At 40.0% G+C, this 72,089-nt stretch overlaps 1 long non-coding RNA gene across 1 annotated transcript; it reads left to right on the forward strand.

The window, feature by feature from the left end:
- Window positions 1-14,441: 14,441 nt before the first annotated feature.
- LOC144587745 (uncharacterized) lies at window positions 14,442-47,541 on the forward strand. Its single transcript, XR_013542893.1, has 2 exons — window positions 14,442-30,534; window positions 46,667-47,541. It is a non-coding gene; the product is annotated as an uncharacterized LOC144587745 (long non-coding RNA).
- Window positions 47,542-72,089: the final 24,548 nt, after the last annotated feature.

Consider the following 72,089-nt stretch of genomic DNA (forward strand, 5'->3'; position numbering starts at 1 on the left):
CAATGTGGAAGGGATTGTCACTCTCGAATTGGCCTCCTCAGCCACATTAGATGCTGTTCCAAGTCCTCCATACAGAGCACATTACCACAGTCTTTCGAGACTGAAGGATGCCTAATGTAGTAGGTCTGTTGGAGTAAAAACAATAAAAAGACAAATCAGTTTACTCTGGCACAAGCTTTTGTGGATTGCAGACCACTTCATCACATGCATCTGATTTGTCCCATTTAACTATATGTTGCCCAAAAAGACAAATTATATAGCCTCTGATGTAGTCAGTACAGTCTACAAAAGCTTATGATAGATAAAGCTTGGTTTTGTTTTTGTTTTTGTTTGTTTTTTTGTCCTGTGAGTATTTCACATCTTGGAATGGCAAGGAAGTAGCGTTAATATGTTAGCAATTTCAGTAGGTTATGTGTGCATTATAGAACTTTTCTTCTTTTCTTTTAGGTAGCTGCAGATTTCATTTTACTTTATGCTTTAAAATTCAATTGATTAAGTGCCAGTATCTGTGAATGTTCCATGGATGTCTTGAGTATCTCATGAGGTAGAGCACAGTAGTATTAGGGATAAGACTAAGCTATCCATTCCCCCACTTTTTGTACCTTAATTTTTGTATTCCTGCTGCTAGCTTTTATTTTTGCAGCACTTTTTTTCCTGTTCCTGCCAATATTTTTCTTCATTTGCATCTAAATAAATATGTACAAATATTTTTGAATATGCTGATACATATTGAAGTGGGTGAACTACAAATTGGGTCCAAGAGAATAGGCTGTTATGTATTTATAAGATAGATAATTCAGACTGATTAGTAGTGGATGGTATTCACATACCCCAGTGATCACATTTTACATGCACAGTTTTTCTGCATTTGATTTTGGCCTACAACTATACCACATAGTAACATGGACCAAGGTATTCTGGTCTGGATTTGTTCTTGGAATATCCTGCATGTAAAATGTGGCCACCTCCACCTAGCTAGCGCTTCTTTGGAACCCCAGCTTTACCTGGTATGTATGACTGAATCTAAAAACTGGGAGTTAGTAAGAAGGCATTATATTTCTGTCCGTTGTCTGCTGCTGTAGTTGAGGAGTTTGTGAATTTTTTGTATTTCTTATTTTGTCTCCATTATGATTACTTTCTTCTAGGTGACTGCAAAAGCCAAGGGAAACCATTTTGTTAACCTACTTCCTTGTGGCTGTTCAAATGAATACTCCAAATATAGTGAATTCATTAAACCGGAGAAAAACAAATCTCAGGAGCCCTTGTTTGGTGAATCAAACTCTGTATGATTTGAGAAGGAGACCCCTAAGAAGGGTGCATTCATAGATGCACAACCTTTGTTTAGATATGATAAAGGATTTGGGCTAGATCCTCTAGTGAGGTTCACTATAGCCCTCAACCAGAGAATTCTAAGTACCTCACTAGACCATATATGCCATAGGAGGGGACCATGGCTAGCAAAGTGGTTTCAAACTGCTATTAATGGTGTAGTGTAGATATTCTCTTATTGTGTTGTGTTTGTGTGTGTTTAGTCGTTTAGTCGTGTCTGACTCTTCGTGACCCCATGGACCAGAGCACGCCAGGCCCTCCTATCTTCTACTGCCTCCCGGAGTTGTGTCAGGTTCATGTTGGTTGCTTCGCAGACACTGTCCAGCCATCTCATCCTTGGTCGTCCCCTTCTCCTCTTGCCATCACATCTTCCTAACATCAAGGTTTTTTCCAAGGACTCTTTTCTTCTCATGAGATGGCCAAAGTACTGGAGCCTCAGCTTCAGGATCTGTCCTTCAAGTGAGCATTCAGGGTTGATTTCCCTTAGAACTGATAGGTTTGTTCTCCTTGCAGTCCAGGGGATTCTCAAGAGCCTCCTCCAGCACCACAATTCAAAGGCATCAATTCTTCGGCGGTCTGCTTTCTTTATGGTCCAGCTCTCACTTCCATACATCACGACAGGAAAAACCATAGCTTTGACTATTCGGACTTTTGTTGGCAAGGTGATGTCTCTGCTTTTCAAGATGCTGTCAAGATTTGTCATCGCTTTCCTCCCAAGAAGAAGGCGCCTTTTAATTTCAGGGCTGCTGTCTCCATCTGCAGTGATCATGGAGCCCAGGAAGATAAAATTTGACACTGCCTCCATATCTTCCCCTTCTATTTCCCAGGAGGTGATGGGACCAGTGGTCATGATCTTAGTTTTTTTGATGTTGAGTTTCAGACCGTTTTTTGCACTCTCCTCTTTCACTCTCATTACAAGGTTCTTTAATTCCTCCTCACTTTCTGCCATCAGAGTGGTATCATCTGCATATCGGAGGTTGTTGATATTTCTTCCGACAATCTTAATTCCAGCTTGGGTTTCTTCCAGTCCAGCCTTCCGCATGATGTATTCTGCATATAAGTTAAATAAGCTGGGGGACAATATACAGCCTTGCCGTACTCCTTTCCCAATTTTGAACCACTCAGTTGTTCCATGACCAGTTCTAACTGTTGCTTCCTGTCCCACATATAGGTTTCTCAGGAGACAGATAAAGTGGTCAGGCACTCCCATTTCTTTAAGAACTTGCCATAGTTTGCTGTGGTCCACACAGTCAAAGGCTTTCGCATAGTCAATGAAGCAGAAGTAGATATTTTTCTGGAACTCTCTGGCTTTCTCCATAATCCAGCGCAAGTTAGCAATTTGGTCTCGAGTTCCTCTGCCTCTTCGGAATCCAGCTTGTACTTCTGGGAGTTCTCGGTCCACATACTGCTGAAGCCTAGCTTGTAGGATTTTGAGCATAACCTTGCTAGCGTGCGAAATGAGCGCAATTGTACGGTAGTTGGAGCATTCTTTGGCACTGCCTTTCTTTGGGATTGGGATGTAGACTGATCTTTTCCAATCCTCTGGCCATTGTTGAGTTTTCCAAACTTGCTGGCATATTGAATGTAGCACCTTAACAGCATCATCTTTCAAGATTTTAAATAGTTCAACTGGAATGCCATCACCTCCACTGGCCTTGTTGTTAGCCAGGCTTTCTAAGGCCCACTTGACTTCGCTCTCCAGGATGTCTGGCTCAAGGTCAGCAACTACATTGTCTGGGTTGTCCGGGATATCCAAATCTTTCTGATATAATTCCTCTGTGTATTCTTGCCACCTCGTCTTGACGTCTTCTGCTTCTGTTAGGTCCTTCCCATTTTTGTCTTTTATCATGTTCATCTTTGCGCAAAATGTTCCTCTAATATGTCCAATTTTCCTGAACAGATCTCTGGTCTTTCCTTTTCTGTTATCTTCCTCTATTTCTTTGCATTGTTCATTTAAGAAGGCCCTCTTGTCTCTCCTTGCTATTCTTTGGAAGTCTGCATTCAAGTTTCTGTAACTTTCCCTATCTCCCTCTTATTGTGTTGCTGTAGATGAATATGCTCTTTTCCTTTTCTCTCATATTAAGTGAGATAAAGTCACAATTTCTTAATATGCTGTTTATGAAAAAAAATCCAAATGTTTAGTAATCTGTTATTGATTGAATCTGACAAAAATATTGGCCATCTACAGTGGCCAAGTTCAATATGTACAACTTTTTTTTCTTTCATGAAGAGAATCATGTTGTATCCTGCTGTGTAGGATACAAGAAATACCTACCACAAAAAAAAGAAAAAGAAAAAAGAAGAAAAGAAGTGACATTCAAATCTAAGTACTCAAAGCCCTCTGTTTGTTATGACACATCTATTCAACTATCTTCTACATTTTTAAATATTAAGCTCTTTCTTTTGGCTTTATAAAGATACATGAGAACTTCAAAAAGCTCTTATAAAGAAGGGGAAGCTGAGCTGCTTTTTATCGTGCCCCAGCTGAAGAGAGTGCCTTGTCAGCTTTAGAACCAGAACTCCCAGTTAGCAGCAACCATCTGGAAACATAGAAGATGAAGACTGTACCTCAACCCTCAAAGGAAACCTTACAGGAGTGGTGGACTTAAAGAGACAGGACATAAATGTCCTTCCTAAAACAAGTATGAGGCAGCAACAGAAGAATCCTTGGGAGTAAAGCTTCTTGATCTCAAAGAGCTGTGAGGTGTGAGGAACCTACTTTGATCTGTAAGAATGCTGACTGCAGCAGCTGTGATTCATGAAGACCACATGCCAATTTGCCATGTATTCTCAGCTCCCTCTATTCTGGAAATTGCTGCTATATTTGCCTGTCCTGGTATCTGACCTTGCCTCAATTCATGACAGTACCTGCAGCAATCTCATACTTAACTGATGACCAAGCAGGATTCTGTCATGACCTCAGCTTTGTTTTACAAACTTGACTGTAATATGCTCTTTATCTACCTTTTTTGCTAATGCCACATATGCTTGGTCCCAGTTTGGGTTCCTGTTTTGGTTACTCCTTACAGTGGACCCTCTACTTATGGAATTAATCCGTATTGGAGGCTGCAGGTCGAAAAGTCTGTAGGTCGAGTCTCCATTGACTTACAATGCACTGAAACCCGATTAATCCATAACTGGCCATTTTTGTTCCATTTTTGTTCCATTTTGATTTTTTTTCTGGTCTGTATGTCGATTCTCCAGCTGCAAGTCAAACCTAAATTTTGCAGCCAGAGAAGTCTGTAACTCGAAAAGTCTGTAAGTGGAGCTGTCTGTAAGTCAAGGGTCCACTGTATTTGATCTACATTCCCATGGGGCTGGACTTGAGGCTATCTGAGCTCTTGCCTGGCATTCACATCCAGAAATGAGTAATTCTTTGTCTGTCTGGCTAAGAACAAAACCAAACCAGTAGTTAACCTGTGAATAACATATAGGGATTCAAACTCATGCCTGTTGATTTGCATTGCTATTGCTTTTGCCATGGGGTTCATTGAATAAATATGTCATACATGGCTTCACTATGAATGTAGTGTGAATTGCAATCATTGGAGCATGTCCTCCTCATTGTGATTTCAGTGATGCTACTTTGCATGGGTGACATTTGGATATTTTCACCAGCATGGCGTATGAATAATGAACTTTATTTCCAGTGTTGCAATGTACTGCTGTTTTTAAAATACCTGGTAATATGACATACACATATGACATGAAAAGCAAATAATGTTAATTATTCTTCTGGATATGAATAAAGTAAAGAATTACAAAGTAGATAAATTTGGAGCAAACTCTGAACAGATCTTGTACAAAAACAAGATCTGATTTCGTATTCTGATCAAATGTGAAGTTCTTAGGTTTCAAGAACCATCACATCCTAACTTTTCAAAGAGAGTTGATGGTTTGTCAATATTGATTCAGCCTTCTCAGTGTCAGTGGAGTAAAAAATAATAAACTTCAGTTGCTGCGGGGACATGAAGAAAATATGTTTGATTGATTCTTCCATTATTCAATGACATCTATTATAAAGCAGCAAATAAGAAGTGCAATTAGATTCTTACATTAACTGCGTGGAGTGTGGGGGGAAAGTGACGAGAAGGCTAAAGGAGCCATGATGATTTAGAGAGTTGACAGAACAGTAGCACCTGAACATGCAAAATTAGAAGCTGGAATGATCAGTCTATCAGGCATGTTTTTCAGGAGTACAGAAATTAGTCCATAATTGGTACTTTCACCAACTACAGATAATGAGAAGTGCTTCTTGCAGTATTTAAAAGAGAATGATGTCCAAAAGCAGTGTGTTGATTAGGAAGCATTTAACTGGGTATGCATTAATGGCAGCAGAAAATGCAGAATGAAGAGGTAGAGAAAATATTGAAAACTTTCAATTTCTTCCTCTGTTTTACTTCTTTGCTTCTTTTCTACCAGGAATAAAATATTTCTAAAATGTTGCTTACCTTCACTTTGATAAGCCATGATCCTACCCAACAACTACAGTACAAGCAAACTAACTAACTAACTAACTTGCTAAGCAGAGAACATCTTATAGATGTGTTGGGAATGACGGGAGCAATGTATCCATGAATGCACCCAAATCTTGCCACATCCAAAACATAAGACAAGGAAGAGATGTGGGAGTGCTTGCTTTTTTCCTGTGCCCCCTGCGCTGGTGTAGATGTCATCAGCCTCCCATTCCAGAATGCACCATTCTGAAGACTTGCCACATGCTGGAGCACCTCCAAGAGATTTTCACCCATTTCAGAGCCTTGGCAGAATGTAGCTTCAGCAGTGGGTTGTACAGTAAATGGCACATTTATGAGATTTATGAGATTTTAAAAAATCAGAGGAATTAAAGGTAATTCTACCTTCCCAATGTTCTAAAATAAATCATAATAGCAGATTCATTGTGGAATTTCTTTCAGTGATATAGTGGATGAAAATTCGAAGTTCCAGTTGTAACCATTAAAAATAATGGAAGAAAGATAAACCCTAATGATATACCTCTGTCTTAATGTATTTTTTTTTTTTACTCCATACAAAAGAAACACTATTTGCAGTCTGGTGAATAGGCTCCAAATGAATGTTTTGATTGAGAAAAGAAAACTACGGTAATAATGGTGGGCTGTTTTAAACATGATTTTTATTTCCCTTGAAACACATTATGCTGTTGTTACATGCCTTCAAGTCAAAATTGACTTATGGTGACCTGGTGAATGATTGATCTCCAGAATGTCTGGCCTCAACAGCCCTGCTTAGTTCTTGTAAACCTACTAATTTTTCTGGCAGTTCAGGGTATTGGCGTCCAGTATCACACTTTAACAAATCATTTTTCCCCTGTCAGCTTTCTTCTTGTTCTTGTTCTTGTTCTTGTTCTTGTTCTTGTTCTTGTTCTTGTTCTTGTTCTTGTTCTTGTTCTTGTTCTTGTTCTTCTTCTTGTTCTTCTTCTTCTTCTTCTTCTTCTTCTTCTTCTTCTTCTTCTTCTTCTTCTTCTTCTTCTTCTTCTTCTTCTTTCTTGGTTGCAGTCTCCACTTGGATTTACAGTATGATTAAACCAAGTTATACCAACTCTTTCATTATTTCAGTTTCTGCATTTTCAAAGCTGAAGTTGTGCAGTTCTGTAATTTCTAAGACTTGTGGAAGTTTGTATATGGAATGGTGGGAAAAATCATGTTCTTGTTTCAAGAAAATAATAGGCCCTGAAATTTGTATTTAAACCATCCACCATTTCCTATTTCTGTCCAGTTTTACAGCTGTGATTCACAGTCTGCCATAATTTCTTCTGGAAGAGTGTGATTGTAATGAACTCATAGTGAGGGAGTGGGAAGTTATATAAATATATATTTTAAATTGTATTAACTTCTCCTGTATATACATTTGGCTGGATCTTTAGCTTCTTTTCATTACAGAAGAACAAAGGGAATGGTTTAATTTTCAGCTCTAGTGGACTTCCATTTCAAAAATTCATAGTGTCTGTTTCTAAGGTTACCACCTAAGGGTTGTATATTAATCAACTCTATACTGATGGAATAAAGCAATATCAATGGAGATTATCTTCTCTTCAGGGAGAAGACACACTGATGTAGCAGCTAAATTGCATTCCTTTGCTGTTACACTGTTGTTTAGTTGTAGGATAGGCATAATTATTTACCTGCCTTACAGTTCTCTCTCTCTCTCTCTCTCTCTCTCTCTCTCTCTCTCTCTCTCTCTCTCTCTCTGTGTGTGTGTGTGTGTGTGTGTGTGTGTGTGTGTGTGTGTGTGTGTGTGTGTGTGTGTGTGTGTGTGTGTGTGTGTGTGTGTGTGTGTGTGTGTGTGTGTGTGTGTGTGTGTGTGTGTGTGTGTGTGTGTGTGTGTGTGTTGGGAGAGATTATGCCCAAACAAATTTTGAGGTAATATTTTATTTATAACAACCTGAAACTCCATTTATTCCTGAAACCAGAAGACTGATCTGCTGTCTCTCTTGAGCTTCATTTGTGATCTAGGTAGGTGTAACAAGGTGAGGGTTTTGTCACACTGAGTTAAAATTGGCTGTACACAGCTGTCAATTCTCAGTTACCTCATGGCAACTGTGTGTGGGTGGGTGGCTGTCTGACTGGCAACTGGACAGAAAACATCAAAATGTTATAATAAGCCAAACAGGGAAGTGCAAACTTTGTGTGGAACATCAACAATCATGAACCGAATATGCATAAATAAGCCACCATTGTATGACAGCTACATTTTATTCCTTTAAAAAGAAAACAAGCTTTGGTTAAGCATGTCAAGGTATAAATTGTATGTCCTCTTCACTCGATCTGGGCTTGGTGTCAGTAACGCCCTAGTTGTGGCCGGGTGCAGAGGGAACGTTTCCATTGGATATGTGGTGCTCCGTCCTCCCCAACGAGGTTTTGGTGCATACGTAATACAGCACACCTACAATGAGTATAACGGCCGCCAAGCAGCCTATGACGATCCCGGCAATCGCTCCGCCAGAGAGGCCACCGCTACCGCCACCAGGCGCATCTATGACCGTGACGTTTGCACTCCCAGTTGCAGTAATTCCAGGTCCATCAAAGGACAATCTATAGGTTCCAGAGTAATTTGACTTTAGGTCTGTGATCTGAAGAGAGCAGCTGGAGTCCACCGTCTCCCGCCCAGTGTATGCAGGTCCCTTTGTATCCCCCCCAGGACCTGGGAAAAAGAATAAGGCAATGATAAGGTTTTCATCAGCAGCTGCTCCTCGGTGCCAACGGCAGCTAACAGAATTTTCTGGGACGCTTCCTGGTTTCAATGTGACAGTGCCTCCTTCTCTTGGCATTGGTGGGTCAACTGTGACCGGTATAGTTCCAGACTGGCCTTGACTCAACAGGAAGCAGGAACTCAGGATGGAGGCTGCCAGCAGCGTGGCCTGCCAGGGGATCTGCCACCCGGGCACCCCCATCTTTGCGCTCCGCTCGGCCGGGCTGTGCGCCACCCGGACGCCTCGGTTCCTCCTCGGTTGCCGCCTGCCTCGGGCGCTCCTCTGCGCCTCCCTGAAGCCGGGGGTGGGGATTTAGCCGGCGGGACCCTGCCCTCGTCCCGGCCCGCCCTCGGAGGCCGGCCTTCCCGCAACGGTCGCTCGATCGTGGGAAAGCAACGGCCGCCCGGGTGTCCTGCGCCGCCGCGGGGCTCTCGCACCCAGGTTGCGCCGAGGCGGGGCTGCCGCCGGGCGAGAAGAAAAGGAGCCCCGCCGGGAAGGAGGGAAGGCGGAGCGCGGCCACGCCTTGCCGGAGCGCACGGGAGAAGAGGCTTCCCCTTTCCTTAGGATTCCAAGCCGGAGCCAGCTGTGGGGCGTTAAGGGCGTTACGCACTCGCCGTAGCACAACCCATAGCCGCCCTATCAGCAGGCAGCTGGATCCGGCCCCGGTATAAATGTGTTTTATATGTTGGGATTTATGTAAGTCTCATGTCTGTGTAAAAAAGGTTCTGACTTGTAGGCTGAAATCCAGATGGTGCAACTCTGCCAAAGGTAAATGAGCATGACATCATCACCCAATGGCATTAAATATTTATGCTGTTTTAATTTAAAACTTTCTTCTAGTTCTGAGGTTCCCTAGGGTTCAATTTTGGAACCTTTTGCAGACACCAGGAAGGGCGATCTGTTATATCAGAAAATTCAGTTATGTTAGAAGTTGCTTTATCATGCATTCTTTAGTGCAAACACAAATAACTTGTTTTTAAAAAAGATTTTTTGTTGAACCCACTTCTGGTATTAATTAGAATATTTTCATTTTATAATTATTTGGTGCTTTTTGTTGTTGTTCCTTTGTGTTTATGTATAATATGGAATCTTACAAAAACAGTAGGAATTAGGATCAATAAACAGAATATTAATGTGAATCACATTGGAAAGCTAAGACTGAGGTGGTTGCACAAAATCTGGAGCCACAAGATGCAAAATATCCCGGCATACAGAATTCCTGGAGTATTCACATACAGTTTTATATTTCTCTGCAAGAACTTGAGCATGGTTGAAAATGATAGGACATTCCAAATGGAGTATGAAATAAATAAATGACATACCAGCAATTAGATTGGCGAAGATGGGTCAGAGAATTTCAAGGGCCTGGTCAGGCTGTTCTCTCTACAGATATTTTAAAGCCTTTTTAAAAAATTATTATTATTTTTGAGGGGGGGGGGGTCTTCACATCCCAAGGGAATATGGAGGCAATTTCAATATGTTCTCTCCTGTGAGGAGCCTTTCTTTCAAACTGGGAAGTGATCAGAAATCACTTTGATAGGCTGCAGTTTGCTGTTTCTAGAATCTGGGCCACAATGATTAATATCAATGCAGTCTACAAGGGCATGTTTTTTTTTAATTCGATTTTACCTCGCCCCTCTAGACAACATCTACTTGGGTATAAATGTTAGTTCAGGTAGCATATAAAAGGGACTACTAGCTTGCTGTAACTACTGAGCAAATTGACCCTGTCTCTGGAAGATGGGTAGCTAGCTGCCCAACCCTGTTCCTTACATGAAACCACCAATTTAAATCTATAATGACCTGCCTATATACCTTGTCCCAGGGCCTCTAAACTGATCAAGGCTAGTCCCAACAGTGAGCTCTGTCACAACTAATTGGCTCTATAGTTCTAAGCTGCAAGCCTTTGAGGTCACCAATTATGGTAAAGGTTTTCTGAAATGCCCACCAATCTTACAACCTCCCAAACCAACCCCCATTTACCAGCCAACCAAATGTGTCCAGAATAAGTTCAGCACTCCAACCAAATTGACTTATTCTATTGCCAATTCTAATTTCCACACATAAGGGCATTTCTGAGAAACATTCCAGTATTAATCAAAGCTGATAATTAATTTTCCTTTTCACCTGTGTGTACATCAAGAACCTATCACTGCCTTAATTCAACATGATTTTAGCCTATATTTATTCCTACCATACTTGTAACCATGTATGCCATTTCTGAATAAAACTTTTCCTTCTTTAACCTGAATAATTTACTGTTTTTTGTCATTGTGGATTAGTTGCTTAAGGCAATCATGCATAAAAGGAAATATTTTTTTTCTGTGTGCATAGCCCTATTACAATTTAACCCACTGAAAACAATATTTGATATAGCTCAACATTTTGAATAATATTGAGTTTAAGCAATATAACCAATTAGGTTTCATTACATCGTAAGACACAAGACAAATATTTCTATATGGTTCAAGCAAAAGCATTTGTATGGTTAGCTTTCAGTTTATGTTTGCTTCCAAATCAAAGAGGATAAGAGAATGTCATGTTGAACTATTAACTCTGTTGTTGGATCATGAGGTGACATCCAGTTACGCTGGATCCTGTATATTTGAGAAAGAATGTACTCAAGAAGCGTACAAATATTTTAATAAAGCTGACATTAATGCTGATCTTTATGAACAGCAAACATTTCTGATGATCCTATATATCCAATAACTCTGATATCTCTGTGACTCTGAAATAATGTATCAAGCCCATTGACATCAATAAAACCTGTTTTTAGTTGGAATGAGAGATTATTTCAAATATCTCTCAAGACTGACAGCTTGAGAATTCCTGATGGTATGTAAAAGGGCCATCAAAAGTGGTCATGTTCTGGAGCATCACACATTACTAAAATTAATGGTAGGGAGCTATGGAGCAATCATCTTTAACTGCTACCGCTACACCATGTTGATAACACAAGAGCTAGACCAGCAGTACAGTTTATAACTAATAGTGAATGGGAGTGAAAGGAACTCCCCATTTTGTGTAACTGGACTCAGATGGACATTATTTTCATCATAACATTATTTACAATGTCCAGAAAGCTTTGGAAAAAAAAGAATAGAATAGAATAGAATAGAATAGAATAGAATAGGAAAGAAAGAAAGAAAGAAAGAAAGAAAGAAAGAAAGAAAGAAAGAAAAAGAGAGAGAGAGAGAGAGAGAGAGAGAGAGAGAGAGAGAGAGAAACAAAACCCAATCCCAAGGCATCCAGATCATTCCTCCTGCATAGAGAAGCGACAGCTCTTCGGAAGAAAGTAAATACCTTTTAGACTACAGTTACCGGATACATATTTTTCTGAAAGTCAAAACCCACCAAATTCTTTGGGATTCATTTTTGAATAAACACACATAAATTATGTGTCATGTGATTTGTTTGTGGAAGAAATCAAAAAGTTGGAAGGTTAGATTTCACACCAGGACCATTGAAGGCTACTGTCCCCATGTATACAAAATCTTCTCAAGTACACTCTTCCCCACACTTACTTTTGCCCGTTTATTCACTGGTGTTTTAAAAAGTGTGCATTTTAAGGACACTTTTCTAATTTAAGTGATGAGAATTGGATGAAGACATAAAATTGGTTAGCACTCTCCTGTTCACAGAAGGCCTCTGTGGATTTAATTTAAATCTTTGTGATGAGATGCCTGCTGTAAATGTCTAAGGTAACTGCAAATATATTCAAAATGAATAGAATAAGAACAAATATTGATGACTTCAGACACACATCAATTTCCTGTCTGTGCTCACCAAAACAGAAAATGATGTTTGTGTACTGAAGTTACCACTGAGTTTCCAGTCAGCCTCACAGAGTTTTCCAATAATAAAAAAGAATGTTTGACATTTTTCTTTCAGAGAATGACATACTCCAGCAGGGATTCTTTATCAACATTGTGCTTTAGAAGAAATCAGCGTTAAGGACCCATCACACACAGAGACATCTGTAGGATAGTTCCAAAAAGCCCTCAAATTCTCTCCGGAAAATGACAGAAGAGTGATTTTGCGTTTAAACTTGGACGGGACAATTTATTAAATGCAAACGTATTTCTTTTATTTCAGTACAAATAAATATGATTACAGAATCCCTACCTGCAGTTGGAAAAGCCAAAGAAATATTCACTTTCAACCATTATCCAAGCAAAACAGACCTTAAAATAATTCACACTTGTTGAAAAACAGCCCTGGCAACTGCTTGGTGTTTGGGTAAGAAGTGGTTAAATGATGAAAAAAAAAGAGTCAACTTCTGGGATTGTCCTATGCTTGGTGTCTCTTTGTGAATGGTAATGGGTACAAGAGGGTATCCTGTAGGCCATTTTGACTGCTGGTGTTGGTGTTGTCAACATTCAGGCTGCCTTTGGCTTTGTAAAGTTTGGCATCCTTTTTCCTGCTTGCAACTCAGAAACAATATTGTTCAGCAATATAGGGTCATTTCCTAGCTTTTCGAACTGTGACTACCAGAGATGGGAACCAGTCTTGGTTTGGAGGTTCATGCTGGTTTGTATGCATGGCACCACAGGTGCTGTACATTCCCTTCCCCCACCTCCCCAGCTGGATACCACACTCATTATAGGCATCCTTCAGTCTCGAGAGACTATGGTGACATGCTCTGAATCAAGGGATGTCCTCTCCAGAGCATGAAGCCCAGGTAAGGTAATATGGAAGATAGGCTGTTACCCAAGCAGCAGATCCCCCCTCTCCACATTGCTGAAATGGTCCAATGGAAAGGCAAGAGCCAATACAACTGGTTCCAGCAATGTTTCAGGAGTTGGCAGAATGACACGAGCTGCCTTCGGGACTCCAGCTCCAGATTTTGCCTTGAGGTTGACTCCTGAAGTCTTTTCCATGAGTGGATATAGCCACAAGGCAGTGGAAGTTTGAAATTGGAGTTTTCCTTCTCCTAGATGGGCTGCCTTCCATGGCTGACGAGCCCCACCTACCCGGCATACCACACTCAACAGCTGGCATACACACCTCTTCCCCCTCTTCTTTGGCTGTTCAACCAGTCTCTGGCAGGACCATAGGTTTCCCTGCCCTGCCACTTTAGCTGATTGCCCACTCAGACAAGGAGGTAGGACCCAAACCCATGCTCCTGCCAGAGACTGGTTGAACAGTCAAAGAAGAGGAGGAGAGGAGTGCACTCCAACTGGTGACTGGGTAATTGGCTGGGGAAGCATGAGAAGGGAATGCACATATGAACTGGCATTAACCTCCAAACTAATATTGGTGCCCACGTCTAATGAGTATAGAAGTACAATATCCCACATTCATAAACCAGAATTTTTTTTGAAGAATTGGATTCATCACAGCAATTAAGAAAATATGAACCCAAAATAAAATATCTTAAAATTCAATCTTTAAAATAGGATGTGATTCCAGAGGTGCGATGTCACTACCATAAAGATTCTGCTGTGGTACCCCATAAACTTAAAAGCAGACTTCCAAAGATAGTTTGAATGGGTGTAGGAGGTAATCTGGTCCTAAATGAATGACGACTTTAAAGGGGGGGGGAAGCAAATATATTTTGTTAATTGACATAATTTACATCCCACCTCTCCAACAATAATTTATGTTCCCAGGACAAAAATAGAAAAGGAGGAGAAGGAAGACTAGAAGGAACTAAGGCTTCTTCTGCATACTTCAGCGTATAATTAGGCAGAGCAACTAATATTCCAACATCATTGCACAGTCATGGGTCCCAAAAATGACAAGGGAAAAAGAAGGGAAAGCAACTGATGAAGCATAAAGTGCCACAGTCACCTCTGTTGCATGAATTTTCTAGGAATGTGTAGCCCTTTCCTAGCTGCCCCACTGGAGTTCAGAGAAGTTAGATGGAAATCCACCACATGTATGTTAGAGAGGGGAGTGTATACATGTGTACCTGTGAAATACTTGAAAGTGTCATTTGTTCATTGCTGAAGTCCTTTGTTCCTCATCCAGATAAATGAGTATTGCCTCTATATGTTCCACTGGAACCACCTGCCAAGTAATTGTGTACTAGTCTTACTTGGCAAGCTAAACCATTCCTCTGAGCAAACTGTCCTTGTATCCCCGTAGAATTCTTTGGTGCTCACATATTCACAGGTGGGTAGGTGGGATATCCTATCTAGTTTACTGTATGCCTCCGTCTCAGAAAATATATGCCACTGTCTTGGTGTACCAATTACAGCTCTGCAGAAATGGCCTTTTGAAATACTCTACACTATTTATTAACAATGAACCGAGGGATAGTTTGTGCCTCATTCTCAGAACCTTTGTGAATTTATTTTCACTGTATTTCCTAGCTACCCATGATGTTGCAATGTGGCTGAAGCTGCTGTTTTTGTTTTGCTTTGGTTTTGGGTGATTTTTGTTTTGTTTTGTTTTTGGTTTTTTTTTATATTTTATTACATATTTTTAACACTCTGCAGCCCCACCGGCTGCTCACACAGATCTGACTAAGCCTCCTCCTAAAGCAAAAGTTACCTTAGGATATCTTCTCCTGAGTTTAACTGTCATGTGAGTTTGTTTTCAAAGAGACTTTGTTTTCTATGAAATAGAATGATAATGGTCTAAATTCTTGTGAGTTACAAATTTCTGGCACAGAGCTAGTGCCAGTTCATGCTTTGAATTAATATATAAATGAGTATTTAGTCTGTGATCTCCCCCATCCTTGGTAACTAATTGGTTGAATTTCTCATAAGGTTATATTCTGTACATCAAGCACAATGTCATTTAACTGTTTGGGAGGGTCCAGGAAAGAAGGAACAAAATACCTCAATAATTTTGCTAGAGATGATATATTCTTACTTAAGCATATATTTCAACTGCTGGTGAAGTATATTTTCTGTAACAGGGAAGAGCAACAGATAGTTTGCCAAGACTGTTTTTGTGCTCCTCAGCATCTCCAAACAACGCTGTAGAATTCTCTGGCAAATCATGCTGTAGATTTTGTCAGCAGACCATTAAAAGCCATCTAAAAATAGGAAGAAAACAGGGAAGCCTCTTTAAAGCAAGCATTTCGGGTTTGCTCTAAAGGCTTTTGCAATTTGCCAGCAACATCTGGAAGCATGGCAGGAGGGGTTCTGCCTTGAGTGGATCCAAGGATTGAAATTTGATCTTGGATTCAACAAAATTGTCCATCCCTGTGCTATATTCTGCAAAAATAAGGTCTCTGCACTGTAAAGTGACACTAAACTGCATATGGATGGCAATAACGATTTGCCCAGCTTTTGTTTATTTATTTATCTGACAAGAGTCTTATTTGACTGATATTGTGGTGTGCTTCTTTCCAGCTGTTCTGACACAACCCTGAAATATAAGTGTCCATCATGGACTTCTAGAAAAAGATGCCCTTTGAGCATGCAATTATATGTGTTCAATACATCAGCCTTCCTGTAATCAGGAGCCAGAACTGTAGAAGGATCTTGGTTACATGGAAGGCTTGCACACAACAACTCCTTTGTCCATGCTGAATATTCAGATATTATAGGATAATAGAGTCTTTGAATAGGTGGACATTTTTCTCTGTACAGGATTTCTGTGTTTGAGTAGAGAAAAAAAGAGTGAGAAGAGAAAAAAATATAATTGGCTAATAAAACAGAAGCAAAGGTTCCGGGAAAAAAAAATCTGCTTTATACGTTCATATTTAATCATCTGTTCCCAGTCTTTTAGGATTTGTGAAACATTAATCTTTTACAAAGATATTGAGTATGATGCTCTTCTGTCTTTTTGGAATTATCCATAAAAATAGTTGAAAGGAATTCAAGACACACTTATGGTAAGGAATATTTTCAACATATAGTAAGTGAAGTATAATGTTTATTTGATAGCCAAGTGGTTGCACTGTAAACTACTTTGAGAATTTTAAAATTAAAATAAATATTAAAAAGTTCTGTATAAATAAATAAGCATGATCAAGCAGATATTACAGGTAAGTACACCAGCAAAAGACATATTGATATTTGAAGCAGAGACCAATCACAGCTGTCAACACCTGACTCCTTCAAAATTATGTTCTACTATCAAGAAGTGAGTTTTTTCATTCATGTCTACACACACACACACACACAGAGAGAGAGAGAGAGAGAGAGAGAGAGAGAGAGAGAGAGAGAGAGAGAGAGAGAGTCTTTGTGCCTCCTGAAACAAATAACTTGGTGCTATGAAATAGTGGGGCTGGTCTTGAGATGGTTGTAAAGTTTAGATTTCCTCTCCATGTCAACATCAAAAATCTCTGAAAATTTGAGAAGCCTCTTGAGGCCTGTCTAACAAAAACTAAGCTAAGATAGAAGGTAGAGATGGGAACGAGCCACAAATTTTCCCCCAGTGACCCTATGAACAACTAATCAATTCATCTTTCGTTGAGTCTTTTTTTTTTAACTTTCCCTCCTCTTGCCCAGGGCATAGCAAGAGGAGGGAAAGCAGGAATCAAAGCAATTGCAGAGCTTCAATCCCTCTTCCCCTCCTCTTGCTAAGCCTCGCAGTGTTTAGCAAGAAGACGGAAAGTAGGGATCAAACTGATCCTGCAGTACTTTGATCCTTTTCTCCCTCCTTTTGCTTAACCCTGCAGGGCATAGCAAGAGGAGGGAAAGCAGGGACCAAAGGGATCCTGCAGCAGCTGGGGGATCCCTTTGATCCCTTCCCTCCTCTTCTCATACTGCGTGGGCATAGGAAGAGGAGGAAAGGGGAACTAAGCCATCCCCCGGCCTGAGGGATGGGATTCCCTTCAGGGCAACTTTAGCGTGCCTCCCAAAGAGAAAACCCCTCTCTGCTTATGCCCCCAAGGAACAGCTGATCTGCAGGGGCATAAGCAGATAGGTAATGAAGGAATGAATATAAAAGGGTTATATTCTTTGCTTCATATTCATTGGGGTCTCTCTACCCCATGAATATGAAGCAACGAATATCTGACAAATCAGGGATATTTAATGAATATCCTGATTCATTTTTATATTCATCCCCATGTCTAGTGGAAGGTACACAAATGCCTAGCTCTGGTTGCCATAGGAAACAAAAGGGAACTGAAAGTGGACCAGAGAAAAAGGTTCTGAAAGGAAGAGTGAAAAGTGATAGCTGTAAACTGCTAGCTTGGGGAAAATCTTTTTGAAAGCAGTGGTGATTCTGTTTTGATGAGAATACTCCAGCCCATCAGTTTCTTGCTTTTAATCAACTATTTTAGAGAGGAGTCTTCACATGGAGAATTATGTGATGAAAAACTCCTGTACTTGAAAACAAAAATCCCAATAGAGGAGACAAAATCCCTCTCTTTTTTTAGATGATGGTTTTCCACCTAGAAAAAAGTGACAATGAAGAAGGGAGTTGCTACTTGTTCTCTAAGCATGTGTAGAATAATGAGGAAAATCACGCAGTGAGTCTCACAGGAAAGTTTGGCCTCGGAGTTCAAAACAAAGCAGAGCAAAGGCTAATAGAGTTTTGTCAAGAAAACAAGCTAATCATCACAAACACTCTTTTCCAACAACACAAGAGGTGACTCTACACATGGACATCACCAGATGGGCAATACCAAAATCAGGTTGATTATATTCTCAGCAGCCAAAGATGGAGCAGCTCTATACAGTCAGCAAAAACAAGACCTGGAGCTGATTGTGTCTCTGATCATCAGCTTCTTATAGCAAAATTCAAGCTTAAACTGAGGAAAGTAGGGAAAATGACTGGGCTAGTCAGGTATAATCTAAACCAAATCCCTTATGAATACACAGTGGAAGTGAAGAATAGATTTAAGGAACTCGATTTGTTGGAAAGAGTGCCTGAAGAACTATGGATGGAGGCTTGTAACATTGTACAGGAGGTAGCAACAAAAATCATGCCAAAGAAAAGGAAATGCAAGAAAGCAAAGTGGCTGTCCAATGAGGCCTTACAAATAGCAGAGAAGGGAAGGGAAACAAAATGCAAGAGAAATAGGGAAAGTTACAGAAAATTGAATGCAGACTTCCAAAGAATAGCAAGGAGAGACAAAGGGGCCTTCTTAAATGAAGAGTGCAAAGAAATAGAGGAAAATAATAGAAAGGAAATACCAGAGATCTGTTCAAGAAAACTGGAAATGTTAAAGGAACATTTTGTGCAAAGATGGACATGATAAAGGACAATAAATGGCAGGAACCACACAGAAGCAGAAGACATCAAGAACAGGTGGCAAAAATACATAGAGGAATTATACCAGAAAGATCTGGATGTCCCAGACCACCCAGATAGTGTGGTTGCTGACCTTGAGCCAGACATCCTGGATGGCGAAGTCAAGTGGGCCCTAGAAAGCATGGCTAACAACAAGGCCAGTGAAGGTAATGGCATTTCAGTTGAACTATTTAAAATCTTAAAAGATGATGCTATTAAGGTTCTACACTCAATATGCCAGCAAGTCTGGAAAACACAGCAGTGGCCAGAGGAATGTAAAAGATCAGTCTACATCCCAATCCCAAAGAAGGTAAAGGTAAAGATTCCCCTTGACAATTTGTCCAGTTGTGTCTGACTCTAGGCGGTGGTACTATCTCTGTTTCCAACCCACAGAGCTAGTGTTTGTCCGCAGACAATCCTCAGTGGTCACGTGGCCAGCAGCACTAGACACAGAATGCTGTTTACCTCCCCAAAGAAGGGCAGTGCCAAAGAATGCTCCAGCTACTGTACAATTGCACTCATTTCACACGCTAGCAAGGTTATGCTCAAAATCCTACAAGGCAGGCTTCAGCAGTATGTGGACAGCGAACTTCCAGAAGTACAAGCTGGATTTCGAAGGGGCAGAGGAACCAGAGACCAAATTGCTAACATGAGCTGGATTATGGAGAAAGCCAAAGAGTTCCAGAAAAACATCTATTTCTGCATCATTGACTACGCAGAAGCCTTGGGTTGTGTCGACCACAGCAAACTATGGCAAGTCCTTAAAGAAATGGATGTGCCAGACCACCTTATCTATCTCCTGAGAAATCTATATGTGGGTCAGGAAGCAACAGTTAGAACTGGACATGGAACAACTGATTGGTTCAGAATTGGGAAAGGAGTATGACAAGGCTGGATATTGTCTCCCTACTTATTTAACTTATATGCAGAATACATCATGCGAAAGGCAGGACTAGAGGAATCCCAAAATGGAATTAAGATTGCCGGAAGAAATTTCAACAACCTTGGATATGCAGACGATACCACTCTGATGGCAGAAAGTGAGGAGGAATTAAAGAAGCTCTTAATGAAGGTGAAAGAGTAGAGCGCCAAAAATGGTCTGAAGCTCAACATATCAAAAAAACTAAGATCATGGCCACTGGTCCCATCACCTCCTGGCAAATAGAATGGAAAGATATTGAGGTAGTGACAGATTTTACTTTCTTCGGATCCATGATCACTGCAGATGGTGACAGCAGCCACAAAATTAAAAGACGCCTGCTTATTGGGAGGAAAGTGATGATAAACTGAGACAACATCTGAAAAAGCAGAGACACCACCTTGGCGACAAGTTCTGCATAGTCAAAGCTATGATTTTTTTCAGTAGCGATGTATGGAAGTGAAAGCTGGACCATAAAGAGGGCTGACCACTGAAAAATTGATGCTTTTGAATTTTGAGGGAAATCAACCCTGAGTGCTCACTGGAAGGACCGATCCTGAAGCTGAGTCTTCAATACTTTGGCCACCTCATGAGAAGAGAAGGCACCCTGGAAAAGGCCCTGATGCTGGGAATGTGTGAAGGCAAGAGGAGAAGGGGACGACAGAGGATGAGATGGTTGGACAGTGTCATCGAAGCTACCAGCATGAGGCAGTGGAAGACAGGAGGGCTTGGCGTGCTCTGGTCCACGGGGTCACAAAGAGTTGGACACAACTTAATGACTAAACAACAACAGACGCTCTAGACTTCCTAGTATTATGAACACACACAGTTATCAGGGTACTGACTGCGATACTGATCACTCCCTGGTGTGTAGTAGAATAAAACTGCACAAAAAGATATTGTATCACATAAAAAAGGAAGGAAGACCACATATTGACATCAGCAAGACTCACAATCAAAGAAAAGTGGAGGGATTTGCCCAAGTGCTTGAGGAAACCCTTCCAGGCCTGGCTAATGCAAATGCAAATGCTTGCAGACAGAGTCTCTCCAGAATCCCAGTGTGGACTTCAAGCTAATAGATCCACCACTGACATTGTATTTTCCCTCAGACATTTCCGGTGAAATGTAGGGAACAATGACAGCCACTCTTTGTGGCCTTCATATATCTTACAAAGGCCTTTGATTTGGTTAGCAGCGATGGCCTTTTTAAAATACTTTTCAAGATTGAATGTCCACCTCGAGTACTTAACATCATCATGTCCTTTCATGAGGAAATGAAAGGCACTGTAGTTTTTGATGGCTCAACATCAGATCCCTTTGACATCCAAAGCGGAGTGAAACAGTGCTTGCGCCAACTCTGTTTGGGATGCATTGGAGTCCAGCTGAAAGGCACACAGGACTTCCTCTTTGCCGACAATGCAGCTGTTGTTTTCCATTCTGCTGAAGACCTCCAACAACTCATGAATTGTTTTAGCAAGGCCTACTAAGACTTTGCATTAACAATCAGCCAGAAGAAAACACAAGTCATGGTAATAGAGGGACTCACCTCCCTCTGTTACCATCACCACACAAGAATTGAAGGTTGTTCATGACTTTGTGTACCTTGGCTCAATGATCTCTGACACTCTCTCCCTAGATGTTGAGCTGGATAAAAGCATTGGCAAAGCAGCTACCATGTTCTCTAGACTCACAAAGAAAGTATGGCTTAATAAGAAGCTGATGGCATATATCAAGATCCAGGTCTATAGAGCCTGTGTCCTGAGTACACTCTTGTACTGCAGTGAGTCCTGGACCCTTTGTTCATGGCAGGAGAGGAAGCTGAACATGTTCCATATGTGTTGTCTTTGACTCATTTTTTGTATCACCTGGCAGAACAAAGTTCCAAATAAAGTAGTCCTAGAATGAGCTGGAATTTTTAGCATTTATACATTACTGAAACAATGATGTCTATGCTGGCTTGGGCATGTTGTGAGAATGGCTGATGGTCAGATTTCAAAAAATCTCCTGTATGGAGAATTAGTGCAGGGAAAGTACCCCAGAGGGAGACCACAGCTGCGATACAAGGATATCTACAAGTGGGATCTGAAGACCTTAGGAATGGACCTCAACAGATGGGAAACTTTGACATCTGAGCATTCAGTAAGTACTACCTGAAATGGGATGGAATCATAAGCTTGTGTTTCAAAGTCAGGCCAGAGTTGGAGATCAATTAATGTGGACTTTTCGTTATATTTTTTAGAATACAATAGTTTTGTTTATTCTAGTCAAAGCATAATAATGCTTTAAGATCCTTCCCGAAAGGCAAGTCATGCCAGTCTACTCCAGGGTAAAATGACAGCCTTACTTCCACCACTTCCAACGGCTTGTCCCTGTATTCTAGGCTTCAGCAATGCCTGCACAGTAAAATTTTATCATCACCTTTGAAAGCCTGCACATTCTAACTCTACCCTACCCAGAACCATTATCTCTGGCACATTTTCAAAGAGATTACCGAGACATTCATAGGTTTTTTTTTTGGGGGGGGAGGTACTCTCTACAAACCCTAAAGAGAAGCAAGACTACAATACCCAAGAAGCACTGTATAAGAAATAAGACTTCAAATGCCCTGCTCCTGGTGAGGCAAATGTAGGTGTCATTTTATGGACTGGAACTCCTTTATTTCTGCCTGAAGAACTCTTGGGAGAATTCAGGGAGTTGGAGTTAAAATTAAAAATTGAAAGAAGTGGCACAAGGAGGGGGATGATTTTCTTTTATTTTCTTCCCCTTTAAAGGAGGTGGTCTAAATAGGTTTGTTTGAGATGTGTATGCCATGTGGATGCAAGTGTCATGCCAAACAGCATACCAAACCTCTTTGTGACCTTAAGCAGCCCTATTTAGCCTAATCAAGTCTACATCAATGGAGCTCTTAAGCCAAGCTCTCCATCCTCCTTCTCTTATTTCTCTCTGTGTGTTTCTTTCTTTTTGTCTCTGGCTTTCTCTTACATGTAACACAGCAAAAAAAGAAAGGAAAGAAAGAAAGATGTTCTAATGAATCATGCTAGGAGATAGTACTATTATAGGGAGGGGAAAGAATAATTCATTAACTACCCACAAGTGAGTAGTTAATGCATATTTTGCTTGCTGTTTTTACAGAAGCAGATAACATAATGGCAGATGCTTGTATCTGAGTTTCTATTTTTTAAAAACTTTATGTGTGTTTTAATACACAAACACAAAGACCAAGATTTCACTATTATTCTCTGTTGCTCCATCTCATGGTAATTACTACCAGCACCCATTATGTGCTTTTTTAATGGTTTATATATGCCACTGTCACTTTGGTGATTTTGTTCCATAAGTGAAATAGGCTTGCAGGTTTTTTATTGTTGTTGTTGTTCTAAATCTTTTTACTGTTCTCAAAAACACAGGTTTCAATTGCTTTCTCCCCACTGGGTGAGATTATGAGATTTTCTGTGTCTTTTTCAGATTTCAGGATCTTCTGTGAGGGAACAAAACTATTTTTTGTGTGTTTGCAAAAAGTCCTCATACAATGCAAAAAAAAAAAAAGGAGGGCACAAGGGTTTTATGAAGGTTTGTGCAAAACTGCAAGATGAAAAACACCCACACCCATACTGTATTCTGCTATTCCTGATGAAGCAGAGGCTTTTTCACTTGTGCAGAAGCAAGACATCACAGAGCAATTGATAATCTTTCTAGAGGATGTTTCAGAGTGTTGATACACCCTTTTCATTAAGGAGAACAAAATTTGTTAGTATGTTACATACTTGATGTAAGGTATCAAACTGTCTGACGATCAGAAAAAAAAGAGTCCAGTGGTCAATATCTTATTGTAAGTGTATAAATCATGGAGATGATTTGCTGCTAATTGAATCACTTGTGGTTTGCATTCCCAGTCAACTATCACTCATGCAACTTAGCAGGTGACCAGAACTGCAAATAGTGACATCAGTTAGCAGCAATTTGCCATTTCATAATCCCCAACAGAATTCTGGCCTGTATTCAGCACAGCAGGAGTTGCAAGATATTTGGGGGGGGGGGAGCCCTAACATGTTGTGATAAAGAATGCATTGGACATTTCCTTAGGTGTGCACCCAGATCTAGAAGAAAAGACAACTGAAGAAAGGTTACATTTTTTTCCAAATATTTCAAATAAACATGGTGACTTTTTGAGATAGTCAACATGTCAGATTTTGCAATGCCTAGTTCTACACCATTCATTTAGACAGCTGACTCACGGGAAAAAATTAAAAGGACTGTTTGTTTTTGTCTTACCAGGGATTGCTGAAAATATTGTATAATGAGCTAAAGTTAACATGAATGTTTGCCAAGGAGATTTTGATAAATGAAAATCAGCAGGCTGGCTTTAACGTTATGGAACAAAAGGGTTCACAAGCTACCCGGAAGTGGGCAGGCTTCCACTTACATTTAAAATATTTGAATTTTAATCCTCCTAACTGGAAAAATATCCTTTAGGATATATTAGCAAGTTGCTCATGAAAAGGAAGGACAATAATCTCTGCGGCTGAAAGAAACCGTCAAGGAGAAGAAAAGAGCAAACAACAGATGCAGCTGAGTTGGGAGCTTTTAGGACTTGTGTCAAATCAGACCAAAAAGCCCACAGACAAGAAGACAAATCATTTTACCTCTTGACAGCAAACAGTTATTATTTGGGGGGGAGGGAACTAATCTATTCTCTAAAAACTGTAGATATTTGTACTGCCATTTAATAAGAGCAAATGCATTTTAGATGACAGGCTAAGTGCCTTTAGTTCAAAATTATTCAGATTTGAATGAAATGTATCCATAGAAATGGGTCTAATAGAGGGAATACCTACATTCCAATTGTTCAAAACATGTTGCTTGCCAATTAAGGAATGTTTAATTAGAAAATCTCCTTATGAGAAAGATGCTCCCCAAAGGAGCTTATTCAAGCTGAGTGATTTTTAATAGAAAGGCCTGCTACTAATTGGAGAAGGTTGTAATGCTTTCTGGGAATGCCTTCAAGTGATTCAGCAGAACTTGGATCATGAATGGGTTTCAGTTTTATTCTGTCTGTCTGTCTGTCTGTCTGTCTGCCTTCCTAACGACAAAAGTGGATGGTTGTTGCTGTTCTCCTATAGAACTGAAATGTGCAGTGTGTTACAGTGTTGTGCAATGGAGTCTGTTCACTCATTTTGTAGGCTGTAAGAAAAGCTAGTAAAACTGATAGCTGTAATTCATCGAAGCAGACCACAAATTCCTGTCCCAACAGAGTGAAAACTGTGGCTTTTGACACTGAAAACCTTGGTGTCATTTCTGAATGTTCTGAAAGCTGTGCAAGTTACCAGAAAGAAAGCAGCTTAATTAGATAGGACAGCTCTGTGACACAAGGAAAGTGTGGAAAAGCCAACCATTTCTGTGCTGTATTGTGTGTCTCTTTTGCAGCCATTAATAGTAAATACTCTATGATGTGGGATGTTCCTTCCATTTTTTTTTACTGTAGGTGTGTGTTGAAAGTTACGTGTTATGTAGTCCAGTTGTACTATCTCCTATATCACACAAAATTTGTATGTTGATCAAATATAAATTAGAATGTATCTGTGTATTGTCTATAATGTATTTCACATTTCCTTGCTCTGTACATTGCAAGTTTTATGTTGTTTCACGTTGCTTTGAAATGTTTGAATTGAAGCAATTTATCAGTGCTCTTGAATGAACAAACAAACATGCAAATGAAGTTATTTTATAAACCTTGTGGATGAATATTAGCCATACTTGTGTATAATGGCATAGTTGTGTCACTGGATATATCAGAGGCCCTCCATGGTTTGGGCCCATGTTACTTGAGTGTATTTCCTTAATGTCATCTGCCCGACTCACAAGATCATCCCAGTTGAGAATCCTCTGGGTGGCTATCCTGAGGGGGGGGGCCTATAAATCCTCTACAAGAGATAGGACCTTCTTTGTGGTGGCTTCAGCTTTATGGAACCAGCTTCTGGAAGAGCTCCACCTAGCCCCCTCCCTGTGAACATTTAGGAAGCAACCAAAGACTGCTTTTCAAAGAGGCTTTCCAGGTCGAGACCAACTGACTTTCCCTGCTTTTCTCCTTCCCTTTCTCTTCTTCTCTGCACTCTTTTCCTCCATCCTCTCTGGTACTGGTTGATGCCTTCTTCTTCTTCTTTTTTAAGGTTCTTGTTCTTGGTTTTAGTGTCTCTGTTTTTATTTTTATTTTTTACTATACGTGTTGTAACATGGCCAGAGTAGTGCTACATTAGTGATACAAATGGAGCAGGATAAAAACTGAATGAATGAATGAATGAATGAATGAATGAATGAATGAATGAATGAATGAATGAATGAATGAATGAGGGGGGTGTATAAATAAATAAATAATGATAATGATGATAATTAAAAAATAAAACAATTTAAAATAATAAATATTATATAAAACAATGAATGGATGGATGGATGGATGGATGGATGGATGGATGGATGGATGGATGAATGAATGAATGAATGAATGAATGAATGAATGAATGAATGAATGAATGAATGAACTGACCTTGGAAGGATAGGTCAACCCTGAACCAGCTATCTAAGCCCTGCATCAAACTCAGGTCTTGAGCAGAGACTTTGACTTTATTGCTGCAGATTAACCACTGCACCACAATGCTTCTGGCCAAAGTCATTACCTTTCTGGCACTTTCAAACAGCCATTCTCAACCTTTCCTTGGCCATGGCCATAAACACAATTTGAAAGAAGTATAAGCTGATTCAGAACTGTGGAAGTTCCATAATGAACCTTATAAGGTGGTGTGTGAAGAATTGCTCCCAGCCTTCAAATATGGCATATGCCCTCTGTGACGGATGCCCCACGTCACACCTATCACTCATAGCTGGAGCTCATGTGCATAAGCCTATGAGAGGACAGGAGGGGTGGAGGCAGTGAGTCAGTTAAGTCAGTTAGAGAGAGAGAGAGGAGGGAGGGAGAAGAGGAGGAGAGAGGTTGTCAGAGAAAGTGTGGGAACTGAAACTAATAAAGATAAGCTGGTTAAAGTGAATAAATAAAACAGGAGGTGATTGAATGTGTGGCAGAATATATGATATTTCAATGATTTTGATTCTATGAAATGAATAAAGAACATCTGTGATCCTGAATTACCCCAGTTACCCTAATACCTTTTAATAAACAAGTTCTGTTGTTGGCAGCCAGTGCCAGACTAAAGTCCTTTACAGCGTGAATAAAGAAATCCACTGGTGGCAGTGAAAGAAAGAGGGAATGTCACCAGCATGAGTCCTTTGGGTTGAGAAAAAGAAACAGGGGCATGGGGTGAATGTAACACCACCACCCCCATTGAGAATGGGTGCTTTACATAAAATATTGTCATCAAAGGTAGTTGCAGTGAGAGCCTCTGAAGCCTCCAAGAATTTTTCTGAGAAATAAGGACCAACCAGGACCACCACACACATTGTCTCTAGGCAATATTCCTAGAATAAGCTTTTGAGACCAGCTGTCTTTTCCCTCAAAGAAAGTGTCAGCAAGTGACACTATATAATGACATGCAGTTGTTTGCACTAACATTCGGAGCTCAATTTTAAAAACACTCAGCAGCCAAAGTGACAAACCCGTGACACTACATGGAATTATGTTTTAATTGTTTCTACATTGAAATAAAGCGAGGGTAGAAAACCTCATCCTTTGTAAATGGACATCATTGGCAAGGTAACATTCTCATCCCCAGGGATCCTCACTCTTTCATTATTTTCAAGGCCACTTTTATTCCCTCTGGACAGAGAGGTTTTTTTACATTCTGTCAGAACACCTCTCCTATGCTCCTTCAAGTACCAAATTACTTCTTAAAGAAGAGTGTGGGTCTATGCCATTCATCATTGCTTCTCTCCAAAAGTCACTGATTCTTTAATCTTCGTTGCCACTTGGTACATTCTATCTGACCCACAGAAATACTGTTGCCCTTTTATTCCCCAATATGATGAAAGAAAGACAGCCATCTTTCCCCTTATAGCACGTTTAATGAATTGATCAAGATAACAAATGTCATGCTGTCTGCCCCTTGTGAAAGGAGAGCATTTATCAGAACAAACCTCCTAGTCAAGGAGTGTTTTCAGCATGCTACCAAGGCCAAGAATCAATGGATAGGGGCGGTGGGGAAGGAACTGGAAACTAGAACAGAGGCACAAACGAACTGGTTCTCAGAAAGAAAGAAAAAAGCCATTTTGATTCCCCAGAGCAGATAGTAAAATTACACACATACTGTCTTTGCTTTATGGTGACAATTTAGAGAAAAGAAATAAAGCACCTTGCGCTGCAAAGATTTGCCAATCTTTAAAAGACAATGAGAAATCCTGCAAAGTACCCATCCTCAATAACACTGGCATGTGTTCATTATTCACACTGGAACTTAGAAAGTTAACAAATGCTAGACTTGTCTGGAAACACAGAGCTATGTACATAGTCTGTTCTATAATAATCTTTTGCCAGGTACTTCAAATATTGAAAGTGTTCATTGAGTTTTATCCCAAATTATGAATTCAACTGCAGTGTCAAGCTTAAAGACACGTTGGCTGAAATCCAGTAACAAATCACAACTAGAGTTATTAATCAGTGATGATTTGGTAAGTCAGATCCTCTGTAAGTTCCATTGATTCAATGGGTTATTTTAGTTGTGACTTACTACTAGGTTTCCACCATTGCATATGTCAAAAACAAAAGCAAAAATAATAGCAATGTGCTACTTATATACTGCTCCACAGTGCTAAAGCACTCTCTGAATTATGCACAACAGAATTATGTAGGCTACACATTGTCCCCACCTCCAGCAAGCTCGGTGCCAAATTTACTGACCCCGGAGGGATAGAAGCCTGAGTCAAACTTGATCTGTCTCATGAGCAGAGCCTTGGCTGCAGTACTGCAATTTAACCACTGCACTTCAAGGCCCCTTAATTCATGTATTCAAGATTCAGGTGAGACAGTATATATTGGCCTAGGTATCAGTACACTTGAGTAGTTCCACCAGGCACTGATTCATCCCAAAGCCAGCTTCATCCATCCTTCATCTCTCCAGATTAGAGAAGGAAAAAGAAAAGAAGATACACGTGAAGAAGTGACTCTTAACGAATGGGGTTTCTTCATCGAACACTGGTTTTTGATGAAGAGTTCTTTTAGCTGGCTAAAGAGCACTTTTGTGGGGAGACTTCCTTTAGGGGACTATAACTCAAAAATTTCAAATCTGATCTTTGCCAGTCTTGGAGGGAGTAGGAAGGAGAGTACTCTGAAGAGTCATTGTGATTTTGGCGTCTTTAACCCATCTGGTGGCCATATGCCACTTGCTGAAGTCCCAAATTGCATGAAGTGTACACATTGTCAATGTCAATAATAGTTCAGTGATTTGTTTTATTCTGAACTGGCATGATTCTCTGAAGCACCCCAAACCACCCAAACCAAACCACAAAATAGCAGGATTCATCAGGTTTCTTTCATGCCCATCTCTAGCTAATGTTATTTCCTTCCCATATTTTTTAGGGGCTTGAAGCTGTAACGTTACTTTTCAAAAATGTTATATTCATTTTTGTGGTTAGTGAAGTGCTTTTGTAAAATGAATGAATGAATGAGCTCTATTGGTGTTTTCAGTTTTATAATTCTCTTAGCACTCTTTATGAGTACTAAAAGAACTATCTCTCCATTGGCTTCCAGGCAACCTGCCTTGTCATCTTGACAATCCTTCAGGTGAGAGGTAGATAATTGGATTTCTGTAGCTTTAGCTTTAACTATTTCTCATTAGTTATCTCGTTATACTAGTTACACTAGCTTTTGCAAGCTTGTATGTTTCGGTGTTCTTGGTTAGAGTTAGTAAGTATAGGATTTTTTTTTGATGCTGCCCCATTTCAGGGGATATGTAAGCCCTATTCTGGCACCTGGAACCATGTCGAGTTAACACTAGAAGACAGGCAGCTTACTAACATTTTCAGTCTTTAGGGTCATCACATTCAATGTGGAAAATGATGAGTCTAAACAGGAATGTCTCCTCTACTGTGGGGCTCTTGACCCAGGTTGGAATTCTGGGGATGTCCAGTTCAGACTCATTACCCTCCATGCATAGAATGCAATGGTACCTGAGATTGAGTAGGCAGGATAAATATACTCCTTCTCCTCCTATACTTACTCTGCATGGTTCCAAAAGCCTGAACAGGACATACTACCTGAAATAGTATGAAATAATAAAATAAGCCTGTATGACTACATGTACAGAACAATTACTGTAGCAGAGGCTGGCTCTGCTGTGGCACTGCCACACTAGATGGGTGTCTACTGTTACAATCTCAGACACTTTGTGTCATGACATCAAGTTGTTTAGGGGGGGAAATGAAAATATGTAAAAATAAAGTTCTTCCAATGCCCATTTTAAAAATGAGACTGCCTGCTGTTTGTGCTTAGCTGAAACAAATATGACAAGCCACAAATACATAACATTGGAATTACTTTTTCTTAGCCTGTCATGTGCTAATGAATTAACAAGTAAATAACCATTCTGTCAATATGCAGGTATCAGATTTGGGAAGCCTTTTATTAGTTTGTTAGCTGATGCCTCATCCCTCTGCAGATTCATAGCAAGTCGTACTCTTCTTCCAACTCTGCTGATTCCTCCCCTTCGCCATCAAATGCCCTATTTCTGGTGCTGACATCGCTTTTGCTTTTGCATTTCACTGCCAGCTGGTCTGCCACCTGTCCATTTAGTGAATTAAAGGGGAGGGAATCTCTAGAAGTTTCCAAAATCAAAGGAACAGAAAAGGAGGAGAAAGACAAGTGACAAGGGACTCGAAGGAGCAGGGTGTAAACAGATGGAAGGAAGCCAAACATGAGCAGCAGTGAAAGGACAGAGTCTACTGAACAGCATAAACTGACTAGAGAAACAACAAAAGGATACTTGCAAAGGTAGCAGAATTATTGATAATGTCTTATGCATTTTGAAACTACTGATGCTCTATATTATTCTAATTAGTGCATCATAATGTGCATTATGTTCCTGGGAAAGCTCCAAGAGTTGTGTACTTTACTATACATGCAACTGCATGGGAAAATTCAGGGTGGGTGGGTGTGGATTCTGAAACATAATTTTTGAAGTATGGAATTTGCTAAATTGTATTGAAATGAGAACCAAACACTTTTCTCCTCCATTTCTGTCTATAACAGACGATAGTTGAAACACTTAAGCATGTGCACCAAGATGCTAATACATCCCAGACAAAAATTTTCCCATTTTTGATCACATTGGCTAAAATCCCACTGGAGCATATTTATGTCAGATTGCATCATCATTTAGCAAATTATACTTTTAATTTATGTAAATTTAAAACTTCTCATCCCTTCTCTGTTGTTCATGTTCTGAAACTCCCAAGATGTCCCTTTTGCCCTTGGGAAACCTTTGGGAGCCTTGGGACAAGTGGAGAGAGCCTTTAATATTGGAAAATTGCTGGTGGTGTTCCTGTTGTTGAGTCTGGATCATCGAGCAGTGATTTTGCTCAAGGTATCATGGGATGAGTAGTGTCACTGTCTATTAAGCTCTCAAGAAGAAGCATCTCAAAATACAATGCATCCCATGATTCGTGTTTTATGTTACTTTCTTTATATTTAAATTCTGAATCTGCCTGCACATAGAGAAATTGTCACTAATATCTTTGCTTTGCTTTTGCTTTATCTTTAGGACAAGAGCCTGATCTATTCATTTTAGGTTCTTTTTTTCCTATTAGCAATATATAAATAACATGTTGTACAGAATGAAAAAATTAAAAATTCTGCTAAGTGTGTTCTACCCAATGGCAACAGAAGTGGAAGCAAACACTATAGCCGATGGTAAAGACTTTAAAAGGGTATTGGTTTGAGATGTTCCCTGGTGAGAAAATCCCATTTGATTAATTTGAATGCCTAAAGTAAACAAGTGAAGCCACTCTGGAACAACTGTCAGCTTATTTGATCAATACAACAAAGGAATGATGATACGTTGTCAACAACTTATACATAGAATGGGAGACTTTGGATACATGTAAATATTACAGTAATGTCAAGTGACACTTATATCACCCATGTTGCTATGCCTTTGTAATGCACATGGGGGAATGGAAATCCACATTTTGTTTTGCTGTGAATGGTACTGAGCAGAAGAGGGTATCCTGTAAAACAGTGGTTCCCAACCTTGGGTGTTGGGGTGTTCTTGGACTACAACTCCCAAAAATCCTGGGCAGCACAGTTAGTGGTAAAGGTTTCTGGGAATTTCAGGCTAAGAACATTTGGGGACACAATATGTTTAAACCACTGTTGTAGACCATCTTGACTAGTGCCACTGGTGTTTCCAACACTCAGGCTGTCCTTTGCTATGTAAAGCTTGGTATCCTTTTTCCTGCCTGCCATGAGGCCATGACATTGTACAGCAATCTTGTGCCATTTCCTGGCTTTTTGAATCATACTTACATTTATGAACCAGAGGTTTTGTGAAGAACTGAATATACATGTATATACTTCATGGCTGACCTGAATGGCCCATCCACTCACTAGTCTACAGAGTACAGTGCAGTGATCTCCCTTCTGGGTGTGGAGAGTGAAACTGTTGTTTTATGTGTAGTGATAATGTCATATCAGATGCCTGCTTAGCAGCTCTTGGAGAATAATGGGCAACAAAGCAGAAGGAAGCGCATGTTGCTCCTGGCTGAGCTGCCGTTCTTTTTTAAAAACAGAGCACTTCAATCCGGTGTGCTGTCATTCAGGATTCATTCATGAGTGCAACTGCTATAAATCCATTTTAAAAATATTTTTGAGCTATAAATCATATTTTGTCACTTGAGAACATAAAAGAAGATTATAGTGTTTCTATAGCCTGGAGGATGGTGGAGGAAAGCCATGTGGCTGTAAAGTCACCTCTATGCTTACTTTTAATTCCAGACCAGTACACCTTTCATTTACTATCAGTTCATTTGAGTATTAGTTTTACTAGCATAATTTCACTGTCTTTGATGTCCAAGACAAACTCTAAGAGTTTCAAGATTTTTCCATAATTGAGACAGGACAGAGGTCATCCCCGGAATGAGGGAAAGGGGTGAAAAGAGGAGGCATATGTTCCCAAACAAAGGCTTGTTTTTCCAAGAGTACATTTTGCTACTCACTTAAATAGGAGAAAACCCCGAAGAACTGAAAGGCATTGTTACTGTTATGGGAAGACATGTGCAGGACTGTGGCATGTCATTTTCTCTGCTGGTGACAAAAATAAAATTGAGATCATCCAATTTATTGTCTTGTTTGTAAACAGGCCAGAAATAAGGAGATTAAGTGCATGCTTGTGTGGGTTAGAAAAGAAGTATATTTAAATACAGGGTATGCAATTGACTAGGTTTCTATTTAATTGATGCCTTTGCCCAAGGGCAAATAAAAACCTGGAGGTGAGGTGATGGCAAGGCTGTGACTAGGGTAGGGCAACTGGGAATTTGCCTCAGATTTTAGAGAGTGTTTAGATCTAGAAGTAAGCATATTGGTGAGTGTTAGGCAAATGAACAGCAACTCCTTCCAGTGCTATTTGCTTTCCCTTAATTCTTCCCCTTCCTTACTCGGGGATACCAGGTCCTCCTCCTCCTTTTTCTTGAGGGTGGGGGCTGTTCATGCCCATGCCTCAGATTGCAGTGGGTGGGAGACAGTGCCACTTGCCCAGGCGCCGACATTGCTAGTTACAGTTCTGAATGATGGAATCTTTGCCGCCCACTCAAACCCATCAAAGGGTACATTTCCTGCCTCAGGGCCTGAGAAAAGTTGAATCTTATTGCTCAGACCCTTACTCTCAGGATTGCTCACTGGGGTAACCATTTTAACATCAACAAAAAAGAAAACATACATTAATAAAAAGGAAAGGAGAACATTGATTTGTCTAAAATGCATATACCAGTGTATATGTGTGTGCGTTCTGTGCCATCAAGCCAGAAGCTCCTTTAGTGACCATCAAAGGGTTTCAAAGTGACTGAGGTATCTAAGAAATTATTTTTCAGTTCCACTCCCCTAATGAGTTTCCATAGCTGAGAGAGGATTCAAACCTTATTCTTCAGAGCCCTAGTTCATCACTTTTTCTACTACACTACAATGGGAATGTATCCATACAGGTGTAAAATTAGAAAAAATAAACAAACAAAAATAATAGTGTATCTCACTCAAGTGGGAGAGACAGTGATCTTTATATTTGTGTGCCTGACGATTCTGTTGGTCAGTTACAACACCACAGATGAGCAACATCCAGGTTCCTGATCTACCTCCTTGTGGCTCTTTAACTTTGAATCAGACATGGACTAGCCAGCTTTTGAAAAAGAAGTCACTTTCACAAGGAGGATGGTCCTCAGGAGCCTTCCAATGGAAGGTATAGCATCCATCCACGTGGCCACCCCCATTCTCATAATCTTCCATTCATTTCAGCTGTCTCGTTAAACTCAAACATAAGGTTCTAGAGATGGGCACAACCTGGCTCATCCCCGTTCGTAAAGGCAGAAGCACAGGTGCTACTGCTCCCCTCCCCTGCCTCCTCTGGTTCAATCAACCACCCACCAGGTCCAGTGTGGTAGATTTTTTCACCTCCTCAACTGATCCTCCAGTTGCAAGCTGGGTCTAGTGAGCAGCTGATAGGCTGAGGAGGCAGGGGAGGGGAGAAGCAGCACCTCTGCTGCTGCTTTTACAAACAGGGACAAACTGGGACAAAGCAGCTCTATAAGATTCCATTGAGAACTGGCACTGTATCTGTCTCCATCAGTCTGGTTTAGGCTGTGTGTGCCTCTTTGTGTGTCCTTACTGAGATAGATATTGAGATAATATAGGAACCAGTGTTGATTAATAATGTTTGCAAAAATGTAAACAAAAGTGAAGGAGAAGAATCACTGAAAGAAAATCCTTGCTAACCAAAATAATCATAGTGTGCAACAACCTGTGCAATATTTTCTCTTTCACCCAACCAATAATAACTTGTGAGTAGACATGGAGCAGCCCCATAAATTTTGAATAATGCATGAGCAACTCTCTCCCAACTCTCCCCCTCCATATGCTTTGTGATTTGCTGTATTGAAGCTGAAATTTTGAAACTCATATACTAGTTCTTCCCAGAATACTGTAGGTTATGTTTATGACCTGGGGTTCAATCTCAGGTAGCCGGCTCAAGGTTGACTCAGCCTTCTATCCTTCTGAGGTCGGTAAAATGAGTACCCAGCTCGCTGGGGGGGGGCAATGTGTAGCCTGCATAATTAGCTTATAAACTACCCAGAGAGTGCTTGAAGCACTATGGGGCGGTATATAAGCAGCAGGCTTTGCTTTTTTGCTTTGCTTTACCAGAATTCTATCAGGAGAAAGGAGATAATGATCTGTGTGATATCATTAAAAATGGAATAGCATATTTCCCTTTTGGTTCTCCCTTATCTGCCATCAAAAGTGGTAGTCAGAAATAAGGAATATTTGGCTTTGTGGGTTCTGAGAGTTGTAGCCCCGAACACAAAATATTCCCCATGTGTGCAGTTAGGGCACATGCTTTGCAAGCAAAGACTAGGGCAGGGTGGAAGAATGGGTTGGATGCCTTAGGCAGAAGTGGTGCTGGTAGTGGATGAATTCTCTATGGGCATCCTCCCTCAACTGTTCCCATTCTCTTGAAGCTGTGCACTGACAGTGGCTGTTCTTCCACCCTACTGGCAAGTACTTTTACTGACCTAGCCTCCTTCTCCCAATGTATCACTGACAGAGAAAGACCCTGAAATAAGCAAGCAGGTGGAGAAGCAGCCATTGTGGGGTTCACACTCCAGTAGGCAACCTCTTAGAGCATCTGAACAGCAGCCAGATTGAGTGGGGAACACGTTATAGCAAACCTTTCCCATCCAAAGCAATCCATGAAACTAAATGCCATTCAAAGAATGGAGGAGTCCTGCTTCTTAGCTACTTGTGCATTTGCTTTTCCTCAGCAACATGCTTCAGCCTTATCCAACTAACCATAAATATGAGGACACATGGTCTTCTTCCATTCTTATGTCTACTGCAGTTGTTACTGTTGACAGCATTTTTGAGTTATTTTCCCCTGATGATGCTTTTCAGCTTAATTGGCATGCCACAGCACAGAATATTCCTCTTTAAGGATGACCTGTGGAGACTATGAAAGACACTATGGAGATTTGTGATTCTGGAAGATGTCAGATATTTCTTTTGTTTTTGTCTAATCACCCTGAACACAAATAACTAATAAACATCAGGCCAGAAGCCAAATTCTGCGTTTTCCCAGAATAAATGCATAAAAAGACTGCATCAGCCTTTTACACTAGCAGAAGAGAGAGGGAAGGGAAACACTTAAATTGTCACAGCCTGAAAGGTCACTGTTTTGGTATTTTGAGAAGGATGCTCTGATTCCATTGATTGGGAGCAACATTCCTTCTTTGAACACAATAAAGACAGAGATGCTAAAAGTAAAAGCTAAACATCAGCAGGGAGGAACCAAGCAAGCGAAAGGTTGTGCAAAGGGAAGGAGGAAACAAGGTTTTTTCTACAGCTAATTGTTTTGCCTTTCACAGAACAAGAGAATCACAACTATTGTTGCTTCCATTAGTTTGGCACAGAACTGTTTTCAACAAAGGATAGAGTTTCTCTGAATAAAATAGACTGTCTCTGTTTCTCTGCCATTAAGAATGTAAATCATTGCTTATTTTGATCATGCAGCCAGGACAAAAAATACTGTAGAAACGTTCTCCCTGGTGGGCAAGGACACAAGAGTTTTGTCCATTTTAACAGGATTTCTTTCCCAATTTTAAATAAATATAACATGGAAGTTAACTTTTTAAAAATGTACCTTTTTTTGCTAATGCTGCAAGTGAAGAAAAATATTCTGGTCTTTTTACTATCATGCCAGATTGGAAAAAACTCACAGTGATGGTTGGCAATTTTCTCAACATGTCAAGATGTGCTTTTCCCCCTTGCTAAGAACAAGAAAACTTTCAAATATAAGTTACATCCTTATCTACTAGCACTTACTCTCATAGGATCCTGTCATAAGTGATGCTGTATTTTACATAGATAAGCACACACTTAGGTAGGCATTCACAGTACAGGCATACCTCGGTTTATGGATTTAATGCGTTCTTTGGGATGTTTCATATTGTGAAAAATTCGCAAACCAAAATGCGGTTTCCCATAGGAAAGCATGCACAGGGGCAGTGCTATAAATCTCCCAGGTGCAATGCGTCCTGGGGAAACTTGCTTCATATTGTGAAAAAAAATCATAAACCGAGGCATTATTTTCAATGGATTTTCTTTCATAAACTGAAAATTACATTAACCAAGGGTGTTAGTAAACCAAGGTATGCCTGTATAGTTAGGCATTCCCAGTGTGGAGTAGCAAATGTAGTTACAGACTAGAACTTTGAAGAACAGGCTTCAAAGCTCCACTTGGCCATGGTAATTCACTTGGGATGTGGAGCTGGTAAAACACTCCTTAAATATCTCACTTACGTTGAAAACTGTGTTGGAGTTGCTATAGCGAGGTTCCAACCTGAAGGCACAGAACAATAATAAGACACACAGCTGTCCAAGTGACTTCTACAGTGCCCGCAATAACAAGAAATCACTTCCAAAATGATTGCACAGTAGAGTCTATAGAAAACAAATGACTTGAAGAAAAGACAGGATGCAAAAAAATCTAAGATGGACATGAACTACACTTTGCATCTCTCAGTACCAAAATCGAAATGTAGAAAATAATTTGCCTTGATATGGGCAGGGGAGGACACTCATGGTAAAAACTGTACAGATCATTTATTGCAAAGCCTTTCTCATACTCTCCAGTATTTCACAAATAAATATAGAGGTCTTACTGTAGTTGCAACAGCTTTGTGTAGTAAGGATTACTGCCTGAGTGCCACAAGCTTCACTACATATTCCTGAAGGCCCTTCACCTTACTGTCTGGTATGTTAATTGCTTATTCACTGATTCTGGAATTGTTTCTCTTCTAACATATTCTGAGCTATAGGACCTAAGAGGTCCCTTCCAGTATGACAGTTCTGTGGTTAATACAGTTTGCTCACAACAAGGTGTCCTATATTGATCACAAAAGTTTGTGGAAGTACATGTGTCAAAATGTCACAGTAATGTTCATAGAGTCAAAGCTGAAATATGATCAGTGACAACTTATTAATGTCTAAGAGCCTCATGGTGCAGTGGTTAAACTGCAGTACTTCAGTGAAACTTCTGCTTGTGACCTGAATTAGATTCTGGGCTCAGGTAGCTGGCTTGAGGTTGACTCAATTTTCTATCCTTCTGAGGTTGGCAAATTAAGTACCCAACTCACTGAGAGGGAGCAATGTGTAGCCTGCATAATTAAGTTGTGAACTACCCGGAGTTGTGAACTACCCAGAGAGAACTTTAAGCACTATAGGGTCATATATAAGCAGCATACTTTGCTTTGCTTTAATGTACAGTAGATAGTCAGACAGATAGATATGTATACATTTGGATCCAAAGGGCAGTCTCAAATAACTGAACACACTGAAACAATGTGATTCACATAAGGGTTCAGGAGTTGAATCAATGGATTTACTCTAGTAGACTATCAACTGGATTTAGGTCTTATCTGTTACCCTAAATTTTCCCCTCCCTAAAAACCAAATCAGGAAACAATATTACACCAGGGAGAGATCTCTACCAGTCCCCCAAAATACACTGGAAAATGTAGAGTGTAGTCTGTCTTGGAAGGGCCCCATGGCCACTCAATCCTATTAAATCTAAATCCCATTTGTTCATTTGGGAGGATTAATAAAATCCCACATTTTCCATTAATGCTAGCTGCTCTATTTTTGCACAATACCTTATAAAGATCACTGAAGCACCAAACAATGCTAGCAAATGTGCCTATGCCTTTGTGATGGGGGGGGGGGGGTGAGAAGAAAAAATAAATAAAGGTGGGGAGTGTGGAGATGCCAGGCTGCTTAAGTGAACTTGAGGCATTGTTGAGCAGAGATAAATTTTAATCCACTGCAGAGCAACAAAAAGGAAGACACATGTGTGTGATTGAGAAGATACAGGCCTGGTGAGAAAGGGAGATAACAGTTGGGAAAGCTGCCCAGGAGGTCTAATATGCTTTCAAGTCACCCAGAAGTGGAAACATTTGAAGTCTGTTCCTTAATTAATACAGCAGCAATACACCACAATTCAGCCCGGAAGATAATTTTTGAGTTTTGTATCTGACAAATGAACCAAAAGGCTTTGCTTTGGCAGTGCTAGGGAGGGGGGGGGAAACACAACAGAGGAAGAAATGGCTTGAGGAAGCATTGCATACTTTAACAGATTTGAGCCAGTCAAGGTTAGAATGATGAAAGTCACAGTCTTTCCACCTCACATGTTCAAAGTAGTTAATAAACATCATCCTCTCAGCATGCAGGGATCAAAACTACCACAGAGATATCATTACATTACATTTTCCAATCTAATTTTCCCTACTATGCAAGTCGGTCTTTCACCATCAATCCTTACACTCTCTTATATCCATGCCTCTTGGCAGCTGCCAAATGCTAAAGATTAGAAGGCACCTATCTTCTATAGGGAAAAAAACCCTGCATATTTTACCATATTGAATGTGTCTAGACAAACTTGTTTTAAAGTTTCTCTCCCATGTGAACTCATGTCTTTGATCAAAATAATCATAGCTAAGTTATGGATTTGTTTAGTGTTTGAAATTATTTACTCTTGCAAATACTGAGTTTCCCCTCTTATTTAAGAACTTGTTCCTTAACATTGAGATGGGAGAAGTTCCTGAAACATTATCAATCCACCAAAAAGTGTTTGGGCTCCACAAAGTGGAAGATTTATTTCTTCCACCAAAGATGTTGCTGCTACTTATGGGAAGAAAGACATACAGAGCAGCTGTTATTTCTCTCTCTCTTTTTCACTACAAGGAGCTAATAGTGGAGCTGGGAAAGGGATTACATTAGGAACATGGAATATAAAAAAGGATTAAGACAACCTTTCAGTGAACCACTTCCTCTAATCTTCAGGGCACTGCTAATAAACTAATGGGACTGCTAATTAAATGAAAATCCATGCAGGCAGAAAATACATAGGATAGGATCCTAGGTATTGGTCTCCTAGACCTGTATCATCACTAGGATGCCCTTGAAATGGAACAGTATGCAAATATTCTATGAAAAACCAAGAATGAAAAGATTAATTTTATTTTAATCCTTCTCTCCCCTCCCCACCATCATCAATGGACCGTATCAATTTTTTCTAGGAGAGGTGCACTCTAGTCCCTAGAACCCACGGGCTGAATGATTTAATCATGCTTAGAAAACACCCACTGAAATGAATGGAGCTTAATTGAGGTCTCATTCCTGTAGACTCTCGCCTGGGATTAAGAGCTACAAATGTTCTTACCCATCAAATAAGAGAGGAAAATGTGGTCTTGCCCCTACAGACAACGGCACCATGATCCGTTCCCTGATACAGTTTGCTTTAAATAAGGCTAAATAATCACTGACATTGAATTGTAATGAACTAACTGTCATTACTAGAAATTAGTAATGAGGCCAGGCTTAAATGCTGTTGCATTTTGAATAATAGCTCTCAAGTATGTTTCAGATATTGCTTTCAAGTATCTCTGGGCATATATTTTTAAAAAGATAGATTTTTTTCTCCTCCAAAAAGCAGTGTACAAAAACACACACACACACACACACGTGCACGCGCACATGCGCGCGCGCGCACACACACACAGAGAGTTATATTTACTATTTGAAATATCTCTAGTTGCTGATAAATTATGAAAAGCCCACACAGTACTTAAGCCAATGGAAATGGCAAGGTTTATTCAAACTTCAGACTCAAATAAGTGACATTCTCATATCAAAATAATTAAAAATCAAAGTGGTGTTATGCAGAAATTCTAAACACTTAATGATGTACAGTGTACTTGACACACAGCATAACAATACAGACATAACATGAAGGTGCAGTACAATAACAATTAGAAATAATCCCATACCTTTTATAACCTGGATAACAACTACCCACTTTGAATGCTACATGATTTTAATGGGATGGTAATTAGATTGTACAGTTGTGCTCCCAACCTTGGGTCCTAGATGTTCTTGGACTAAAACTCCAGAAAGCCTTCAGTGCTAGCTATGCTGGCCACAGTTTCCGGGAGCTCTAGTCCAAGAACATCTGGGGACCCAAGGTTGGGAACCACCGCTATAGAAGGTACATTACTATATAATATAAATAAATAAATATCTGCCTTCAAGTCAATTCCAACGTGTGGTGACTTTCTAGGGTTTTCTAGATATACATTATTCAGAAGAAGTTTACTATTCCTTTCCTCTGGTTGAAATCTGGGAGTCCACAGCTTGCCCAAGGCTGTATCTTCTCCCAGGAAGCACACTGGGGAATCAAACTCTCAACTTCTGGCTGCACAGAGAGGTACCCATTATGAAAAAGTCACTGGAGTAAAAAGCAGATAATAGTAGCATGGTTGGGTGAACTTGAACTCCAGTAGACTGATGAGTACCACTTCAAGTTCCATTAGCCTAATTTTAATTTTATGAATAGTCCTCCATGGACAAAATTGATAGCAAATTTCTGTTAATAACTTCAGAAAACTTACAGCCTTGCCCATGGATATTATTCTAGGACTTTTGATTATTTTGAGAGCTCTTATCTTGCTAACCATTACATTGAGAAGATTATTAAAGGCAGATTTGCTTCCCCTATCAGTAGATAACATCTGCTTCTGGAGCAATTTTCAATGTTCTGATACAAAAGTTGTTTTATAAAGTTATTTTATAAAGGAAGACAGAAATAACAGAAATGTCTTAGCCATTTAATGCTCCAGATTTTCATTGTTCGGTTTTGTACCTGAAACAGTCAGTTTTGAGCAAAATGTGGAGGCTTTGTGCATGAAATTTCATTCTCATACACATGACAACTCAGCTGAATACCCCAGGAAATTTCTTGCTATCCTCGTGTTCATGAAGCTGAATATTGAAAACCCTCATCCTTGCTTGTGAGAACAAGTCAAGTGAACTGATGTATCTTTACCTTTTCTATCACATCATCAAGATATAAGCAAGAGGAAAATAAATCATTTGGAAAATTTTATGGCTTAGCCTATGATTGTCCACAACTATAAAATGATAAGTGTTCACAGTGATAAAAATAATCACAATGGCACATGAAAGAATGAAATCCCCAGGCCCCATCTAGCCAAAAACCGACCATGACAACTAGAAGAAAAAGAATGGTACCTCGAAAGTGAAAAAAATACATGTAATAGGTGGCATTAAGCTATTTTTTTCTAGATTTTTTTCTAGAGCAAACAAAAAACCAAAATAAGGCATGTCTGAAAGTCACTTTGCTTTCTGAGCTGGACTTTGACTACAGAGTTTAGCCATGACAAAAATTACAGAGTTCTGAGAGCTTTAAATATTTGAATTAGCATATAATTGTTTGTGCATCTCAAAATAATGAACTTATTACATTATGGTTGATAAAATGGATAACTAAAAATACCAAGAAGCACAAATTCATTTAAACCCAGGTAGCAATTGTATTACCTCTAACTATTTGACCAACTCATATATCATCTAAAATACTCAACTATTACAGGAACACAAAAGATTATCCAATAAGTAAGTAATCAAGCAACTATGAATAGTACATGGAAACATATATTTGTAAAATACTTCCCTATTGAGTTAGTTTCACTGGATTTTTGTGGCCAATGCAGATAAATATTTAAGGCATTTTGCTGTAAAATATTCAAATGGTAAATTATTCAGTACTGTAAATCTGATGAAAGAACTGCCAAAGCATGTTTTTATGATTAGTGAGTTCAAATGAAAGAAAACAATTCCACATTTAAAAAAAACAGTCAAATATTGTTCCAATGACTTTTTAATTCAACAGTTAGCATTTAAAATTCATTAAACTTTCTAGGAACACAATGAAATATGGAACATATGGAAATCCTTGAGTAGTTTAATACACAGATTGTTTGTTTGTTTAGTGTCATTTATATGTCACTTTTAGATGATTAGAAAATTAAGGAATATTTTTCAGTATGACATTGATAATTCGTTTGTAGCTAAATAATCTATAGATATTGCTGAGATTTCCATTCTTTTTGCAGTTATCAAGCCATTTCATTATTGACAGTTTGCTTCACTCTGTCAAAACACCATCCTTATACTTTATGCCTAGCAGAAGCGATGAGTCATAAAGCAATTTGTCCAACTCCTTGGGGAGGGCAATGACTAAACCAATGAAAGAGAATTCTCTATTATCCAGAAGTGATTTACTGGGAATTCAGAAAGGAATTTTTTTTTCTGATTTTCCAGATGGAGTTCAATATACAGCTACTGATTAAAAATGAAGATAGAATTAGAAGGTTATGGTGAAGAAGAAGAAGAAATACTCCTGGCAGAATAATATATTATTTTGTAGACCAGGTGCTCAATAAAGATCAAACAAACTATCTAGCCCTTGGCTAAGATGGAAAGTTCCGTGAGCCTGCCATGTATACTTGGCAACAATGTATGCAATACTTTATTGAATACTTCAGCTTTGTGTCTACATTATTCCATGTCAGCTCAATACTGGACATGGAAATTTATCATATTTTAAGACATTTGAATCCCGTAGAAGAAATGGAGTAGCCCTCATAGTCAACAAAACAGTGGGAAAAGCTGTACTGGGATACAATCTCAAAAATGAGAGAATGATTTCATAACGAATCCAAGGCAGACCTTTCAACATCACAGTAATCCAAGTTTATGCACCAACCACCAATGCTGAGGAGACTGAAACTGACCAATTTTACAAAGACTTACAACACCTTCTAGAACTGACACCAAAGAAAGATGTTCTTCTCATTATTGGGGACTGGAATGCTAAAGTAGGGAGTCAAGAGATAAAAGGAACAATAGGTAAGTTTGGCCTTGGAATTCAAAATGAAGCAGGGCAAAGGCTAATAGAGTTTTGTCAAGAGAACAAGCTGGTCATCACGAACACTCTTTTCCAACCACACAAGAGACGACATGGACATCACCAGATGGGCAATACCGAAATCAGATTGATTATCTTCTATGCCGCCAAAGATGGAGAAGCTCTATACAGTCAGCAAAAACAAGACCTGGTGCTCATTGTGGCTCTGATCATCAGCTTCTTATAGCAAAATTCAAGCTTAAACTGAAGAAAGTAGGAAAAACCACTGGGCTAGTCAGATATAATCTAAAGCAAATCTCTTATTAATACACGGTGGAAGTGAAGGAAATATTTAAGGAACTAGATTTGGTGGACAGAGTGCCTGAAGAACTTTGGATAGAGGCCTGTAACATTGTCCAGGAGGCAGCAAGAAAAACCATCCCAAAGAAAAGGAAATGCAAGAAAGCAAAGTGGTTGTTCAACAAGGCCTTACAAATAGCAGAGAAGAGAACAGAAACAAAATGCAAGGGAGATAGGGAAAGTTACAGAAAATTGAATGCAGAGTTCCAAAGAATAGCAAGGAGAGACAAAGGGGCCTTCTTAAATGAAGAGTGCAAAGAAATAGAGGGAAATAATAGAAAGGAAAAACCAGAGATCTGTTCAAGAACACTGGAAATGTTAAAGGAAGATTTTGTGCAAAGATGGACATGATAAAGGACAAAAATGGCAGGAACCACACAGAAGCAGAAGACATCAAGAAGAGGTGGCAAGAATACACAGAGGAATTATATCAGAAAGATTTGGATATCCCGGATAACCCAGACAATGTAGTTGCTGACCTTGAGCCAGACATCCTGGAGAGTGAAGTCAAGTGGGCCTTAGAAAGCATGGCTAACAACAAGGCCAGTAGAGGTGATGGCATTCCAGTTGAACTATTTAGAATCTTAAAAGATGAAGCTGTTAAGGTGCTACATGCCAGCAAGTTTGAAAACTCAGCAGTGGCCAGAGGCTTGGAAAAGATCAGTCTATATCCCAATCCCAAAGAAAGGCAGTGCCAAAGAATGCTCCAACTACCATACAATTGCACTCATTTCACATGCGAGCGAGGTTATGCTCAAAATACTCCAAAGTAGCCTTCCGTAGTATGTGGACCAAGAACTCCCAGAAGTACAAGGTGGATTTTGAAGGAGCAGAGGAACTAGAGACCAAATTGCTAACATGCGCTGGATTATGGAGAAAGCCAAAGAGTTCCAGAAAAAGACCTACTTCTGCTTCATTGACTATACAAAAGCTTTTGACTGTGTGGACCACAGCAAACTATGGCAAGTTCTTAAAGAAATGGGAGTGCCTGACCACATTATCTCTCTCCTGAGAAATCTATATGTGGGATAGGAAGCAACAGTTAGAACTGGATATGAACAATCTGATTGGTTTGAAATTGGGAAAGGAGTAGGAAAAGGCTGTATATTGTCTCCCTGCCTATTTAACTTATATGCAGAATACATCATGTGAAATACTGGACTGGAGGAAACCCAAGCCAGAATTAAGATTGCCAGAAGAAATATCAACAACCTCAGATATTAAAGAACCTCTTAATGAGGGTGAAAGAGGAGAGCGCCAGAAATGGTCTGAAGTGCAACATCAAAAAAGCTAAGATCATGGCCACTGGTCCCATCACCGCCTGGCAAATAGAAGGGGATGATATGGAAGCAGTGATTTTACTTTCTTGGACTCCATGATCACTGCAGATGGTGACAGCATCTGGGAGGAAAGTGATGACAACCTGGACAACATCTTTAAAAGCAGAGACATTACCTTGTCAACAAAGGTCTGCATAGTCAAAGCTATGGTTTTTCCAGTAGCGATGTATGGAACTGAGAGCTGGACCATAAAGAAAGCTGACCGCTGAAGAATTGATGCTTTTGAATTGTGGTGCTGGCGGAGGCTCTTGAGAGTCCTCTGGACTGCAAAGAGAACAGAACTACCCATTTTGAAAGAAATTAATCCTGAGTGCTCACTGGAAGAACAGATCCTGAAGCTGAGGCTTTGATACTTTGGCCATCTCATAAGAAGAAAAGACTCCGTGGAAAAGACCCTGAAGATTTGTTTTCTCTGCCAGCCTCTTCAGGCTTCCCTGTTCCTTGTGTGCTTCACCACAGTCCTCACAGTTGTTGTGTTGTTCTGTGTCATAAAGTTGCTTCTGAAGGATTAATTCTACCAGGAGTAATGTGGTTGTGAGCTATTGACCCAAATCATCTTGCCTAATTATCCTGGCATTAACAAAGAGTTAATTTTTGGAAGCAAATTGTCTTGAGTTAAGAAGTCACTATTGACAATATTTGTTGCATACTCATCCTGCAATTTACAATGTCTTCAGTGATTCCTTGTGGGGATTAGGTATATATTTTGAGTTTGGAATTTATTTAGATTCTGCTGTGAATTGTGAGGTAGTTGCCCATTTCTAAAGCAACCAAAAAAAAAAAAAAACCAAGGAAACCAAAAACAGCACTTGAATCAAAGCAGGTCTTTTCAAATTTCTGGATATTGCTTTGACACTTAAGTGGTTAAAAATGCAGAAGAAGAAAAAACACTGAGAAAGAAGAGGCGGCTTTAATAGAACCAGAAAGGCCAAAGTTGAAGGAGACTGAAAACTCAAGCAAAAGTGAAAAACCCAGGCTCTCCTGAAACCCCCAGTCATGGAAACCCTGGGAGAAAATTCCTCTGCTCATATGATCGGTGGCCATTTCATGAGAGAAGTATGTAGGAGGATGGAGGTAGAGAGAAGTGGCACACAGTATAGAATAATGAGCTGAATAATGGGCTGGTATTCAAGGCTTGGTTTTGATACCCCCAGTGCTGTCATATGATATCACCTCCAGTTCTTGACATGCCCATAGCAAGACATTCACCCACATGAATAAAAAGAAAAGAAAAAAGCTGTGAAAATGGGCATGTGTTACAAGTGGGGTCACACCTGTTTTCAGCTAAGTTGTAGTTATAGCTCAGACATGGAAAGTGCTTTCAGTCCCATTCAAAAGTCTGCATTAATTTTTCCTCTGTTTTTGTTTTTGTTTATGTGAGCTTTTTGCTTTGTTTGTTTGTCAGTCCGTCCATCCGTCTGTTTGTTTGTTTGCACCACTGGAGCAATTAGAAACCTGGAGCAGATTCAAATGGGAATTGGCATCCCCACGTGGAAGCTTATTCCAGACTGGACCCCGTCTGGTGGCTGCTGTAAGCATTTTTTTTTTAAAGCATATAGTCAAGCATATAGCCATACCGACACGTAGTTTGGTTTGTACTGTGTTGACTTGTCAACCTTTAATGCTTTTGTTAGAAAAGGAAATATTTCTTCCCCAAGCTAGAGGGATGCTATTTGCTTCATACATTGCTTCTTTTGTAGTACTTGTTCATCACTGTTAAATTAAGTTGGCAAATTGTCTCATTCCTAATGATGCTTGATAATCACACCAATCATCTGAAAGTATAAAACTGCTCGCATAAGCCACCACATGGTGAGTCATCATAAATGATTTTGCCTGACTCCCACAGACTGGCTTCCCAAAATGACGACCAAGAGATTTGCTGAGGAGTAATGATCATGACAATTTCCCACATGGTGACTGGCTGATGCTGGCATTTTCACTGCATACTTGAGCTGGCCCAGAAATGATACCCCCCCCAAAAAAATTAAAGATTCTCTAAGGTGTAGTTTCAAAGGATTGTGTGTGCATATGTGAGTCATGGTTCAATAGGCCAGCTTTTGATCCTTTTCCCATCGGTTGGCAGCCCAATGAAGTTTGGAGGATTTTTTTATTTTTTAGGACAAATTAAAAAGGAGTAAGATCAACAGTTTGTGACTGCCTTTCATGATTCTTTTTCAATTAGAAGCATGCTTCTGGGCTAGAAATGCTTAGATTTAACCTTTCCACCCTAGCAAGGAAAACTGCCTACTATTTCTTCCCTTGTGTACAGAAATGAAATTAAAATGAATTAAGAAATGAATAAATAAAAGAATTTTGCATAGGTTCAATTAGGATTTGTAAGGCTTACATTAGAATAACAAAGAGTTTTGTGACACTTAAAAGATTAACAAGTTTTATTTGGCATTAGCTTCTGTGAACCAGTGGACCATAGTTTACAACAGATTCACCCCCCAACCAAAACTTCTTAACATTAAACTGACACAAAACTGTCTTGTTTTGGTGCAACAGATGAATACAGATAAACAGACTAATTAATGACTGTCTTCTCACAGGAGGCCATTAGGTCAGCTAACAACTTACATCAAAACACACAGAGAAACATTAATTTATAATTATTTTTTTCCAGAGTGCACCTCTATACTTCCTAGCACAATCATTAAATTGCATCCAGACTTAGCTGAACTTAGTAGACCCACTGAAATCAGTAGGATATACTTCATCCATCAAGAACAAATTGTTATTATTCTACCTGTTTTTGCTGCTGCATGTTATTATCTCATTTTATAGTCTTGATAGGCATTTGCTACTAGTTCAGTTTCCATAAACCTGTAGAATAATATCTACAATCATGTGAAAAAGAAAGTCCACCCTCTTTAAATTCTATGATTTTATATATCAGAACATAACAAAAATAATCTGGTCCTTAGCAGGTCTGAAAATTAGGTAAGTACAACCTCAGGTGAACAACAATACATTATATATTACACCATGTCATGATTTATTTTACAAAAATAAAGCAAAAATGCAGAAGTCATGTGTGAAAATTAAGTACATCCTTACTGCTTCCAAAGGAATTAAGATGCTAAGTAGCAGCCAGGTGCTGCTAACCAAATGCCCTTGAATGATTGATCATCAACAAGTATGACCACCTCTATAAAAGCAAAAGTTTTAGCAGTTTGTTTGTCTGGAGCATTCAGGTGTATGTTAACACAATGCAAAAGTGTAAATATATCAGCAATGATCGTAGAGAATCAATTGTTCTTGCCCATCAATCTGGGAAGGGTTAGAAGGCCCTTTCCAAACAATTTAAAGTCCATCATTCTACAGTGAGGAAGATGATTCACAAGTAGAAAACCTTCAAGACAATTGCTAATCTTCCCAGGATTGAATATCCAAGCAAATTCACCTCAAGGTCAGACCATGTAATGATCAGAGAAACTGCAAGAAACTCAAGAGTTAAACTCAGGGAAAAAACCAAGTTTGGCGGTGGGATGATATTGGCAATTACAGGCGCTTCGCCAATGTTAGTAAAGTGGTGGAGAGGGTGGTGGCTGACCAACTTCAGGCTCTTTTGGATGAAACCTATGCCCTGGATCCATTCTAGTCGGACTTCAGGCCGTGCCATGGTACAGAAATGGCATTGGTTGCACTGCTGGATGACCTGTTGAGGGAGGCTGATGGGGGCAAAATGTCCTTGTTGGTCCTCCTCGATATCTCAGCCACCTTCTATACCATCGACCACGGTATCCTCCTGAGGAGGCTCTCCAAGTTGGGAATCAGACAGCTGGCACTTTCCTGGCTCCAATCCTCCTTGGAGGACCTTCCCCAGACAGTACCTCTTGGTGAGAATGTTTCTGCCCCATGGACCCTCAATTATGGGGTTCCGCAGAGGTCGATCATCTCTCACAATGCTGTTTAACATATACATGAGGCCGCTGGGTGGGGTCATCAGGGGATGTGGGGCATCATGTCATCAGTATGCTGATGATAACCAGCTCTACATCTCCTTTTCACTTACATCAGTGGATGCCGTTCTGTCTGGAGGCTGTATTGCAATGGATACAGGTGAATAGGTTGAGGCTGAACCCAGACAAGATGGATGTCCTGAGGGTGGGCGGCCCCTCCATTGGTAGTTTGGGAAACACTCTCTGTTTTTTTGGGGGTGACTCTCACCACAAAGAGTAAGGTTTGCAGCTTGGGGGTCCATCTGGCGCTCACCATGGAAATCCAGGTGGCGTCAGTGGTCCACTCCGCCTATTTCCATTTGTGGAGGATTGCCCAGATTTATTTATTTATTTATTAAATTTATACCCCGCCCCTCTAGACCACGTCTACTCAGGGCAGCTTACAGATGCGTCCCTATCTTGATCGTGGGGCGCTCACCACTTTGGTCCATGCACACGAGATTAGACCACTGCAATGCACTCTACGTGGGGCTACCTTTGAGAATGATGCAGAAGCTTTAAATGATGCAGAATGCGGCGGCCAGACTTCTTAGTGGGAACCGAAGATATCAATGTATTTCCCCCACTCTGGCTGCCTTGCATTGGCTGCCTGTTCGCTTCCGCATTGATTACAAAGTGTTAATGATGACGTATAAAGCCCTAAATGGTTTAGGACCTTGTTATCTAGAAGAACACCTTCTCCCATCTGTTGTTGTTTAGTCGTTTAGTCATGTCCGACTCTTCGTGACCCCATGGACCAAAGCATGCCAGGCCCTCCTGTCTTCCACTGCCTCCCGGAGTTGTGTCAAAGTCATGTTGGTAGCTTCGCAGACACTGTCCAGCCATCTCATGCTCGGTCGTCCCCTTCTTCTCCTGCCTTCACACTTTCCTAACATCAGGGTCTTTTCCAGGGAGTTTTCTCTTCTCATGAGATGGCCAAAGTACTGGAGCCTCAGCTTCAGGATCTGTCCTTCCAATGAGCACTCAGGATTGATTTCCTTCAGAAGGGATAGGTTTGTTCTCCCACCTAGATCTACTCAAATAACTTGATATAGCCAGGAAAGACGGCTGAGGGGCCTAATGTCAAGGGAGGCCTGGAAAGAAAGAACAAGAAACTGGGCCTTCTCGGCAGTGGCCCCTCGACTCTGGAACAGCCTTCCGTCAGAGATCTGCCTGGCTCCCTCGCTGGATGTTTTTAAGAGCCAACCAAAGACCTGGCTCTTTAGGCAAGCCTTTTCCCATGTCACTTCCTGATCTTTATTTTTATTTCCTCTGTCTATCCTGATTTCTATCTTTCCATCTTGAATGTTACCAATATTGCTGTTTAATTTGTTCTTTTTAATTATGGTTTTTATGATATTTTATTGTAAGCCGCCCAGAGTAGACATAGGGTACAAATTCAATAAATAAATAAATAAATAAATAAATAAATAAATAAATAAATAAATAAATAAATAAATAAATAAATAAATAAATAAATAAATAAATAAATAAATGTCAGATTCTACCAGCGTCAATTAGCATGTTAAATGTTAAAGTTAATGGCAGTACAATTAGGAAAAAGACTGAACAAGCATGGTTTGTTTGGAATAGTTGCTAGCAGAAAGCCTCTTCTCTCTAAAAAGAACATGGCAGCATAGCTTAGGTTTGTCAAGTTGCATCTCGACAAATCACAAGACTTCTGGAGCAATGTCCATTAGACAGACAAAATCAAAGTGGAGATGTGGGGGTGATTTGGGCTTGTTTTGCAGCCACAGGACCTGGGCACCTTGCAGTCATTGAGTCAACCATGAACTCTTCTGTGTACCAGAGTATTCTAGAGTTAAATGTGAGGTCATCTGTCCAATAGCTAAAGCTTGGCCAAAACTGGGTCATGCAACAGGGCAAGGATCCCAAGCATACCAGCAAATCTTACAACAGATTGGCTGAAAAAGAAAAGAGACAAGGTGTAGCAATGGCCCAGTCAAAGTGCAGACCTCAACCTGACTGAAATGTGTGGTGGGACCTTAAGAGAGCTATGCATAAACAAACGCATAGAGCAAACCTCAATGAACTGAAGCAATGTTGTAAAGGAGAGTGCACCAAAATTCCTCCACAACAATGTGAGAGACTGATAAGGTTATACAGAAAACAATTACTTCAAGTTATTGCTGCTAAAAATGGTCCTACAAGCTACTGAATCATAAAGTGTACTTAGTTTTTCACACATGGCTTCTCCATGTTGGCTTTATTTTTGCAAAATAAATCATGACATAGTATAATATGCCATGTGTTGTCTTTCATCTGAACTTGTATTTACCTAATTTTCAGACCTGCTATGGACCAGATGTTTATTATGTCCTGAAATGTAAAACCATAGCATTCAAAGGGCATGTCTTTAATCCCCCCTCCCCCCACAGAACTGTATAATGTTCATTCAGTTAGGCTAAATTTAATGTTGCACTTGCAGTAACATCAGAACTTTCTTCCTTTTCCTTTCTTGTTATTTGCAAAGCTCTGTGGTATTGAAAATCTGTTCCTCTGAGTTTTTGAAGCAGGTTTTTTTTTTTTTAGGGTGCACAAGCATGACAGCAGGAGGGAGAGGGAATTCCAGAAATTGTGCTTGTGTGGAGGCACATCATAGGAAACTGGTTGCGTTAAGACTTTAAATGCACACAAAACATTAACTCATAATGGCCATGTTGAAACCAAAAACTTTACCCTTGTTGATTTAATGAGACCCTTTTGCTGTGTTTCCCAGCATTCCATGTATTGCCCTTTTAGTAACAGATGGAAAACTTGTAGCCTTGTGGACATTCTGTTGTATGCAATAAAGAGATCAAGTTGATTGGCACTGAATTCTCATGTGAAGCTACAACATTTGCTTGGTTTTCAAATTGTAGCCAGCATTGGCTTGCAGTGCAGAATAACAGGTGCAGGTTGATCATCATCATCATAATTTTTCATACCATTATTTTTCCTTGATACATATTTGGCAGATAACTGATGTTACAGTTCTGTCTTTGGTGCCAGACTATTGCAATTGAACTATAGGATCTTTGTGCTGTTTTCCATAACAAATCTGAGCATAATTCTTCTCACTTTAAGTCTGCATTCTGACACATGCTGATGATCACATCCCTTCCATTGACCTTGGTGGGTTTTATTCTTTCATAAACATATTTAGATACAATTTATGAAGATGTCTGTCCTTCGTGGAAACCAGTGCCTAGGAGTTGCACTGGAATTGTTTCTCTCTTTCTCTCTCTCTCTCTCTCTCTCTCTCTCTCTCTCGTCAATTTTGAGCTATCATTATTATTTTTCTGGAACACAAGGCTGAACATACGTGCAGGAAGTTTCAAAGGAACATAAATGCTAAGCCAATTTTGAAAATGATTTGCTTTCATTGACGCATTCTTTTCAAAATGCTTGCTGGGTGGGAGAGAAGGAAGCAATCCTTCTGTTCCAAAACACCATGTATCCCCAATAGCATAATTTCAATATTGTACTGACACAACAATATTAAGCGTACATTCTTGATAATACTTTGAAAAGGCACCATACACTTTGCTTGGGCAGCCTTGCAAAATCTCGCCAGTAATTAATTGCCACTTTCATGGCAATAAAACTTTTGCTTCTCAAGTCTAAGTGCCTCCTGTTCAAAATTGGAACTGTGGAATGATGCTGTAGTTTTCTCTTTGCCACTCTTGTATGCATTTTAAAAGGGCTCTAGAGAGCTTAATGTATACAAAGAAAAGCATTTGGCTGTACAAAAGAACATTTCTCTGTTTGTATTCAGGCCAACTGCTCCTCAAGCTTTCTCTGAAAGCCTAAAGAGAGAAGTTCATTATATCAGTTGACCTGAAAGCAGTAAACCTGTGAAATTAGGAAAAAATGAAGGGAAAGTAGACCTCTTTTTATAGATGCAAAATGAATTAAACTAACCTTATGTCACCTTAGCACATCCTGCTGAATATCTCAAAGCCCCTTAACTCTTTGGCATCTGTAGTGGATACCCTGCCTTCCCATATATGTAATGGTATTAGCCTGCAGCAATGGGAGATGTTGGGAGGCAGAGCCAGAGAAACCAGAAGGGAGAGGTGAGTCAGATAAGAGAAGTTTAGTGAGTTGGTTCATTGAGAGAGTTTCAGAGACGAGAGTCTGAAGTAGAAGTTAGTCTATGGTAAACTGTAATAAGCAAACTGTAATCAAGAAACCTGTGTTATTCAACTTTATACATAGCTTGAACCTCAGTCTTTCTAATGAAAGGGTGTTGACAGAGGTCAACTGGTGGCAGCAGAAAGAAGAGAATGTGTCGTGAGCCTCAGGCTGGTGAAACAAGTAGGGGTCATGGGGTAAACGTCACAGTATCTATTCTGGATACTGACATAATTATGTCTCCTTTTGCACTTCCCTTCTCCATTTCATGCTGCCCAGCCAGCTAACAGTGACAGGAAGGCAGGATAGACACCTCCTGGAGACCAAAGCTGCTGCAATTGTGGCAGCAGCTGAAGAGAAGGCAAAGGCAGTGAGGGGATGGCATCCTGTATTGTACCTCCAGCCAACAGGAAGGAGGAGCAACCACAGCTCAAGAAACTCCTTGCTGCTCTGATTCATGGTGCATGGTCAACATGGCTGCTTCAGGGAGTCAGTCCTACTTACCTGTTTCAAAGGGAGCCAAGATGCTGGGGGGAAAGTAGCCAGCCAGCCATTCCACAAGCTTCTTATGTTTTAGCTATATTATTGTTGTTGCTGCTGCTGCTGCCATCTCTGTTGCCAGCTTCTGTGCCCAGACAATAGATACACTCCTTATTGGCAAAGAAGTATGAGTGCATGCATGCAATGGAGTCAGTGACAACAGCTAGAGTGGTCAAAATGACCAGATAGGCGGGGTATAAATAGAATACATAAACAAATAAATAGTCAAAGGACAGCCCCAGTATTGTGTGGGGACGTTTTGCATCCTGCCTCAGGTGGCAGGAAAGCTTGAGCTGGTCTCACTGTTTGTCCCATAATGTAATACAATAACTTTGTTGGGAATATATCCCACACACTATTTATAAAAGCTGGAACCTTATTAACAATGGACCCTTATTAATAAAATTGATTCCGCAACTAGCAAAATAGGAAAGACTCACATCTGCTGAATATTTTAGAAATCAAATTGACCACACATTATTATTTCATTGAGGCTTTAATATCCCTAATCCAGACCAAAAAGAACAGAATGTTCACAATAAAATAAACCAACCATATCATGACACACATGTGGCTAGAGCAGGGGTCTCAAACTCAATTTACTAGGAGCTGCTGAAGGCAGAGTCTGGGTGAGTCTGGGCCGCATCAGATTTTCCGCCAAGCGGAGCAAGAGCCCGAGGAAGCTGCCCAGGAGTTTCCTTAGCCTGGCTGGGGCTCCAAGGAGGAGGAGGAGGAGGGGTGCATGAGCCCCCGTCGCCAGCCATGACCCACTCCAGCTCCTTCTTCAATACCACCACCGGCAGCAGCAGGATGAAGAAGCGGAGAAGGGAGGGAGCACCAGCAACACCCTAGCGGGGGGAGGGCATGACATAAAATTAAACAGAATGGGGTGGGCCCCCACAGGTGCATGCATGTGCACGCACACAAACACACACACACACAAACACGGAGGTCTGGCAACCTTCCTCTGAAGGCTCCCCTCAAAAAAAAGGCGCACTCAGCAGCAACCTCCACCACAACAGATGAGCAAACTTTGCAAGGCAAGCCCAGGCAGCCTCCACAGCCAAGGCGGCTGAAGCAGGACGAAGAGGAGGAGGAGGAGGAGGAAGCACCGCCAGGCACTGAGGTGGCCACTGGCCGGGCTGGTGCTGGGCCTGCCAAAAGAGAAAGAGAGCCCGAGAACCCCTTCCCTGGAAGAAGCAGCAGTGGCGGCAGCTGCTGTTGGTGGCTTGGAGGCACTCTTCAAGGACAGGCTGGGAGCGAGCTCTGCTCTCAGGCATTGCACGGCGGCGGCTCAGGTGCTTGGAGAAAAGGGCTGGCAGTGCACCTCACTCACCAGCTCTCCCCCAAGACAGCGGCTCTTGCACCCTCCATCCAGAACTGCAGCCTGCCAGCTGGCAGACAGGTGGGATGGCTGGCAGGCTGCAGTTCTGGATGGAGGGTGCAAGAGGCGCTGTCTTGGGGGAGAGCCGGCGAGTGAGGCGAGGCTTTTTTTTTTAACTCTTGACAGCAGAGGACGTGTGGGCCCTTCAGAGGGGGAAGGCAAGGCAGGGGCCACAAACTATCATCCGGCGGGCTGCAAATGGCCCCTGGGCCACATGTTTGAGACCCCTGGGCTAGAGGAAACGGATGCAAAAAAAACTTTAAAAACCCTTAGGGATCACATTCCAGTGTCTGATCTGGGCAGAAAATAATTATAATGCAAAACAGCTCAGAATGATAATTTGGAAGTAGGACAATCCAAAGAAATTCACCAGTCCCATCAGACTAGAAGACTAGAACCCACAAAACAACCTGAGGGCTCACATTCAGTATCCATTCTGGACAGAAAATCTATATTGTGCAACATCACAATTTGTATCATGAATTCTGTTGGTTTATCATTCTCAGAAGTTGCCATTCTGGGACATTCTGTTCCAGCTGTTTTTGTTTGTTTGTTTGTTTTTGTTTTTTGTAATTAAATGGTTGATTAAAGAGTAAATGGGTTTGAATTCTAAAATATTGTTCCAATGTGTGTATCCAGCTATTTGTGGCCTCAGTTTTTACTGTCAAGTGCCCATTCTGGTGCAGTCCATTCCTGATTTTATATAGTCCCCAAAATTAGCTGTATTGTATGAGCTACACCTTATTGTTATTCTTAATTGGAATAAATACATTGAATGAATAGAAGTTAAGACAGCATTTCTGTAAGTGCTACATATTTATAGTAAATAGAATAGTTAAGTAACATAAATGCAACATTTCCAACTGGACGCAGTGTGATGTCCTTTTAAAATTTGGTGCTCAGCAATTTGCTATATGAGAATACCAATACAATCAATGCCAAACAGTGAGGATGAAGCAGAAATACAGTCAAGCTATCCAGTTACAGAATGTAGTTCCTCTATATGCTGTACCTGATGTGGGCCTCCCTTCAGTGTTCATTGATGAAGCATGGGACCTTATCTTGAAAGATATTTGGAAGCTACACAAATGGCATTGTGGGCCATAGTTTATTGTTGCTATCCAACACTATTAATGAAAAGATAAAATTAATCCTTTATTGCATTTTCATCAGTAAATCATAGGTTCAATACAGTATCACCACATATATTAAACCAATTCTATTATTTTTATTTGCACATCCTCATATTCTGTTCTTCCTCCTGAAAAAGACTAGGGAAAGTAACAATCTCTATAAAATAAGGCAACACTAAAATCAGTTCTAAAAAATAGAAGTAAAATTATAAATCAACAACCAATGATATTATGATAGCCAGGAGCTGAATAAAAGATCACCCAGAGTTTAAGTATTAAGGGGGGAAGGGGTTGAAAATGCAATACTAGACACAGCTATTTGAGAGTCAGCACAATTAAGTGGGGTTTAAATTCAAGTAGACACTGTAGAAATTACACAATCCTTGAAGTTCAGTTGAAATGAATGGGTTTTACATAAACATTTAAAATGCATATGTAAGAAGACATAAAGAATCATATTCAAATGTATTTCAACACTGTCTCTTTTGAACAGAATTCTGAAGGTATAATTTAATTTCAGTCAGAAAGAACTGATTCCATATCAAGGTAAGAAAAATAATAATCTAAGCATTTATTGCTTTGCTATCTTGCTGGCAAAAATGTAAAGCACTCCACCTACATAGCTGTTCAGTGTAAAGCAAAGCACTTGCCTTGAGCAGTCAATAAAAAAATACAGTAAATTAAATAAATAAATTGTTGCTTCACTCCCTCCTTTTTAAAACAGATGGTTATGCAGTAAGAAGAAATAAATTTATGGTATGCTATCCTTCACTGAAAGGCTGAGTACAATAAGGTGTACTGGTCTAGGTTTTCTAAACATAGCAAAAAGTATTTCTGAAATTCTAGCTATTATAAGCTGTTGAAGCTCTAAATGGGTGCCTTCAATTTAAATATAGTCCCAGACGTATCCCAAGTCTATAAGAGGTCCCAAATGAAAGTGGTGAGGGCAAGTAAACAACACCGATCTAAATTATCTATCTATCTTTCAACAGACTTTTGTGCTGTCAAGCTTTCAAGATATATTTTCTGTGGAAGGCATTTGTTTTGATAAATGGCAGACCTTAGAGTGCCATGAAGTTTAGTTTAATATATAGCCTCTAAGTGAAGCTTCTGAAGCAAGTGTTAGAACATATGCAAAACCAGGCAGAGGGAGAAATCTTCAGTAACTGGGCTATGCCCTTGCCCCATCCCTTTTCTGCCCCCTTTTTGTTTTGCACTCAGAAGATGCTTCTGTTAATAGAAGAAGGTTCTCAAGCCAGAAGGGAGTCTCATCAAGCAGAAAAGTCTTGAGACAAATTCTAACACACACATTCTCATACATATGCACCCTTCAGCAGATGCGTTTTTAAATTAAGACTACACTGCCTAAAGAATAACTACATTTAGCCACTTTCTGTCAGGTCCCATTACTGCTTCCTCTCTCTGTTTTGGACATCTCCCTACATCTTCAGTGGGGCTGGGAGTCCTTACTTGATGGCAGTGCAATTTTCAATTGATTCTTTTATTTGTGTTGGTCATGAACACACTGGCTAAGAACCTGCCTCCCTGCTTTCTGTGAACCCGTTTCTACAAAGTTCTGCCTCTGTCATATCAAAATCAAATATGCTGCTTGCTTGGTGTGTGAAAGAAATCTAGTATACTACTAGAGGGAAAATAATCATTGCCCCAATGACTTGGTGTAATGAAAAAGGCACCGGGGCAAAAAAGGCGTTCAGTGGTATCACTGTGGTCCTTCCAATAAAACTGAATAGGTATTAAAATGTCCACAAAGCTGTAGAAAGGAAAAGAATATGTGAAGGATGGTCCATTGCACCTTGACCCCAAGGCAAGCACCTCCTGATGCTCCTCCTGAGTCATATGAGCAGCCTGTAGAGATTAAAGTCAAACTTTTGGTTCTCCAGAGCTAAAACTTGTGTATATGTACATATGAACATCTCTTGATGTGCCAGAAAGTGTTTTTGGCACCAGGCAAAGACCTTTCTGTTTAGCAGCATTTTAATTAAATAGTATCCTTTAGCTGGCCATATGAGCAGCAGGATTTATTAATGATAAATTGACTGTTTTAATATAGGTATTATTATAATATTGCCTATTTTTAATGGTTTTAATGTTTTCTAGGGTTTTAATATTGTTGCACGCCACTCAGGGACCATTGGTAATGTTGCGGCTAAAAAGTCTTGTAAATAAATAATACAAAATAAAGAGAACTCATTCATTAATAATGTGAATAGTTATGAAAACATCTTTTTTGAATTGACACATCCCTGTCCTTAGAAGAGTATTTTTACACAATATGGCCAGTATCTGGTTCAATTTACCATGTGTTTAAGTGCTAACTGGCTGCATGTAGCAAGGTCTCTGGAGATCTGCCCATTCATATGATTGCTTGCAAGACCTAGTGTGCAAGCAGCTACGCAAAGAGGTAAGCGACCAGGTCTCATTGTATTGCTACAGTCATGTCCATGTTTGCAGTTATGCTCATGGTAAAAAGAACAGGTCAATGTTCTATAAATCTGAAAGCACTAAACAGAATTGTGAGCAAGGCATTGGAGGAGTACACTCTGAAAGAAATGTATAAAAAAGCATGCACAATACCAGGTTCACTGAAGTTCCCCATTTGGGACTGATTTTAATCTTAGAGTAAAAAAAACACGTTTACTGAAGGACAATCAAGGCTGACATAAAGAACTGACAGAATAAAATCAACATATAGATCGCAAAGGGTCAGCAATTGAAGTTTCTGTTTGCACACAGAATCATAGTGAAACTTTAGAAATCATCCCTCTACTGTCCCAGCCTTCCTTGGTAATGGCTGTCCCAGAGGTACAGCTAAGTACAGAAAAGAAAAAAGGAAGATCCAAAAGGTGGAAAGGGAGTTACTGTGAGATGTAGGGCACTGCATGATCCTACCTGTCTCACAGAGAGAAGGGGCATGCAACAACCTCTGAGCTGGGCATGCACATGACTTCCTGTTCCTGTCCCATAAAGGGTCTCAACTAGAGATGGACATGAACCACTGAATCGGTGGTTCGTACTAGGTTGTATTTTGCCCAAGCAAATGTTTGGTACTTTCCAGCCCTGCCTCTTCCAGTGGATGCCCACTCAGGGGTAGTACCCAGAGGAGGTGGGGCAGGGAATCTGGGGCACTGCATCTGAGTGGGCACCTGATAGAGTAACGGGGCCTGGCAAGTATCAAACACTTATTTGACTGAAGTATGAAGCAGCAGGAACCATCAGTTCATTGATCTGTGCCCATCTCTTGTTTCAACCATTAATGTCATCCGGCATCTGCAGTGCCCTACCATCAGAAGATGGATTCATCCCCCATGCTTCCAAACTGTCACAGAGGCATGAGGAGTTAAGACCCCTTCAGAAAAGAAAGTAAGAGGGCAAACACACAAGGTGGAAAGCCAGTGACCATTGATGCTGAAATATTTTTATCATGACCCAAAATGAACTTTAGAAGGGAGTTTGCTTTGACACATAATACAATCAGATTTCCCAACATTAATTTATGTGTGAAATTAGGAATATATTTAAGGCTTCAAGGAGAGTTGATTGGAAGAATTTGAAACTCAGAAACTACTGAAATTATGTATCCAGATCTTTTGCATATTTTGAATGAAATCAGAATTTACACCCATTAAAGGTCATGACATAGGATTCTAGGGATGACTCTAAAGAATCATAGAATCATAGAAACATGAAGTTGGAAGGGGCCTATAGGATCACTGAGTCCAACCCCCCTGCTCAGTGCAGGAATATAAATCAAAAGATACCTGCCAAATGGTTGTCTAAATTTATCTTGAATGCCTCCAGTGTTGGAGAAATAACACATAGTCCTCTCATGGTGTACTGAGAAATAAATTGTGGGTGGTAGTCAGAAAACTGAGGTATAGAGTTCTCCATAAAAAGCTAATTTGGACAAATCAAACATTTATATCCCATTTATATTTGCAGCCTGGATGTAGCATAATTGCGGATGAAATCATTCACCACTCCAAAAATAACTTGCAAACAAACCACATCCTCCTGCCTGTCTTTTTTTTTTTACTCCACAAACTGAAGATTCGCATTGAAAGCTGCCTCACTAATTAGCTTCCATTTTCTAACACCGCCCACTGAATACACTATTGCACATTTCTTCAAGGTCTTCAAAGTCACTATAAATAATTTAACAATGTCACCTTATTTCTGTCATTCATAAATAAGATTTGAAATGTGGCATTTGTGATCATTTCAGCTGTATTAATATTTTAAAATGGTTTTAGAACCTAGCTTTATATTTACTGCAAAATATGAAAAAACCAAATTAACAGCATTTTCTGGTGAGGCAGAACCTACAGAAACCCATAGATACAAAAAGTGGGTTGGGATATAAATATTGTGCATCCGGACTCTCCTGAAATAAAGTATAAGACAATGACTTTAACGTACATTAAGGATACCTTCTGTTTGGTGCAATTCTACTGTTTCATTATCACAAAATTCAACATCATAATTATTTTAAGGCCTGTGGCAGAGAGAGAAAAATTAATTTATCCAAAATATGGTTTTGGACCTTTATGAAAATACAAATAAGTGAGTGCAGGATTAAATCAGACCTGAACTCCCTCTAGAAGGTAAATTAACTAAACTGAGACTACTGTAGTTTTGGCACACCCTAAGGAGACAAGACTCCCTGTGAAAGACAATAAATTCCTTCAAAGATCTGGGCTTGTTGCTTCTGCACAGGGGCCACATGTCAGCCTGGCTTCAGCTGGTCCTGCTGCCTCTCTGGATGGTGGTGGCAGCTGCAGAGGCAGCAGTGGCTTCAAGACAAGGTTGGGAGTTGACAAGGACAAAGAGAGGGGCAGGCATCCATTTTGCCAAAGCAAAATAAAGCCCCGAGGGGGGAAAATTTTGGCACTTTGTTTCATTTTGACAAAATGGGATCCCCAAACCTAATCATGAACTGAACCACAAATCAGTCCAGTTTGTGTGTGTGCAGGGTTTTTTTCCCCCTGGGTCGTGGTTCAGTTTGTGCCCATCTCTAGTTGGGGGTTCAATTCCTCACTGTGCCTCTGTGGCTTTGAGCAAATGACATAGTCTGAAAGTGCACTCAGAAGAAGAGAGTGATAAACAACTTTAGAGGACTTTGAAAAGGGTCATTATAAATCAGAAATGATTTGATGACAAATGGTCATCACCACTGTTGTCACTGTTGCTGTTATATATTATCCTAGGGTATGCATTCCTTCATACATTTTCTTGTTGACTACTTATATCTGTGCATATTTTTACACTGTATACTTTTTCAGCCATTCATATTTTTAAATACACCCATGGTTTTGTGTGCGTGTTATTTCTACAAAACACAAAGGAAGCCTCAAAATTGTGTGAATTTCTGAGACAAGAGGATACTGTCCTGCAATGGATCTTGGAAGGTGAGAAATTTCTGCTTTCATCAAGAAGCTCAATTATGGTGAAGAATGCTTGAATCCATATCTTGGACTCTGTTCATCCATTTAAAGTCCTTAGTCTGTAATACTGGAGATCTGATGTCAGTATTGACAAAAAGGAAAAAAGATTAACAGATCACGATTTGACCTGGACAGTGAGCTGATCAGGCTTTGACAGCAGCTGAACATCTCCCAATTAACCATACTTCCAATGTGCACATTGCTCCTCCCTTGCTTGTATTATGTCACCAAGAGCCCAAAAGGCTCTGAATATGTGAGAGGTTCCATCACAGAACCATTCTGGCTCCTCTCATACAATCTTCCTCACAAAAAAAAAAATTAAAAAAAAAAAAATAGCAAGACATTGTCTAAAATCCTGTTGATTGGCATAATATGTTGTAACTAGAGTAGACCAATTGAATCTACAGTGATTTGGTAAATCAACTCCTCTGTACATTTTAGTGATTCAAATGGGCCTAATCTAGCTGCAATTTACTAGTTGAGCAACAGGATTTTAGCCAGGGTTTGAAAGACAACCGTATGAACCCTGGCAGGTTGACCCAGGGTAGTGTGATCAAGCAGAACTATATGAAGTTGCTTGAGAATTCCTTCCTTTAGGCATTTTGAGCATCTAAAAAGAAACTGATCCATGCATCTCTAAAAGCAAGAAATGCTCCAAGAAATCATGGGTTAATTGTGGCTTGTGAGCTACATGTGTGCTACTCTCCACAGGATCAGTTGAAGCTGATAAATTCTAATGGGCAAATTTCTTTCATTTCTTTCTTTGGCTTATCAAAGTAAATCAGTGTTTTAGAGCAGAGGATTATTAATACATTGTTCAGGTTAGTGTTGCAAAAAATGGGGTGGTGATAAAAGGAATGTATTCCCCAAGATATATTTTCCTATTCCTGTTTCAAAATGAAAGAACATTATATATTCAACACCTATTTTTCATACGTATTTGATATTTAAGCTACCTGCAGAAGAGATAGGACTTAAAAGTCATATAACGTATAAATAAATAAATGCTTCAAAATAAATACTATGTGACAGGAAAATGTTTTCTTGCATTATGAAAAAATTGTGCCATGAGCTTTTCCAGTCCATTGTTCACTTACTCTTGTAGTTTTTCAATTGACATATTAGACACAGACTTTTTAAAGGAAATATTTTATTTCAGGCAAAGTGAACAGCTTCAATTCAGAATAGTCAATAATTGCATGAAATCAAATGGGGAGGGGCTTATCTTCCTTCCTTCCTTCCTTCCTTTTTCAAGAACTAAGGTCATCATCCTCTGGTACTCTCAGAAATATAGTTGTCAGCACTACTGGTGCATATTTCCGCAGGCTGCAGCACAGGGAGATGAGGCAGGAACCCAACCCATTCAATGAATCCTGCTAAAGGCTTCTGCTTTTTTTCCTTCTTTCCTCACCAGCTTTTTTTTCCTTATATGACATGTGCTTTTAGGTTGTCAGCTTGCAGGTTTCTTGACTGAAAATAAGCTACTCTGTGAGGCTCTATGGAGGAGAAGGATAAAAATGCCATAAATAAATAAATAAATAAATAAATAAATAAATAAATAAATAAATAAATAAATAAATAAATAAAGCAAGCAAGCAAGCAAGCAAGCAAGCAAGCAAGCAAGCAAGCAAGCAAGCTAGAACCTAATGCACAGCATGTTGGCCATGGTAACTTTTGCATCCTTTACCCTTCGTGATAGGTGCAACTGAAGTTTGAATGAGCTGAAGTATGAAGTACATTGTAATAGGACAGCAAAGGTTTTAAAAATATCGATGCCTTTTCTGCTTTCTACCTTAAGCTGTTTTTTTTCCTTACCATCAATCAGGGAGATGCCATCGTGCACACAGCAGCTGCTTCATGGGGGCCGTTGTGACTTTCTCCACAAGAAGTCTACATAACTGACCTGAGTGATGAAGCCAAAGAGTACCTCCTAGGGTTTACCCTTTGTTCTTGCAATTCTCAAGGAGCTATTACATCTCTCCACAGTGTTTTTGAGTAGAAAAAGAGAAAAAGAAAATGATCCTTTGAATTGTTGAAGTGTATCACTACCTCTACTAGGTGACTTGCCTATATGAGATTATGGTTGTGGGGGGGGGGGGAGAGAGAGAGAGAAAGAGAAAGATTATGTCAGTCCATTGGCTTTCCATGATAGATTGTGGGCTGCTTTCTGCTTTTCTGTTGTACCTATAAAGGTGTGAGGCTAGTTAAACAAATTAAGCAAATTACCATAAAGTAACACATTTTTTAAAAAGTTCTTTCAAAGGCGTATCACATGACATCACAGTTTTGCACAATGGACACCACACAATCCCAAAAATTAACATTTTATTTTGTTTACAAAGATTCAGAATTTCCCTTATTCATTCAGGAATCAATCCATGGCTCATCATAGGAAGGAACTGAAGCTTGGTAGCAGACGATTGTGTTAGAGAAAGAAGGTTCAAGCTTCTAACCCCAAGATCTCTACCAACAAACAAACAAACAGCAAGTATTGTAAAACAGGGTCAGCTGGCAAGAATGTACAAAACCCAACAAATTTCTTCATATATGGGACGGGTTTATATGTATTGTTTGTTTCATTTGAGACATTTAGTGTTGAATGGCTATGTGCTAAATATATTCATTTATTGAAATACATACATACATACATACATACATACATACATACATACATACATACATACATACATACATACATACATACATACATACATACATACATACATACATACATAAAATGTGAGGTTTTTTTAAAGGACATTGGAGAAATTAAATGCAACGAACAGATTATTTCAGGCTCAGGGCCAGAATTGCTACATATATACTTAGTGAAGTTAGAGGTTTGATCTTTCTTTTCTTGCCTTTTTTAGTTTGGTTTGGTTTTTTTGTTTGTGTTAATCTTTAGTACCTTTATGAGAAAAGGTACCACTGTGGTCTTCTAGACCAAACTTACTCAATCAGCTAAAAATAACAAAATCACAAGGTAAGCTTTGGACTCAGGGATATGCTTCTACAGGTCAGACCGAAAAGAGAGATTGACTACAGCTACCAGCTGAGACTACTGGCGTGCATCATCAGTGAGCAACTGCCCGTTCTGGATGATACGCTATTTGCACAATCTTTGTGTGGCAGGCTTATGCTCACTTAGAGGCTGCCCCTGGCATCTTAAAACAGCCACTGACATTTAAGAAGTCACACACCAGAGATAGGAATCAGGTCCTGTTACAAACTTCCATGCCAACTATGTTGTGCAGCATCATCACAGGTGCTAACAATCTTATTTACATATTTATCTCCCAGCAGTGTCCCTCTCCATTCTACACAACACAGTCTCTGCAAGAGGATAATTGGGCACAAATCTGTCATCAGAAGTGGCAGCACATTTTAGCCAGTTTCAAAACATTACTTCCCAGGACACTGTATCACTGATGTCAAATTGGGGGGAAAGGGGAAGATTTCAAAGGAAAATGAGAACTCAGTTATATCCAGAAATTCCAATTTCTATTTAGAGATTTAAATAGAATGCCGTCAGTTACCCTTGTTGTCAGTTAGTCTTCTTCAAATTATAACTACAGTATATGTAAAGTATAGGGCATTGAAACCAATTTGCTTTACAAATGGACTGCTTCTGAGGATATGAAAACTAGTAGAATGTGGTTCAACACAGCTGTCTGCATTTTTAGAATCACTGAGATGGTGCTATTAGGGGGACTGCCATAATCAATGCCTGTGCTTCAAAGTTTATCACTGCTGATCAAGACCTGTAATTGGCTAGCTCTGAGCTACAATCACTATGAGGATAAGCACCCTGTGACAATTTTCCCACCCCTTTGTTTGCAATCTTTATGGCATGTGCCGCATGAACCAAGAACCTTATATTTTTAATTTCTTTATGCCACTCACACATGATGTTAATATTGATTGCAGGCCTGAGCATGAGCATCATCTCTGTGATAGACATGGCATATCCAGATGGCTAAGCAGGGAACTCATCACAGGGATGCTAATGCACATGACAAGTGTAACATATTTCCTTATTCTGAATTTTTAAGAACTTGTCAAATTGACTCTCATCTGTAAACAGCATAGACTCTTGAATTCCATTGCCACTCATCTTATAGTTTATCTCACCAAATTTAGTCCAACACACTGTAGGAGAAAATGATTGCATAGTTATGTGTTTGTGAATGGTAACTTACAGAGGCATCTATGTAACTTTTGACAGCAGTGCTAGCCAAGCATTTATCAATTGTTGAAACCTATACATTTATGCATAGTGGACTACCTATAATCAGAAGTATGATTATCATACTAAAAAATAAACAAAGATGTTGGTATCTACAAAGTTCATCTGCACCTCCTGAACTAGTTCAGAAAGAAAAAGCTTTTGAGCATGAACAAGGGCTGTGCAATCAGAATGAATGTCATATATCACACAGGGATGGAAAAAAAAACCCAGAGTCACAGAAGAAAGAGGAAGGTTAGAGAGCACAAGAAGACAGCTCTTTCTATTGTTGTATTATTACCCAAAGAACCCACTTTCATCCACTGATGTGCTAACTGTCACGGCTTCCCTTCTTGTTGACTATTGGCTCTCTGAAGTTATCTTTTATTCCATACTAAAATAGTAAGGCTTTTAGTATGGGAATATTCCCTGCATGACTTTTGTCCATGGAACTCTTTATTGCCTGTCATGTAAGGGAATGACTCTGTCTCTAACCTTCTATAAAGGATAAGGGATGGCCCTTAGGTATGATATTGCAGGAATGTAGTCAAAATAGGGCACCCCTCCCTTGAATTTTGTTTCTATTTTTAAAAAATAAACCCCGTGTTCTATGCAATACTCATAAATCAGTGAATTTGAATCACAATGTTTAAACTATTCTGGAAAGTATTCTCAAAGGCTTTCATGGCTGGGATCCAATGGTTGTTGTAGGTTTTTCAGGATGTTTGGCCGTGTTTTGGAGGTTTTTCTTCCTAATGTTTCACCAGTCTCTGTGGCCAGAATTTTCAGAGGACAGGAGTTAAAACTCTGTCTGTATTCTGGTGTAGTGTGTGGGATAGTTGAGTATTTGTAACTGTGGGATCAGCTTTTTGTCCTTTTCAGGTGATTGGGTGATTATGGTGATCAGGTTTTTTTGTTTTTTTTTTGTTATGAGTGAACTGTTGTGGTAAGGGGGAGATGATCTGTCACTGCAATTGATGGGTGTTGTTAGCTAGTCTTTTGTGTGCAGTGATCACCTGTCTTTGTGGCTTCGTGGGTAGAGTTTGTTGACCTTTTTGCAGGTTGTATTTTTCAGTGCTGGGAGACAGGCTTTGTTGCATTTTGGACATTCTTCCTTTTTGTTGAAGCTGTGCTGGTGTTTGTGGATTTCAATGGCTTCCCCAGGTAGTCTAACATAATGATTGCTGGTGTTGTCCAGGAATCATTATGTTATATATGCGTATTCTGAAAAGGTTTACATTCCCTTAATGTCCACAGTAATAACAATTGTGCGCTGTCAAGTCAATTCTGACTTATGGTGACGCCTTCCAGAGTTTTCAAGATAGTCAGTACTCAGAAGTAGTTTACTGTTCCCTTCTTTTGGAGGTATCCTGGTAGTGGGCAACTTGTCCAATGCCACACAAACTGGCTCTTTTGGGTGGCAAAGCAGAGGAATTGAACTCCCAGCTTCTGGTTCCACAGCCAGGTACTTCACTCACTGAGCTATCCAGCCAGCTGGGTTTTTAAAAACTTCCATGGCATGATACCATCTCTGCCCCATTTAGAATTACCCTTGCCAGTTTAGGTGTACAGTTACAGCTCTTCCTAGACAAAATCTGTGCCCTGCTAGTGATGTAATAAAAGAACAAGAAACTTTAAAATTCTCCCAAATGCCCAGATGTTTTGTGTTGCTCTGAAAAAAAGGTAATAAGAACAAGAACTATTTTTCTAGCAGGATGTAGCAAAATTGTGCCAACAATTTATATTGTTCAAACGAACATGACTGCTGATCTGCTAGATGGAGTTTTAAGAATTTGAAGAGCTAGAGCTCTTCCCAGAGAAAATCTGTGTCCTGCTAGTGATGTAAATCTTCTCTTGTCGTCTTCTGGCATAAAAGAGTTGCAGTTCAATCTGAAGCAACTGTAGGTGGCGAGTTCAAATGTACTGCTTTAAGAAGACTTTTTATACTGAATGACTATTTCCTCATCTTGTCTGGATAGCTAATTAAGCTGCATAAAAAATTAAATAAACAGGAGCTCTGCCTAGGAAAGCTGTTTTTTTTAAAAAAAGAAGGATTTTGAGAGAAAGGCTTTGCAGAGAAGGGTGAGTGCTGATGTGTATGTGTTTGTGCGCACAGTTTCCTTGTTCTCCAGACAAGGGAGAAGGTGTTATGTCAAAGTACCACTTTCTGCATCAGAGGAAGTGGAAAGATTTGACTTTTTTAAAAGTAGAAGGTTCTCTAGTGGGGAAGAAAGATTATGGATTGGGGATGTGGGACTTGGGGCTGATTTTTTTTTTTCCTATGCCAAGATCAGCTAGTGCTAAACTACTTTATAAATGCAATAACTTAGGGTTTATTAAAAAAAATAGTGGGACACTTTGGGGATAGATCTCATGGACAGGGATGTTCCTGAAAGCCCCTAAACATCATGCCCAACTCCTTATGTCACCACAATACCACCCACCATACATGTACACATACACACACTATCCTTTTGGAGAATGAAACAACTGCTCACACAGGGAAAAGTAATTTCGCATCATTATGGCTTGGAAAAAGTAGACGCCCCCAGTGGCTCTTAACTCCATGTTGAGAGCAACAACATTTGGGGCTAATTTGAGTTGGCCTTTGTGTCATGTGATCAGTAAAAAAAAAGAGAGAGAGAGGATCAATCCATTTTATACCCATAGCAAATCCCACAGTACTTGACTGTGTAGTAGCTGCCCCACACACTTCCCTTCCTGTCTGATTTTTCTTTCCAAACATTCTGATGGGTCCAATTGATTTCTAAGCAGCTTTGGTCCACCTCTTCTCTCCCCCACCTCCCCAAATTCTATGGTGATCCTCAAATGCCCAGTCATTTTCTCTATTATGGTGGCCTCTTTAAGCACCCACAAGCATGTCTTAGGTTATCAGATCTGCTTTAAAATGCTGCCATTCATCTGTTCAATTTAATGCACACTCAGTGGGGAGTTGCTGTTATTGGCTAAAGGCTATACCGCTGCAGCTTAGAAAATGAGAAAAGAAAAGCGGGCAGGCTCAGGTTAACTATGCCATTAACGTTCTCTCCATCTACAATACATCAATAGCATGTCAGACCTAATCATGTTTTATATACCTGGCCTATTGCAGCAAATACCAATCAGATATATTTATTCAAAAAGGAACATTGCTTAGTCCTTTTGAGTGTTTGCTATTCTCCTCACTCCTGAGCATAATAGTCAGGATCGACCATTCAATCTTGCTCCCCCGCCCCGTATCTGAAAATTTTCCATAAGAAAAATGGAGAACCGAGGGAGAGAAATTGTTGACATGTTGCATGGAAATTGAAATAACAGGGCGGCAGTCTTCACACATTTACTTGAGAGAAAATGTCACTGAGCTCAGTGGCACAGGTTTTTGAGAAATAATATTAGCGAGGAAGGACTCATCCGTGCTCATATTGCATCACACATAAAGATGTGGACTTTTTTCAGCAGCCAGGAAATACTTGGAAGTTGTGTCTATTGATTACTTAGTCATGGAGACTGACCTCATTGTCACCTTCCATTGACTATATAACAGAGTATTAGTTCAGGCTTAATTAAGAGGTGCAGAGCTGTAAAGTTTGCTTTCAGTCTACATTTAGGAGTTGGAAATAGACAGGTGGACAGGTAGGAAACACTACAACAAGACAGGAAAGAAACAGCTACCAAAATATGGATTTGTGGAATTAATAAAATGAGGAATTTATTAGTCCATTTGTGGACTGCAAAAAATGAGACACTTCAGAACTTCCATAGGATTTGTACTGTAACATATGTGAAGGGCTTTCCAAAATCATAACAGTAAATATAATCTAAATATCTATTAATTGATACAGGAAAGAATTTTGCATTACTGGCATACCAACAAAAGTATAAATATTTATATATATAAAGCTTTCAAGTTTGGAATTTATCTTAACTGTTATCTGAAATTTATCTTGTTTTCACTTACTTTAAGAATAATTTTTTTAAAAAGTAATTGTATTAATCTGTTTCAGCATGTATACCCAAAACAAAAAACAAAACAAACTCTTGTAGAGTCATTACAGTTAAAATGTTCCTTTCATTCTGTATTTTCATAGGTAAAAAACTACACCTTCAAACACACTGAGTACAGTATTTAAGCCAACGTTTTATATATTAATGAAGGAAAAATCAGAATGAAATGGGATACAGTAGATGACAATTATATTACTGTATTAAGTTCTAGTAGTGAAATTTCAAAGTACATTGGTGCCTCAACTTACAAATACCCCTACCTACGAACATTTTGAGTTACAAACAGCTCCACTTGCAAAATTTTGCCTCGATTTGCGAGGGGAGCTTCAATGTAAGAACAGAAAAAGGCGGGGGGGGGAAGGCAGGAAATTCAAACCATTGTTGGCAAAGAGGCTGCATCTTTATAGCTCTTTTGCCCCAATGGTTAGAGCAGGGGTGTTACATACAGCACTGATGTTACCTGTCTGTCATGGGTTTGGAGGGAAAGTTCCATCCTATGGGGAGTGGAAGGCGGGACATCAGGAGGAGGGGCTGTACTGTATATATATGTGGAGCTTGTGTGGAGAAGTTTAGAAGCTGAAGAGGAGAAGCTGAGAAGAAGAAGCTGGTGTGGGAGTCTGTGTGTCAGACAGGGTACTACTGTGTGTCAGTCAGTACCAACCTGATAGGTTCAGGTGTCTTTATGGGTAGCCAGAACTGATAGGTTCAGGGTCTGTGCTTTATTTAAAGGTGTTCTGTGTGAACCAAACTGGTGTATGTATGATTGAGACTAAGCCACGTTACTGTATCTTATTCACTTGATCATTTTATTTTCCCTGTGTGTTATTTAAATAAACCTTATTCCTTTGTTTGTTGAAAATCCATTCCTGGTCTGTGTGACTCCTTACAGGGAATGGTTGGTGGCAGCTTAGTTAAACTGTGGCATATCCCAGTAGGTCTGGGGTTTGTCACATTGATTGGTGTCCAGCGTGTGGGATACGACTGGTCCAGTTGTCCAGTGGTCCAGCAAAGCCTTGGCAAGTGTGCCCAGAGCAAGGGGGGTCTAGTCAGGGACAATCTGAGAGCGCGTAGGTAATCTTCTAGGCTTACCTCACGGGGAGGTAGGCTAGTGGAAGAACGTGTAACCTCAGATTGGTGGGACTAGATTAGGGAGCTCTGAGGCAACCTGTTTTGGCGGGAAAAGGCTGAGGCAAAGCTGAGTGAAGTAGCAGTGATCTAGCCTGTCTGCTGAGAGGCCTAGCAGAGGGGGTTGGACTCTGGCTGGCAACAGTTGCAAGTTAGTGCTGAAAGAACAGCAGCAATCTATAGAAGGCTATTTCTGAGGCAAAAGAGAAAAAAAAGAGAAAAAAGTGGTCACTTTATTTTGAGGCTTGACTTTTGAAAGCAGCCTGTTCTGGGGGGGGGATTATGCCCTTGACTCGAAGCCAAATGGCAGAAATGGGTGAAGTGAAAGACCCACAGGTGGACCAAGGCTCTGAGAAAGAATTTGGCTCAGTGCAGGATGAGAGCACGGGAGAGCAGAACCCAGAACTCAGGAAAATGCTCATAGCCCAACAGCATGAACTGAGGGTGAGGGAAATGGAGGAAAGGGAGAAACAGAGGCAATTCGAATTAGAGAGAGAAAGAATGCAGGAAAGAGAGAGGCAAAGACAATTTGAATGGGAGAGAGAGAAAATTGCTCTGGAAAAGGAAAGGATGGCGTTTGAGTTAAGAAAATTGGAAATGATGAATCAGAACAATAATAACAATAGAGATTCTGAGGGGGGCCAATTGTCTAAAACTGACCTGAAGAAATTCCCTGTGTACCACAAGGGAGATTGCCCTGAGGTGTTCTTTTCCCTAGTGGAAAGAGCGTTTGTGGACTTCTCAGTAAGGGAAACTGAGAAGATGACCATTATGCGATCTTTAATCAGTGGCAGCCTGGCAGAAGTCTATGCAGAGATGCCAGAGGAACTGCTAAAAGATTTCGCTGAGTTTAAAAAACTGGTGTTTGCC

Source organism: Pogona vitticeps, chromosome 3 (genome assembly GCF_051106095.1).
Source record: "Pogona vitticeps strain Pit_001003342236 chromosome 3, PviZW2.1, whole genome shotgun sequence".
NCBI lineage: Eukaryota > Metazoa > Chordata > Lepidosauria > Squamata > Agamidae > Pogona > Pogona vitticeps.